Source organism: Phyllostomus hastatus, unplaced genomic scaffold (assembly GCF_019186645.2).
Source record: "Phyllostomus hastatus isolate PE091 unplaced genomic scaffold, TTU_PhHast_1.1 phas_scaffold_501, whole genome shotgun sequence".
Lineage (NCBI taxonomy): Eukaryota > Metazoa > Chordata > Mammalia > Chiroptera > Phyllostomidae > Phyllostomus > Phyllostomus hastatus.
In genome coordinates, this window is record NW_025334033.1 from 14,112,117 (window position 1) to 14,184,205 (window position 72,089).

The following is a 72,089-nucleotide window of genomic DNA, read 5'->3' on the forward strand; positions in this document are numbered from 1 at the left end:
TCTTTTGAATAAGTATTTTGAGTTTCTTCATATATATACCAAGAAGTGGTATTACTGGATCATAAGGCACTTCCATTTTTAATTTTTTGAGGAAATTCCATACTGTTGGAAAACTGGAATTTTCATAATTTCCTCAGGGGAATGTAAAATGGAACAACCACTTGAGAATACTGTTTGTCATTTTCTTAAAAAGTTAAATTCATAGCCATTCTACACCTAGATATTCACCAAAGAGAAATGATAGTGTATGGTCATACAAGGACTTGCACATGAATGTTCATAGAAGCTTCATTTGTAATAGCTCCAAACTAGAAAGGACTCAAATATATATCAAGTGAAGGGATAAACACACATGTTATATCCATACAATGGAGTTCTACTCTGCAGTTGTAAAGAATTCACTATTGATATATGCAGCAATATGGGTGAGTTGCAAAATAAGGCTGAGATCAAGAAGCCACACTCCCTAAAAACTCATATTTTATTATTACATTTAACAACAATCCTAGGAAATACAAACTAATTTGTTGGAGCAGAAAATGAATCAGTAGTTACCTAGGGATATAGAGGTTGGAGGCAATAGGAATGACATAAAAAATTTGGGGAATAATGAATATATATATATTCTTATACTGATTTTAATGAGTTTCATAGGTGTGTATATACAAGGTCTATCAAGAAAGTATCCAGCCATTTCATATGAAAAATAAAGACATTTATTGAAGAAGATATAACATATAGAAAACACTGTACATAGGACAATGATGCCTCAGTTCCCTTCAAAGTAGGCACCTTGGAACCTCACAGTTCTCCCAGTCACCATCAGCTGCCCCATTGTATTTTCCTGAATCTCATTGACAGTCTGAAATCTCTTCCCTTTCAAAGGTGGTTTTGGTTTTGGGAAAAGTCAGAAGTTACAGGGCACCAAACCTGGCCTTTAGTGGGTCTGAGTCACCTGGGTCATTTGATGTTTTGCCAAAAACTCTGCACGAGACATGATGCATAAGCAGGCGTGTTGTTGTGATGGAGCTACCAATCACCAGTTGCCCATTGCTGCAGCTATTTTCATCTATTGCATCTCTTAAGTGACAAAGAACATTGAGACAGTACTCCTTATTAATTGTTTGGCCTGGAAGGGTGTACTCATTATGGACAACACCATCCCAATCAAAACACAGATAACATGGTCTTGATATTGCTATGATTTTGCTGTGCCTTCTTTGGGTGTGGAGAACCGGGCAACCTCCATTGGGACAACTGGACCTCTGTTTCTGGATCACAGTGGACCCACAATTCATCTCTGGTTATGACCTTCTTGAAATCTGGATCATTGACATTGGTTTGAATCAAGTCATTGGCAACTGTAGCATATTGTTCCTTCTGCTCTAGTAGCAGAAGCCATGGAACAATTTTTTCCACATCACATTTCATGCCAAGATCCTGCATCAAAATCTCAGACACAGTAGTTTTTGGAATCCTTAGATCAGTTTCTAGTTCTCACACTGTGAGTCACCTATCTTTGTTGATTGCAGCCCATATACCTTCAACATTCTCAGGTGGTCTGCTTGTTGCAGGCCTTTCAGAATATGGATCACTTTCAACAGATTCTCAACCAGTTTTGAAGCATTTGTGCCGTATTTTTATTTGTGCTATACTCATCACATCATCCCCAAATGCCTTCTGAATCATCTGAATAGTTTTCACTGAAGAATGTTCAAGCTTATGATAAAATTTGACACAGATTCATTGCTCTACGTTCACAGTCATTTTAAATACAACAGCCGTACAATACACATGCTCACTCAATGGTGTCCACTTACCCCACTGACCAGTATGGTGAAGTCGCCATTGCCCACACATGTACATTCCAGTCCATACTCCTTGGCTGCTAGGTTACATCGATGCCATGCAAACCATTATTATATTCACAATGGCTGGACTTTTTCTGGGTAGACCTCGTGTATGTGTGAATGTCTAAACTTATCAGTTTATGCATTTTAAATATGGGCACATCATTATATGGATTATATCCCATACATTTATTAACAATATTTAAATTACATAATTAAATATATAACCATTATAAAATGTAGGTTCACTTATCATTCAAAGTCATCTTGTGTATACTACCATGAGGAAATCTTGTTGCTATCTACTTCAAAAGTTGAAGTTGTCAAAGGGAGGATAGAACAATTTAGTAATTTTGATTTTACTAACTGTATTGCATCAGTGAGCTCTAATTGGTAGGTATGTCTATCTCTCCTAACACGTGCAGTGGAAGGATTGTAGGATACTACATTTTTGTGTTGCTTAGGGTTTTCCTTTCAAAGGCAAAATGGAGTTTTGGAAGGAAGTGGAATAGCATTAAAAGACCAAGGTTTTTGGCCAAACACCTCCGGGATCCTTACCTCCATTTGTTCTGTGTGTCTAAGAGAGTCATGTTATGTCTCTGAGCCACATTTGGAAAACAAGAAGCTTAAATTTAATCCCTAAAAGTTCTTCCATGACTGTTATTTTGCCTCCAGGTTGGAGCTACATTCAGAAGAGCTGAGGTGACTGGAAGTTCAGCTACCAGATGATAACACAAGGTGGTGAAAAAGAGTTAAATAGCTTTAAGTAAAAATCAAATAAAGACTATTTAAATTTAGAAACAAAATAATTATAGTGATATTCTATGGTGACATAGTAAGATTTGCTAATTTCTTTCTCTATTTTTATAAAAATAGTTTTGGAAGTGCAATCTTCTCATCTAGGAAGTGTGCCAGGATTCTGTCTTCAGTGAATTTTTGTATTTTTTCCTTACAACATTAAAAAAGAAGTTAATACTGTCTGAGTCCTACCTAACTCTAGCAGAACTGGTATTTGTATAACTGATGACAACTTGCAGTCCTACCACAGTTTTGATGATTCTATTGAAATATATTTCTTAACATAAAGCCAATTTACCTTGCAGTGTTAGGGACAGCTTTAGAGTGGTACAAATAAAAACCCACCCCACAGAGCTGCTATTTCTTCCCCAAAATGGAGACCTATTTTTAGCCAGTGTTGAAATTTAAGCGGAGCAGACTCTTCTGACAGGAAGTAGTTTTCTGGGGGCTTTTTTCCTCCTCCAAATAACAATTGAGAATATCGATCAAAATTCCTGGTTGTTTCAGACTACACTTGTTTCAGTGCCCTGCTGGGCAACCATAATCACAGTGCAGACACTAGGGAGCTGCAACTAACTAGAGATACTTAAAAATTTATATGTAACAATACGAGTGTCCGAAGTAACAGCGCTTTGCCCTATGTGTTTTCTTCTATAAAGCCAGTGAGAAATCTGCTCTTTCTTCCAAAAGGGTGAGTGCTTGTCAAATCCTAAAAACTAGATAGGAGGCATTAGTCTCCTCTGTGCTGTTTCAGTTCCTCCATAATCTCTTTTCTCCTTCACCAAATTTGTCCTTGGAAAACCATTGGTCACACATTCCTTGCATTTCTCTTAAAAAATTGGATCTACGACACCTAATAAATCACTAATATTTTGTGTCAATAAACTTGGTGTTTTATTTCCAGAAATTCAGCTATGTCTCTGTGGTAGAAAGGAAGAGAGTATGGCTCTGTGGGGAAAATGCTTTGGGACGGAAGAGTTGCTGAGGCTCTTGCATCTTGCTGCATTCATGCCTAGGAGCTGTATTTCCTAGCTGCCTTGTTCTTTGCTCTCCTTTTCTCCATTAAAATCTAGTTATTTTGATGTAGTTTGGTAATATTTCTAATTAAAATAATTTTAAATTTTGCATTTTAAAGAACATACTTAGCACATATATATTTAGGTATGCAGCTGTTTATTTGCTCTTTCTTTGCTTCATTTAACAAAACACTTATTGCATACCCTAAGCTCTAGAGCCATACTGCCTGGATTTAAAGAGAGCCGGCATGGGTTCCTAGCAGTGAGACTTTGGAAAAGTTATCTAACATCTCTGTTTCTCAGTTTCCTCATCTGTAAAATGGTGATATTGGTGCTCCATCATAGAGCCAGTATGAGTTAATGACTTACTATATAAAAATCTCTTAGAACAGCACCGCACACATGAGAACTATGTGTTCTCTATATGAGCAATTACTACTCCTACATCTGTCTCTCCTTTAAGGGCACTAACCCCATTGTGAGGGCTCTACTTTCATGCCTAATCACCTCTCCGAGGACTGGGACTTCAACATGTGAAATTTGGGAGGGACACAAACTTTGAGTCTATAACTTATGTAATCTCATTATATTTCAAAGCAATCTATGAAAAAAGATAAATTTATAAATAAAGAGGGCAGAGTTTCTGAGGTTTTAATTAATGTGCCGAAGATTATTCAGCTGGGAATTGCCTAGGCCAGTATTCAAAGCCAGGCCTGTGTTACTCAGCAGTACACACACTCACACATTATTTCTCCTGCTTTACCACCAGGAACTAATTCTATGGAAGGACTCAGGGAAAACCTTTTAGAGGAGTTGATGTTTAAGCAGTGTCTTGAAGGAAGAATGAGAGTGACTCAGGAGAGAATTCAAAAAGAGGCATTTGCAATGGAGAAAACAATAGGAAACAACAAAAATTAGAAACTTCAGATGGCCAGCCTTGTTCTGAGCCAGGCAGGTACTGTACCTAACCTGTACCTGTGCTTTTCAAGGGTATAGTATAGATACCCTAGGCTGCAGAAAAGGGTCAGGGCATCTAGTGGCAAAATCTACCAAGCTCTATTCTTCCCAGAAATCCCAGAACAGATCTCAGGTGAAGCACTTCTTTCCATTTTTCTCTTCATGGTATGAATGCAGCAGAGTGGTTCAGTTTGCAGTCATTTATCTAAGGCTGCTTCCCTCATACAGAAGGAAATCATATTCCTTAAGAACAATACTGCTAGGCATATTGATAACGACTTTTTTCTGAAAAGCAAAAGGCACTTTTTTTGTGGATTTGATTTGATTCCCTCATCAGTTGATGTCACTTGAGATTTTGCAGGTGCAGCCTAACATCTCTGACAGGCAGAGGCATTTTTTTATTTGCTCACCCTTCATGACTCTAGAGGGCTTGTTGGTGCATCTGGTTAAACCCACAGAAGGGACATTAGCAGGATTAAGCCTCACTATCATATCAGTGTGCCAAGATATTTTGAATGTAAAGATGGGGAAACATTACCCAGTGGTTCTTCTGCTCAAAAGGCCTTTGTCAGATTGTGTGAATACTATTTGCATAAAAACTATTGTATGGGGCTATACTATAAATAAGGTGTTACAATGGAATTTAACTGCATTTAAATGGGGATAGCGAACTACCAAAATATTCAGGGAAAAAAGTGGAATTGAGGTCATTATTAAAAAAATGGATCTAAAGATAAGACCTGATATAAAAACAAATTTTGGTAACTGCCTGGAATAAATTGAAATTTGGTCTCAATGCTAATGTTACAGAATACGTTCAAGAATAAAATACTGGCTTGATCTTGGTTATTGCTCCTTGGAGATAAACTTCTCAGCCACGGAAAATGGAGTAACCCTTGAAGGTTCATGCTTTCCTCTGTAATGCACAACAATAGCACGACAACAAATCAACAAAGTAGGGTCTATTGTCGGAGAATGATGTTATGTCACCTTCAGAGCAGTTTACTCATTTTAGAAGTCAGTGTAATAAAAGAGCATTTTATTTTTTCAACATCCTTAAGGAAGTTTATATGTGTGTTTTCACAAAAATATGTTTCACAATGACCCATTAATATCTCTTTGTCACAAATCAAGATTCCAATTTAATTTATCTTTATAAGAGATCATATAATTTCATAGGATAAGTATCAAAAACAATGACTGGAGATTAGTGTTAGGTAACTTTTAATAAAGTAGTCATTTACTGTCATCAAACCTGTTTTGACTCCTAAAGCAGAACAGTCACTGGGGAAGGAACCAAGCCAATAACAGGGGCTTAAATACACTATTATTTAAGTTTGGTAGATTCTTAAATATGTGTTCTTTATATATATATAGCACTACTAAATAAATGCTGGAACATTGAATTTTAAACAGTAAATTTGAACATGATGTCAAAATTTTGCTTATCTTTGGGATCAAGTTATTCTGTAAGCAGGGGCTCATTTTCGCATGGCCTCAAACTTTCAAGTGACAGCAGCAAACCACAGTCCCTTCTGAGTCATTTCTTTGTCTTTTCCCACCAGCTGTCTCCATAGACCTGGCCCTTCCACTTACCCATAAATTTTGGTGTTTGTTTTTCCACATCACTTTCATAAAAAGTGGCAGAGGGAGAAGGGAAAAGACAAAAATGCACACATTTCCAATGCAAAAGCTTGTATTCATCTTTATTATTTATAATGGTAAAGTTTCATTTGCATTTTTATTAAAATACCTAAAAGAATGTGGACAAATAATATTTAAAATTAAGCACTGTAGATGTTTGTAGATGTTATTGCTATTGACCTTAGGACAGATGTTGTGGACCCAAACTGTTTGTATTTTAGTGGAAATATAAATTTTAAATAAATTTTTAAAGAAAATGAGTTACCTTATTTATCTTATATCTTATATAAACAAGACATTCTGTTTATAAGGTTTTCTGTTCTAAATTGGAAGTAGCATCATATAACATCTATGACTTAAAGTATTTTGTTTCTGTGATGACATTCATCATCAAAACTCCCAAAGTGCTCTACATTTGCTACCGAATCAAGATCTGATTACTATGTTGGATGCATATTAGCAATTTGCCTTGACTTCTCCCTTCACATACCCTGCCCAGCTGTCAAGCTAGGCAACCTCTTATCCCCACAGATACCTGATTCTGTCTCTCAGTACATCCACTTCCTTCTAAATAAAATGTTCTTTTCACCCATTTCCATGTGTTTATATCTTATCTTTCCTGCGCTATGTAACTCTAAAGTCAAAATTCCTTGAAGAATTTCCTGACTTTTCTCTTCCTCCTTCTCCTTCTCTCATTTATAAAATTGCTCATATGTTACATCTCATTTTGTGATGCTTTTTTCTACTTTACCTGTAACAGCGATAATGACAAATACTACACACTGTTCTATAATATAAAAAGTTGTTATGTACATTATCTCACTTAACCTACAAAACAACCCTGTAATGTACATGCTCTTATTATTCCTAATTCACCTAAGAAGAAATCCTCAGAGCACAATAATTATCCAAGGTCAGGTGCATGGCTTTAGATCTGGATTTCTAATATGTACACCTTATCCTTAGCCAATAGGCAAGACTGCACATCACAGCCAATACCTTCTTTTGTTTGTCATGTATCACGTTCTACTTTGTTGTGTAATTACCTACAAAGGAATTACTATAGTTGTTGTTCCTTGAAGGCTAAATTTATATTTGATTTTTCCTGGTATTTTAAATATGACTCAACTCAATGTCTCACACAAAAGTAAGGGTGGTCCAAAACTCTTTGGTCAACAACTGAAAAATTTAGAACCTTTCATATGTTCTTTTATAGCTCTGACATGGAAGATTTCTTGAGAGAGGAAAGTACTATGTTTAACTGTCATCAAAATAAAATGGAAAATACAGCTTTGACCAAAAGAAATGGCCTGTTTCAAAAGAATAAAATTAAAATGGGATTTTAAAATCCATTATCCAGTCAACCTGAAAATAAATAAGGACAACCCCTGATTGTAGGAGTAAAATGTCTTTAAACTTACAGTCAGTGTATAATACATATAAATGGGGAAGCCAAAAATCTATTTCCTACTGAAACAAAATATATTTCCACTGAAACAAAAGAGGTTATACTTAACTAAATAATAATATTAATAAAACAATTGCTAACATTAATGATATTTTAATAAATATAAGTGAATAATATTATTTATTCTATTTATATTTCTATCATGCAGATGAATAATTGGTTGATTTTTATCAAGTTGTTTGTCATTGAATTGACAGAGTCTCAATAATAAAGTAGGAAAAGGTGTTGAAGACACCTTATCTGAGGACCGATAACCTTTTTGTCTTCAACAAGCTATCTTATCTTTGTTACTCTGTTTAAGAAGCTTAAGAGAGTGTCAGCCTTGAATAAACACTGCTATTTCCATCATCATGATCTGAGATTGATTCAGAGAGGGAATGTCCTATCAGAAGGATGGAATGTAGTTCAGGCTTTTGAGGTAGCAGGTAGACCTGTGAGGATCTCACCTTCTAAGGTTGAAGAACTTTATCTCAGTCATCCTAACTCCATCCCCAATAGTACATTGAATGCTAAGAGTTGCTTAGAACTTCTTCAGCCATCTCCTGTTCATGATGTAAAAAGATAGGGATAAAGGCATAGGTGATTGACAGTTTTGTTACTGTATTATCCAGGGTCAAATTGAATAGTATATCCTGCAAAGCTTCCTGAACACTAAGTATATCCCCAATATTAGATATATTGTGCTATAATATAGCACAGTCACCCAGAAGAATCTATCTGATTACTTACTGCCTATACACATACGTAGTTAGCGTCATGTACATATAATTAGGCTAATAGAATTTTCATAAAATAGTTGTTGTATGTAGTATATTGTTTGGATAGTGGGCATCACTATCTCTATCTAGCAATCTTCCATACAAGCTTATTTAGCTCTCTACAGAGGTTCTGAGGGGTATTTTTATGATCTTGATTTGCTGCTTTTATTTTCTATTGTAAGTTTATTCATTTACATGTATTTTATATACACACATATGCGTACATACATGTGTGTATATACATGTGTGTATATGCATATGTATATATACAAGTGTGTTTATATATTCTACTGTCAGTCAAATTCCATTCATAAAAAAACCTTTATGATTAACCTTTCCAAGCTACTTCCAGGGCCTTACAAAAGATGCTGAGTTTTATGACGACAAATTACACTGATATTTCCTAAAGAGCTTTGTGTTTCTGTCTTTATATTGGAAGCCTTAGATTGTTTTAGACCTGCATTTCATTTAGGAGTACCTTAACCACAATGAGCAAGTTCAAGATTTCCTATAGTCAACCAAATAAAAGTCAAATTCTTTTTTCTGGCATAAATGGTAGGTCATGATTCCTTATGCTTCTAAAAAGGAGGCACATCTCCAGTGCCCTTCACCTTGGACCTCGGTGTCTTTCTACATGCTGTTCTCCAGCAGAATTGGTCTCTCCAACCTGTAAACTTATATTTTCTTTATCATATTATTTTAAATTTTATCACAAATTCAATCTTCCCAGCTTGAGAATAAACTATTTGAGGTTGGTGAAGTGTTAATCTTATCTTTCAGTTCACCACAGCTCCTAGCACGATGCCTAAGAAAGGTAGAGAGCAGAAATTTGTCAGGAAAGAACAAGCAAAATGTCCTTTACCTAAATACAATAATGTAGCCAATTTTGTGTCATCTGTGTAAAATATTGGGTAAGGTTGTCAAGACTATTGCATGCAGAATCTTTCTTTTTTTTAGTTGAGGTCATTAACAGAGAGACAAGTTGACAATTTTGAAGGATATATCTTAAGATAAATCGTGGGAAAGATTATCAAGATTTTGAAAAGTATGTTTCATAAGGAACCAGAATTTAAAATATTATTTAGTTCTTTTTTGTGGGATTCTTAAATCATCTCCACTGAACCTCTCCCTCTCTCTCTCTCCCTCTCTCTCTCTCTCTCTCTCACTCTTAGTTTCTAAGATGTCTTTTGACATCATTCCATGGTCTTTGGCATGCTGTTACTTTTCTCAATAAGACTTTTTTGAGGCTACACCTGGAGGTGGACTGCTCATGGTTCTAGTAATTCCAATTTTTACTTTTCCCAGTGTAGAAAGAATATAGAGTCACAAATATTATTCCTTTAGACTTAATCATACCATCTTATTATAATGTCTTTTAATGAAATGTTTTCTGAGTGATTTGATCCAGGTGTATATGTTAAATGGGTTGGGGGAGGAAATGCAAGGAATAAGATGAATGTGAGAGTTCAGGGATGGGCATAGAACAATAATTGAGATTTTACCATGGTAGCAGAGTATTCGCCAATATCTCATCTTGTGGCTCCTCTATGTTAGGAAAAGAAAAAATACTATCGTGCTTCAATGAGCCCTTATCTTGTTTCTTGAAAGAGCTGAAGATAGCCTGAATCTTTTTCATGGTTCTCTATTTTACTTTTAACAATACACAGGAGAATGTGTGTTGTTCAAAGCAAATGCCATCAATAAGACCAGTAAGCTCTAATTCTAGTTGGGTATCATACATTTCTCCCCTCTCTGTTACTTAAACTTCTTGAACAAATTTAGCCATATCCTTTGCAGGAAAGAGATTGATCAAAATCCTCAAGCACCTCTGGTTACAAGAGGGATTTTCACTGGAATTTCACTGGCTAATACTTTTAGGAATTCTGTATGCAAGAGTAAATTTTCGGAAATTCATATTCAAATACTATGCCCAAATTGTATCTACATGATACTTAAGTCACCTAGTAGAAATAAAGCATAAAGAAATAGTAATAGGATGTTGTGAGAGCTGGAAGGACTCTGTAGAGAAGAGCACATCTAAGTCTCTCATTTTGAAGATGAAAAGACTGAAGTCCCAATGGTTTAACTGATTTTCTCAATATCATTTAGTCACAAAGTGACAAAGCAAGGACTTCTGACTCCTGGCCCAGTGCTCCCTCCATCATACCATAGATTCATAAAAGGAAGAACTAGCTTCAGTAATTGAATTCCCTGGTGTTCATTCAACCTTTCCTTGAACAAACTTAGAGGTTTTAAACTCTACTATGTCTTCCACCAACATGCCCCATTCCATCATTGGGCAGGCCTGACTATTATGAACTTTTATCCAATATTCTTAACATTCTCAAAAGCTAGATTCCTATATCTTCCGCTCATTGCACCTGGTTCTTCGCCTTGGGGCCACATGCATTGAACCTGTTCCCTCTTTCCAGCTGCAGTACTTTAACCATTCAAAGACATCTGAGGTTTTCTTGTCCCCATATCCCAAGCCTTCCTAAAATTTTCTTTTACAAGATAAGCATTCTCAGTTCCTTTAGCCCTTCACATAAATTTTTTTTTTGAAAAATGAAGGTTTTGGAGGGGTTGTTGTCATTTTGTTTTTTGCTTTGCTATCAATTACTTGACTGGTTAGCATTTTCTTCCTTGTCTTTAATTTTATATTTTGTGTTTAACTTTTACAAATCACAACTAAGTATTCTTGTGGCTAGCTGATCTCTCCCAGCTCCTAGTCCCTTCATGATCTTTTGAGGTTGAAATTTAAGATTAGGAATCCACTGTTACTGGAAAAAGGAAAAACAACATGATATTTACCATGGAACCAGACTATGTCCTTTCCCTGCAACTTTTCAGTTAGTGTGCCCCCTTCCAGTGAAGAGGCGGTTAGGGGGAATCAGCAGGACAGTGCCAGCGCTGATACAGGCACACAGTCATGGTTAGAAGTGGCTGCCTGCCATTCTGCATAGAGGACACTTGTGTGGTCGGCAAAAGGCTTGTAGTCCACATTGTGTCTCAGTTGCTGGCAGCATAAGTACAGAAAGAAAAAAAAATGACAGAGTGCATTTATTTAACAGCTTTAAGCTGCCTAAAATGTGTGTGTCCAGCCCTAATGGACAAAATCATTTAATAGTTTCTGAAACTGTTCCGATGAATTCATCTTTTTTTTTTCATATCATTTTAAACAAACTTAAGAGAAGATTTAAGGGGCCAGGGAGGTCTATTTGAATCCATGTGATTAAAGATGGCAAAGGTTTAGGATTTTTCATTTGGTGCATCAGACTGTAAGCTTGTGTCCCATAGTTCCATGTTTTCAAACCTTACTCCCCTGAGAGGTCTAACTTGGTGCTCAAGTCAGAGGAGGAACAGCTCGATGGGGCTGTAGAAGGAAGTGAGAGCAGAAGGGAAGGAGGGTGTACAATGCAAACTGCAGATGGCAAGAATGATTGCAAAAACTGAATACAGGTAAGGCAACCATGACACTTAAGTGTTAAAACAAAAATTATATTAAAAAGAAAATAGCAGATGCTGATAATTTTCTCTCCTCAAAAATGTCCCATTATAGCTGTTGTCTTTCCATTTGTTTCTAAATAAAAGTGAAAAGCTTTATGTTTTGATTGCAACTGATGTAGCCTAAGAAAAATATTCAGGAATCAAAGAACAGAGGTGTAAAATTACTCAGATTAAATAACTGTCAGAGTAAAGGCTGCATGTACACATATGTGTGTGAAGAGAACGTTTCAAAAGTGCATTTACCATTGACTGTAGTCTTTTTGGAGACAGATACCTGCTCCAGCCCCTTAGGTTTGCTATGTTCTATAAACCCCCTTTCCAAGTGCTTTTCCCCTCAGGACTATCCTTAGCCACTTAAATAGCCTCTAAATCAGCTCTGAGAAGGAAAAATAAACCCAATACACTTGACTACATAGTTCAAGAACTACTCTTAAATGTAGCAGCAGCAGCTTCCTCGTGATTTACATTGCAGATCACCATGGATCAGACATTCGCTCTAGGAGGGCATGTAAATTAGAAGGCCATGTTTTCCCAATGCAAAGATTATAATTACAAAAACAATTTCAGGGGCAACATTTTGCTGCTTTAAATTGCTCTTCCAAGATACTGTTTACAATATTTCTAGTTAAACAAGACATTCTGCTCTGGATAGGACCTTGGAGGAAGAAAAGCCTCAGAATTTCAAATATCCAACTGGGGACAATCTAACCCAGAGGGAAATTCTGAAAAAAAAAATGGTGAGAATTGGCTACCTCCTTCATCCTTGGGTATTTGGGTATTCATATTGTACTGAACCCTCCTTTTTCCATCTCTCTCTCTCTCTCTCTCTTTCTTCCTCTCTTCATCCTTTTAATGTTCATTTGAGAGAGGCAGGGAGAGAAGGATAAAAAGTTGGAATACTATGCAGAAGAAAGAAAAAGAAAGAAAGAAAGAAAGAAAGAAAGAAAGAAAGAAAGGAAGGAAGGAAGGAAGAAAGAAAGGAAGGAAGGAAGGAAGGAAGGAAGGAAGGAAGGAAGGAAGGAAGGAAGGAACTCCTACCCTTCATGACAGCATGGATGGTACTGGAGGGCATTATGCTAAGTGAAATAAGTCAAGTGGTGAGGGACAAATACCATATGATCTCACCTATAACTGGAACATAATCAACAAAACAAACAAGCAAAGTAGAACAGAAAAATGGAAATAAAGAACAAACTGACAGTGACCAGAGGGTAGTGGGGAGAGGGATAAGGAGGAGAAGAAGAGGAAGGGTCTAATCAAGGAACATGTATGAAGGACCCATGGACATTAACAACTGGGTGGGTATTGACTGTAGGATTAGGAGGTTGGGGTGGGATGGGAGGGGCAGGGGAGAGCAACAGGGGAAACACTGGGATAATGTAATTGAACAACAATAACTTTTTTTATAAAAGAAAAGAAGCCTAAATCCATGAAATAGAAGAAAAATTGATTCCAACAAGTGTCATTAAGTATGTACTCGGTTTCTACCCAGTTTCAGAGAAATTAGACAAAATAGTCACAAAAGAAGAACAGAAGATCTGCACAGTCTGGAAGACTATCATTATGCATTGAACATTCATTTGAATATGGCAAATGCCTCAGAAGTCACATGGGAACACACATGAGAACACAAGTAATGTTGGGAGAATCAGGACATTTTCAGCCTAGATTTGAAGGATCAGTTCTCCAGAGTACATGCTGTTGGGAAGGTGAGGAGGAGAGAGAAGAGAGGGGACAAAATATCTTTACAAAGGTGTGATCATGGGATGTGAGAGCTGGACCACACCTCCATTCCTCTCGTTTTGCAGAAGGGTGAAGAACTGAATAAGCGCAGTAGTAAAGGTGTGGCATCTATTGTGCAGGAAGTCCATTGCTCTGTACAAGTATCCATGTATCCCCTCATCTCCCTGCCTGCCCACCCACTCTTCCTTCCCTCTGGAAAGCCCCAGGGTTTGTTAGGAGAGTCCCTCTCAGTTCTCTGCTCATTTGTAACGATACCCCAAACCATTTTATCTCATTGTATTTATGAAAGACATCAGGGTTAAACCTCAATTGTTTATAGTTATGTAGGAGAACAAAGATGTTGACTATGCCAAATGGGCAGATAATCTTCCAATCCCCTCTATCTGAATGAACAGATTTTCATGTTTACATAAAATTTGGTAACCTCTCCCCTCGGAAAAAAAAAAAAAAAGCTTAAAATGCCAAGTGAGCCACCCAATAGCAGACCAGAGGAACCCAACAATGTTTAAACCTGTACATAACTCTGTTGTGTCTATAAAGTAACATCAGACACTGACCCTCCAGAGCTATTAGCAATGTCATCAGTTGACCCAATTCAGAAGGCGGTTTTGGTGGGAAATCCTCTCCACAGATGTGTCTCCCTTAATAAGAAGGTGTACCATAACAAAGTTTTCTAATAAATTGCAAACTGACTAAATATATTCAAACTCAGTTTAGACAAAGTCCATATTTCTGCAGACTTGGGAATTTTTAGAGAACCATTTTCCCAGAGTCTTACAGTTTATTCTATGCCAGGCCTCTGAGTTATCCCTATAGGCAGATGATGCTATTCTCCAAACTCTTTGTTTGCTTGTCCAAAGGTTGTATGACCCACTGCATGTGAAAGAGAGCCACCCATGTCTTAGGATGACATGGTTGTAGTGGCCTTGGGTGGCTAGTAGTTACTTTCCTATGGAGAGTGGTCACCATAACCCCTGGAAGACCAGCTGTGGATGCTGTCATAATCACCATTTATTTCTTGACCTTTCTTAAATTCATCACCTGTCCTTTTCTGCACAGCAAATTTGTTTCCCCTTACCCTTCAGTTTAGTTATACGGAAATATTTTTAAGGTACTAATAAAATGGCAGAATAGAGATTTGCCCTTTTATAGTAATTGCTTCCTAGTGATGATCCCCATATAAACAGGGGAGCTTACCATGGTCTCTTGCAGAGAAGGGAAAAGAATGGACTGGAATAATAAAGAATACACTTCCTATTCCCTTACCCTTGGAAAGCTTTCTGAGTCATCCTTATATGTTCCACTTTTCTGGTTTCTGAAATTGTAGGAGACCACCCGGCTGTAATTTATTTCCTAGGGCAGAAGTGATAATGTGTGAATGGGGTTCTTTCAACACCCATGAGGGTGGAGGTCTGGAATTCATCAGGCTCAGAGAAAAACACTATGGACACCATGAGGCAGGGCCCAATGGGCCATCATGGCACCAGACGTTTTGTGCATAAAAACAGTAAAGTATTTTATGAGAAGATATTCATGTTTTCAATATAAATGTACAGGGTGTCCATCTCTGGGGAGTAAAGACTTAACTATGACCTGTAGGCCTCCCAGAGGACAGAGAGAAAAAAAGAACTTTCACTCTCATCTTAAGGACAGCTCTAGTTTTAACCATACTTGGTCTGCCATGATATCCTATGTGGAATTCATCATGTCATCTCTTTGAATCTTAGCCAGACACATGTCTTCTCCCGTTTCTGGATCAAAACTAACTTGAGGATAAGAACCATGTACCCGATGACACCTAGCACAGTGGTAGGTGTGTGTATACATGGCATCTATTGATATTTATTGAGTAATCATGCTCCTTAGCCTCCCTGTACCACTGTTTCCTCATCTATAGTAGTGATGTCATAAGGGCTGTGGTGAAGATTAAATGAGCTAATACATGTACACCTCTTAAAGCAGTTCCTGGTACATAGTGGGAAATTGGTATTTACATGGAGTATGGAGCACAGGGGAGAGAGAAGAGAGGGAAGGATTCCCATTTCTTCTGCTCTCCAAGAATGAAGCACAGTGAGCATGAAGAGTTAGGCTTCTGAGATGCTATGTAATTATAAGATGTATTGATTATATATTTCAATTACTGAAAGTTATTTTAAAAATTCAAATAATTAGATTACACCAACTAAAAAATTTTGTAGGGGTTAGTACCTACTTGATAGAATGAAAATATAAAAGGGAAAATGAAAAAATAATGATCACATTTTTAGTTAGCTTATAATAGCTTTTCATTCAGAGATTCTTTTATAAAATATGCTTCAGTCTTATAACAAGTTTGCTAGGAGCACTGTGAAACTTAACATGGTTTGGAGGGGACCAAACAGCTGGAGAAGGAGAAAACAAAAGCTCTAAAGCAGACTCTAATGTGGTTAGCCTCAAAGACAGTGCAAAGCTGGATTGCATTCACATCCACAGGCAGTGCATGGTGTGATTTGGGTCTAAAGGAGATTTCAGAAATGCTCTGTATTTGACATGGTCCTTCAGGCTAAGAGGTTGTTTTTCCCCCCTAGCTTTCTAAACAAAGACATAAATTTTCCAGAATGCTCATTCTGCCCGTATGATAATGTAACACAACTAGCCATATCAGACAAGTGCATTCTGCTCATCAGTGAAGGGATTCTGAAACTTAATGAATCCTTAAGTCCACTAATGATGTCTGGATATCACTGAAGCTATTACCCTAGATTGCTCTTGACATTTGTGTCTTCATATCGCAGTGCCAGCATTCTTCAGTTTCTCCAGGTACACCCTGAGCTTGCTTAACAGATAAGCATAGGTCTATGTGAAGAATTTACATTTACAGAACTTTTTAGACTTGTGCTATCCAATATGTTAGCCATCAGCCATGATGTGGCCATTTAAAATGAGCAAACTTTAAAAATCATTTTCTCCATCACACTAGTCACGTTTCAAGTGCTCAGTAGTCACATGGGTCTAGTACCTACCATACTGGATGGCATAAATTTTAAACACATCTATTATTGTACAAAGTTCTGTTGGATGGAGCAGCATTAGACTATAGGTGTAAGGCAAGAAAACTTACCAATTGCTAATAGAAAGCAAGTGCGTCTACTTTTAAGAAAACCCAAACTGTGAAAGTGCAGACTTACAAAAAGAATAATTCAGGAGGAGTTCATTCTCCTCACATGACAGTCCAGAATAGGTTCTATTCAACCACCTCCACTGATTTATAAGTGTTTATAGGTCTATCATTATATTTTGAGAGCAGTCAAAAATAAAATAAATTTGTACTCATTAATCCCTTTCCCTTTCTCACCCAGCTCACCAACCTGCCTCCCATCTGGGCACAATTACTTTGTTCTATCTATGAGTTTGTTTCTGTTCTGCTTATTTATTTATTTGTTTGTTTTAGATTTCAAACATAAATGAAATCATATGGTATTTTTTTTCTTTCTGATTTATTTTACCCTCTAGGTCCATCCATGTTGTCACAAATAGTAAGATTTCATTCTCTTTTATGGCCATGTGATATGGTCATGTAGTACCATGCGGCCATTGTATATATGCACCCCCTCTTCTTTATCCAGTTGTCTATTAGTTGATGCATAGGTTGCTTCCATGTATTTGTTATTGTAAATAATGTTGCAATAAACATAGGGATGCATATATCTGTTCAAATTAGTGTTTTGAGTTTTTCAGATAAATACCCAGAATTGAAATTGCTGAATCACATGATAGTTCTATTTTTAAAAATTTTGAGGATCCTTCTTACTGTCTTCCACAGTAGCTGCACCAGTTTGCAATCCTACCAAAAGTACAAATTGATAGTTAAAAAGTAGTTATAGGGATGTATAGTACAGCATAGGGAATGTAGCCAATAATATTATAACTATGTATGGTACCAGATGGGTACTACACTTACCGGGGCAAATCATAAGTTATATAAATCTCTAACCACTATGGTATACACCTGAAACTAATATAATATTGATTATCAACTATATTTAAATTTTAAAAAAATTTAAAGTAAATGAAATAAATACAAAATACAGTAGTCTAAAATGTAAGGCTATAATAAAGCCCAAATTTGCAGGAAACCATGCAACTGGAAAATTTTATCAGAGTGGTGGGCTGGGTATTTGAAATATGTATTCATACATATAAGGTCTGCCCAGAAAAATGTCCAGTCATTGTTCATATAATGAGAATAGTTTGCATGACATCTATGTAATCTGGCAGCCAATGAGAGTGAACTGGAATGCACATTTGTGAACAATGACAACTTCACTGTACTAGTCAGTGGGGGCAGTAGACACCATTGAGTGAGCATGTGTACTGTGTGGCCATCACACTGAGCAAGTAGAGCAATGAATCTGCATCAAATTTTGAATTAAGTTTGAACATTCCTCCATGGAAACTATTCAGATGATTCAGAAGGCCACTGCTATGGGTAACTGGTGATTGGCAGCTTCTTTGCAATAATGTGCCCACTCATGCATCATGTCCCCTGCAGAGTTTTTGATAAAACATCAAATCACCTAGGTGACTCAGTCAGCCTTCAACCCAGATTTGACACCCTACACGTTCTGGCTTTTCCCAAAACTAAAATTACCTTTGAAAGGTAAAAGACTTCAGAGCATCAATGAGATTCAGGAAAATATGACAGGGCAGCTGATGGCTATTGGAAGAACTGTGTGAGGTCTCAGGGTGCCTACTTTGAAGGGGACTGAGGCTTCATGTCCTATGTACAATGTTTCTTTTATCTTGTATCTTCAATAAATGTCTCTATTTTTCATATTACATGGCTGGAGACCTTCTGGACAGACCTCATATATTTATATTTGAAACCAGCCAACCTACCTTTCCCTCTTGGCAATTAGTGACTCCCGTGGGCAAAAACAGGAAAAACTTAACCCACAAGATTGTCCTGAGGATTCTTTGTAGGAGCATATGTACAATATAGGTGCTTGGTAACTATGAGGCCCTTTCCCAATTCCTCTCTTCTTCATCACCTCCTCCTTACAGACTTCTTTTGCTTCCTTCCTCCCTTTCATCCTGGAGCCTGAAGCCTGGAACTTCCATGGTAGCCACTCTGTTTCAGGATCTAGCTGTGCTGGAGAGATAATCTTTCTTTCTTTCTGTGACATCCCCCTGACCAGTCACTTCTGCATGCCCCCTCAGGAAGGAACACCAGCAGTGGGAACCTCATGTCTCATGGCAGGTCACTGATGGAGAAATCTGATGCAACATTTCCGTATTCCTTGAGTCACATCAAAAGGGGTAAAACAGCACTAAAGTAGAAATCAGGAGATCTGGGTATAAGTCTCATTGCTTACAATGATTTCTGCCAATCCTGTACCTCATGGTATTCCTCATTTATAAAATGGAAAGATTGGACTAGAAAGTCTTTCATTTCCCCTCCCCATTCAGACTTCAGTAAGAACCACTTGCTGCCTGTGTACTAGACTGGCAATTCTCTGAAGGCAGGGACTCAGGTTACCTGCTCCCTAGTGTGTCTCCCAAGGTCCAGCATAGTGCCAGCCACTTAGCAGCTGCCTCATGCATATTTGTAGGATGAATGAATGAGTGGAGGAAACCTGCCTTCCTTGTATGTGCTTTTCTGCTGAACCCAGTGCCTCCATCACCCAATCCCTTTACTCCACCCAGCCGCTGGCTTCCACTGTTTCTAGTATCACCACTACTATACCTTTTCATTTTAGAAAGTCCCAGAAGCTCTGTTGCATTACACCATTATTTCTGAGTTTTCATAAAGATGGGGCTGGAAAACAAACTGTAGTCTATAATTATCCTTGTAACACTCTCCAGAAGACTTCCAATTTCATCGAATTACCAAGATTTAAAAACATTAAAACAAAAATGAGCTTGTTAGAGTAAATTAGGCTTCATAAATATGTTCCCCCTTTATTAGAAAACATTGATTTCTGTGGTCCCTCTAAATTACTGAAATCTGAGTGTCCTGCTTTAATTGGCAAGGAGAAATGTCATGAGCAACTGCTATGAAAGCCAGGAGTGAGTGTGTGAGGAGGAAGGAAAAATTAAGAGGAATGGGAAACAGAGCTGGCTGTAGGATCAAGTGGATATCATCACTAAGAAAGAGACACACACCTGCCTTGGTGAAGCTCTATTAAAATAATAAGACAAACATAAAATAATAATAAGTCTGAGAGAGAAGTGGATAAATAGAATGCTGGGTGCACTATAAATAAGGAACCTCGTGATTCTATAGCAAGAATGGGACTTCTTGTTTCCCGGGGATAAACATCTTTATCAATGACCTTGGCCTAACAGAACCATCCCAGTTCTTCCCCTTACCAGCATGACTTTGACCTCTGGGCTCTCGGTGTCCCAGTCTCACAGTCAGTGACGCCTGCTGTCCTACTCTGCATAGGGCTCTTGTGTGGGTTTACCAGCCCCAAACAATCTGCTTTAGGCTCATGGAGATCATAGTAATCACTGTGGAGAAAGCAGAGTGGCCCTCACTGGAGCCTCCTAACCACCAGTTTGGAGAGGAGAGCAGTGGCCTTGGCCAACCATAATGAAGCCCCCCAGGGACTGGTCAGAGGAAGGGCAGCAAAAACGGCAGCTGCAGGCCTCTGAGTCTCTGCTGTCAATACAGTCATTTTCTCTCCTCAGGGAGGAGCCCCTGTTATGGGAGGACTGGCCAAGAGACAGAGCTGAGTTCACTGAATTAGAGCCAGTGGGAACTTCCAGAGCTGATGACTTCATACTGCTCATTTGCTCTTGGGGAAAAATGAAGGTTCTTCCTGACCAATAACCAAATTCTTCAGAGCCTACTGAAGCTGTTTGACTTCTTTAGGAAACTGTCTGAACACTGCTCCCCTTCCATATCTGGATCAAATTCAATTAGAAAGGAAAGATCTCCAAATAACAACAATAGTAATAGTGGCTAACACATGGCATTTCTGTACTACATGCCAGGAAATGTGTGAACTTTATATGTGTTAAGTCAGTTTATCCTTACAAAAACCTTATGAGACTGATACTATTATTGTTCTGTTTTGAAAATGAAGGTCACAGAGCTAGTAAGTGGTGGAGTCTGAAATTTGAACCTAAGCATCTGGTTTCAGATTCTGAATTCTTAGCCACTATATTAAGAACACTTCTCCCAAATTAAACATTCATGAAACACCTATTATGGACCTAGCAGAAAGTAAGCCATATGGGGGGTGTCTATGAATCTGAGTTCACCTTTTGAAGTGGGATAGGGTGGAGGAATACATGCCCCCGTTCAGGGCTAGATGAATAACTTGTGGAGTCGCTTTTTCAAAAATTATGAAGAATTTTCTGATGGTGACATTGAGCCACACTGCCTTAAACCAAGCACATGACCCTTCTGAAGGATGGTGCATGAAGCTGGACCTGCCTCCATCACCCAGAAAAACAGAACAAGACCTGTAGTTCAAAGCAAGTTGCAGAATATTCGTTAAAAGAAAGTGTAATGAAAGTGTTGAAAAGGAGGTGATTTAGTCATTGGGAAGGCGTCAAGGAAAAGCTGAAAGCTGTGAGGAAGAGAGCAATGCAACCAATGAGTGGAGGATGTGCCTGTGGACCCTAGGAAGGAAGGTCACAAAATTAAGACATTACTTCCCAGGTAGGAGTCAGGGTCAGCAGAGTGAGCAAGACAGCTCAGCTACACTTGTTCTGAAACAAAAATTTCTTAAGGAGTCCTGGCAGAGTAAGAGTGGAACTCTCGTCATACTTTTGGAGCTACAGGTCAAAAGCAGCCATGGGCAGCAGGAGCCAGTGGCATTATATTATCATGGCGTCAAATGACCACAGCTTACACAACTGTTTGTCTCATGATCAGTCACTCAAAAGATGCAAGACACCAGAGAAGAAAAGTTCTAAAGGATATTTTTAGTTCAAATAAACTAGCTCCAGGGGCTTGCTCAGGGTCAACGTGCAAGATGCTGGGGAAGGAGCAGCTTAATTGCCATTATTTATGGCCCTGCACTACAAAGGTGGAATTTTATACAGGAGCTGATATTTATTTTTTATGTAACCAACATAGAATTATTCCGGACCCCTGAAGTGTGTTGTTTAACATGGACAGTAGAACAGGCAGCAGGTCAGCTCTCCACTTCAGGGCCTCCCTCCATTGTCCCTCCCCCAAAGTCTTCTCTGCCTTAAGCCTCACACCTACTTCCTGTGCCCTCCATCCCTCACTCCCCCCTCTTGCTCTCCACCCAGGACAAAAATGATCCTTCCCATCACTTAAGAGTCTTGCTTGGTCTGTGTGCTCTGGGCTGCATCTCAGTAGAATCCGGGCACATCTGGCTACACAGCAGGAGTGCAACACTACAAAGTGCAAAAATAAAACCTCAAAAGATCAAAAGAAAAGCATCCTAGGCAAGAAATTACCCTTATCTTTATCTCCACAGAATCCATCAAGTACAAGCATCTGAGAGAGGGCAAGCAGCAAGATAACAAAAGGGAAGCAGGGAGGAAATTAAAAGCAGCCTCTAATCATTAGCCCTTGAGCTGGCCTGGAAGGGCCTTAAAAGGCTCAGGGAAGGTATCCCACAGATAGATCCTTCATTAGGAATGGACTCGAGCAAAATGGACAACCTGCTGATCATCAGGCCTCAGGATGACAGCCTGGCTAAGCAAAGTTAAAGCAGGAAAGCCTATTTTATTTGTACATTACACATTGTTTCATTGTTTTCTCTCTTGCTTAGTGTATGCACTCGTGCCTCACCTGGGGTTTCATGTTTCACTGGAAGTGTGGCTAATCTTCACCTTTCAGCATCTACACCTGTGCCTACAGACTCCTACAGGTGAAAAACCCCACTGAAGCCTAAAGAACTCCACCAGGGCAATATAACAGCTGTGAATATCTCTTCTTTTAATAACAGGGACATGTTTCTAACATCAGCATCTAATCTCTCCCAGGCTTAAGCAAATGCAGACAGCGTATTAGAAACAGAATCAACCGAGATTTTTCTGCAGTATATTTTGTTTAGGAGGTGTTCACATTATGACCTGGGTAAATTATGAGCTGACCCACTCTTTATAGTATCAGTGTTTTATTAAAACTGGGGTACAACTGCTCATAAAGAACAAAGAAGGTTTGGACTGAAGGTCAGAATCCCATAACTCAGATCTGTTACTTATATAGACGCTATGTGCTGCAGCTCCTAGTCCATCTGTACCATAGGCATTCACATTTTCAAATATCTTATTGTTGATGCCAGGCTGTGTGTTCCGTTGTGCAGGGAATGCACAGCATGACTCCAGAAGAGCCATTTTCATTTGTAATCTCTGTGGATGGCGCCCTCTGGAGTTGTGCAGTTTAAAATCTGTGTGGTAATGTGTGACAGCTCTGAGCATGTCTGTTCCCCTACAGGGCGAAGGTGGTGATCTATTCAATAACACAGAGTAAGAAAACAGAGGTGACAGTGCCATTTCTGCCTATCAAAAAGAACTTTGACAAAGGAAAATACATAAAGACAGAAAAATTGCACTGAACGCCCTATCACTCTATTTGTGGTATATAGAGAGGACTATTGAGAAACAGAGAAGAGTTATTAACTCTGCTTGAAGGAATCAAGGGAGACTTTACAGAGGAGATGACATTAGACTTTGGTCTTGAGGGATGAGTAGATATTACATAAAGTGAACGAAGAATTTCAGGCAGAGGAATCCCTGTATAAGACATAAGGTAATAAAGACGATAGCTTGTAAAGGAAAGTGTTAGAAAACAATGGAGCAGTGGGCACAGACATGAAGGGGTGTAATGAAAAATACAGAGAGAAGGCAGGGTAGGGCCAGATCACAAAGGAACCTTGTTCAACTGTTTGGATGCCTAGGATCAAATTTCATTCAGAAATGGATTTAATACTGAATGCTTGGCCAGTTAAGCTCCAAGCAGAGAAATGGCAGCCAGTAAGGCTCTGTCTTCCCGTGGAGGCAGTAAAGCAATAACAGCACAGGCTCCGGACTGGAAATGCATGTGTCATCCCTAATAATTATTTGACCTCTGTACCTTTCAGTTTCTTCAGTTCTTTTTTATTGTAATATATTTTATTGATTATGCTATTACAGTTGTCCTATTTTTTTTCTCCCCTTTATCCCCCTCCACCCTATACTTGCCCTCCCACCATCATTTCCCCTCCTTAGTTCATGTTTATGGGTCATACATATCAGTTCTTTGTCTTCTCCACTTCCCATACTATTCTTAATCTCCCCCCATCTATTTCGTACCTACCATTTATGCTTCTTATTCCCTGTACCTTTTCCCCATTTTCTGCCCTCCCTGCCCCCCACACCTGATCAGATGCAGAGTTCAAAACACTGGTAATCAAGATGCGATGTAATCTCCATTTCTGTGATTCTGTTCCTGATCTAGTCATTTGCTTAGTTTCTTTTTGGGTTTTTTTTTTTTTAGGTTCAATTGTTGATAGTTGTGAGTTTGCTGTCATTTTACTATTTGTATTTTTTATCTTCCTTTTCATAGATAGGTCCCTTTAACATTTCATATAGTAAGGGTTTGGTGATGATGACTCCTTTAATTTGACATTATCTGGGAAGCACTTTATCTGCCCTTCCATTCTAAATGATAGCTTTGCTAGATACAGTAATCTTGGGTGTAGGTCCTTGGCTTTCATGACTTCTAATACTTCTTTCTAGCCCCTTCTTACCTGTAAGGTTTCTTTTGAGAAATTATCTGTTAGTCTTATGGGAACTCCTTTGTAAGTAACTGTCTCCTTCTCTCTTGCTGCTTTTAAGATTCTCTCTTTATCTTTAATCTTGGCTAATATAATTATGATGTGCCTGGTGCATGCTTCCTTGGGTCTAATTTTTGGGGCTTCTCTGAGCTTCCTGAACTTCCTAGAAGTCTATTTCTGTTGCCAGTTTAGGGAAGTTCTCCTTCATTATATTTTCAAATAAGTTTTCAATTTCTTGCTCTTCCTCTTCTCCTCTGGCACCCATATGATTTAGATGTTGGAATATTTAAAGTTGTCTGGGAGGTTTGTAAGCCTCTCCTCACTTTTTTGAATTCTTGTTTTTTCATTCTGTTCTGGTTGAATATTTATTTCTTCCTTCTACTCCAAACTGTTGATTTGAGTCCTATTTCCTTACCTTCACTGTTGGTTCCCTGTACATTTTCCTTTATTTCTCTATTCATAGCCTTCACTTTTTCCTCTATTTTGTGACCATACTCAACCATTTCTGTGAGCATTCTAATTACCAGTGTTTTGAATTCTGCATCTGATAGGTTGGCTATCTCTTCATCACTTAGTTGTATTTTTTCTGGAGCTATGTATGATCTGTCCTTTCACTTGGAGCATTTTTGTTTGTTTGTTTCAGTGTGACTTGACTGTTATGTAGTAAGGGGTGGGGCCTTAGGTATTAACTTGGGTGGGGCAACCCACTTGGCTGTGCTGTGGTGCTGTATGTGGGGGAGGAGTCTGAGAGGGAACAGTGCCACTTGCTCAGCTCTCCACCAGCTTTCAGTTACTTCCTCCACTACCCACAAGCAAACTGGACCCTTCTGGTGCTGATTCCCAGGTGGGTGGTTATATGTATGTTCTAGGACCCTGTAGGTTTCTCCAACGAACTTTCTTGTGAGGCTGGGAGTTTCTCTTGCTGCCTCAACCCCATAGGATTTTTCAGTCAGAGGTTTTGAGGTTTTATTTCCCTTGCTGGAATCCTGGGTTGGACAGTCTATCTCATTCCCCAGTTGTTCCTCCTGGCTTATCCGCATGCAGATGTAGGACTGCCTGCTCTGCCAGCTGTGAGTCCTCTCCACCCCAGCTCCCAGTCTCCACCCCTCCTACTGGTCTGGATGAATATTTCTTCTTTAACTTCTTGGTTGTCAGACTTCCATACAGTTTGATTTTCTGGCAGTTATGGTTATTTTTTCTCTTTAAATTTGTTGTTGTCCTTTTGGTTGTGCAAACAGGCAAAGTATATATATCTATACCTCCCTCCATCTTGGAGGCTGGAAGTCCCAGTTTCATTAGCTCTTAAAGGAGGCTCACAATAAATAGTACCTGTCTCATAGAGTTGGTGTGAGTTTTACATGAGATAGTCTATGATGTAACTCATTTGCTGCAGTGTCTGGTATTTTGTAATTGCACAATAGCTATTGGTGGATCTTCTTATACTGCTGCTGCTTCTCTTTCTGCCCTTGTTCTCCCTTCCTCCTTTTCTCATAATTATCATTATCACTATAATTGTCATCATAATCATCATAAATTTCACAGAGCCCACAGTCCAGATTTTCTCCTTAATCCTGTTTTGACTAGATTATAAATAAGTAGTCTAGTTTGAGTGGACAGTAAACCTCATCTGAATATCCGCTTGGCATTAGCAGCACTGAAAACAGATGAAAAACCAGATAAATCCCAAGTATTTTGCCTTCGCATATCAAATAACACTTCTTTACAAAGCTCTACTGCCTTCTGCTTTCTGGCATACTCAAGTGTGGGACATATGAACTATTTACTGTTCATGGCTTTACCATAATTTTCTTTTATTACAAACTATAGCCAAAGTCACTTTAAGCTATTTCAAAAGGAATTTCTGGGAAGGAGCACTGTTAATCTGGGATGTTGCCACTACTCTCCCCTTCACCTTGAGAGCAACAGAGAGATTAATATAATTGGCTTCTTTCCAAAGTAAAACTACAACCCCTGCATTTAAACTGACAATACAGGCATCTCCCTTTAACATTTTCATGAAATAATGTTGGACCAGGCCCTTCTGCTTTTCTGATGACAAGCCTGGGCTCATACTCAAAAACTCCCAGTTCAGCTTTGACAAGATGAAGACACTTCTGAGAGACCAAGGACCCCCTGTAGCTAACTGCTCCCTTTTTCTCTTCACAAAAACATTTGGTTTGTGACTAGAACATAATGTTTGGGTCCAACATAAAATGGGAGAAGGACAAGCCTTTTGCCAGGCTTTCAGATCTTTTTCCAAAAGTGCACTCAACATTTTATCTTTCTATTTAGATCCCAGTGTCCATAATCCTGAAACCATTGCAAGAGTCACCTCTAATATCTGACAAGCCAACAGCTTGCGCCAGGCTCCCCAGCTCTGGCAGGCTCCAAACAGTCAGTTGGCCATACAGTGATTCAGGGACGCAGCCAGTGGAAGGAGACAGAGAAGATCAGCTGGTGATCAGAAATCCTTGAGTCTCATAGCCATGAACTCATTCCAGAAGTCTCATTATGGAAAAAAAAAAAAAAAAAGGAAATAGGTTTGCCTGACTTTTTTGCAGCTTCCCTCCCACATCCACTCCACACACCTGGACTACCATTTTGGGTCTTTTCCCTTTTAACAGCCTTTATTGAACTGCATGCCCGGCACCGAGTGAGGAGTTCTATAAATGCTGCCCTGATCCTTGCATTAAATGTCAAACTCTTTCATTTCTATTTTTACAGACATATAACTGGAAGCTGGAAGTTTATACCAGAGCAATAGAGCAATAATTGGAGTCTAGATTAACTCCAAACAAAACTCTTTTTACCTTTTGCTACATTTCAGCATTTAATATTTTTTTTAAATTGCCCCTGGAGAGAGATGCAGAGCCCTTAGAGCTGTTTTTTAGTCACTTCAGATTTTCAGAGCTCACACTGAACAAACCAAATGATCTGTGGGCTTTTGACAGGAAAGCTACATTGCTACTTTAATCTATAAGTAACTTGGGGGCTGTGCAATATGAATGAGTGTCATAAACCATGTGCAGGCAAAATGAATGGGTGGTGTCAGAAATCAAGGTAGTGGTTTTTTTCTGACAGTAGGAAATGAAAGGGGCCCAGAGAGCTTCCGGGGTGCTGCTCATGTTCTGATTTACAATCTGGAACTAGTGTCATGGGATAGTTCACTTGGTGAAAATTAATCAAGTCATATACTTAAGAAATGTGCACTTTGGTGTTTGTATGTTCTAATCCAACAAGAAACAGTTTTAAAAGTTGCATCAGGCTTAGAGCTCAAAGGATTTTAAAGCAACTTTTTTGAATTATCTGACACCTTTACAATGTGTTAAAATGTTCAGACAAAAAAGGGCAATAATAGTTTATAAAAGAAAAATATCTTAGAAAAAAATTTGCCCTCATATCTTTCCATTACTGCCGATGCTTCACGTACTATGTTGGCCCTAGTGTGAAAATCTGAATCCCAATCTGTCCTCATGGTTTTAAGTCCTCCCATTGAAATGCAAAAGTAACAATTCTCTTCTTTTCCTTCTACTATAGAATGCCAATTATGATGAAAGTGGTTCAATTTTAACCTTACTAATTATTATAGTAAGCGTTGATGTATTTTATCACATACATAAAAGGTTAGTACATTAGAATTCTGTTGGATTACCAGTCCCTGCTAAAGTATATATTATTACTATAAGAATAAAAGAAGTTCTCACCCATAGTGAGACACTATGACTCTGAATAGAAAACCTACAAATAAGGCAGTAAGCATTTACATCCTTTCTGGAGGCACTACCATAATAAATATGAAAGTGGCCTGCATTAATTGAATGCTTATTATGTATGAAACACTGTTTTAAGCATATTGCATTGAGTTGGCTCATATATCAACCTTGTGAAAGATGCATCTTATTAACTTCAGCTTACAGATGAGGAAACTAAGGCACACATATATTATTTAACTTAGCTAAGTGTATACAGCCAGTAAGAGATACAGACAAGATGCAAGCTTACTTAGTTTGGCTCCTGTCTTCTGGTAAAGGGCAAGTGAGCCATTCTCAAGGCTTCACACCCTCACTCTCCAATACCTAGAAAAAGTGTGTTGGTATTCCAGGAATAGTTTAAATGGAATAATTGTAAGGGCTGGAAAACCTTGAGGTAAGAAAAGTAGGGAGACAATCTCACAAACTTAAGGGCAGTGACAATTATATGAAGAAAGTATTGAGTTCATTTGATGGAGAGGAGAGAATGTGGGATGATGTAACGTAGGGTCGTTTTGTGAAGGACTCTGACACAGAAGGTTGGGCTTGGGATGCAACTTGCAGTCAGTTAGTGCCCACTGGGGAGGATCTGTTCATGGATTCCAGTGCCAAATGAAGCAATAGATAGCCAAATATTGCAGCCTACCCAGGGCACCCATGGTCAGCGTGGGCCTTCATTTTCTTTTTCCTTTAGAGCCACAGTTCATGAAAAGCCAGTATACAGGTGTTTCGTTAAATCAAGGTCTTAGCCTAGGAAGACATTCTGGACACCTTTTATTCTCCACTGTAATGCGCATTCATCACAAGAGTGCCCCCCCAAGTCCATCTTTCTGCCAGGTGGTGATGATACTGAGCTCCTATCTCCATATCTTGCACATGGGCCAAAAAGTCTTTTTAATGAAATAAATGAACTATTATGTGATAGATTAATTAAGCAAACAAATGAATCGAGGCAATGCATTTGGTAACCATCATGCTGGAGAAATCTTACATGTGTTAGCTATTCTCCACCCAAATGCCAAACCACTGTCATCATAATCAGCATTCTATAGGATGCAGGTGCCAAACACAAGGCCCACAGGCCAAATCCAGCCCTCCACCTTGTTTTATCTGGCCGGGCACCTTGTTTCTACCTGGCAGTAGTGCCAAGCTCCTTGTCCCTAGTTAAGGAATAGTTACAAGTAGATAGTCCTAAAATTATATTCGGCCCTTTGAAGGCAACCTTGAGTCTGTTGTGGCCCCTGGTGAAAATGAGTTTGATACCCCTGCTATAGGAGAAAGAAAAAAAGAGAATTGTTACCCCCAATCAGAGTCCCACTCAAATCAATAAAATCACATGCTTCTTAAAAAAAAACCTTTTTAAAAGTGATGCAAATATTAGAACGTTCAGGAAGAGTAGGAGGAAGACACTTCATATTTAGGGCCCTTAGATACTTCTCCCTGCTCCTGCCATGCAAGCAACCTGTTGAGCCTGTGTGCTGCTATTGTTTCCAGGTGAACTAATCACCATGTAACTGTAAAATCTACAGAAATCCTACACATTTGGAGGGTATGCTTGAGCCTCTACCACTTCAAGCTCATATTTGTTGCTTCTTGCTCTATTCTGTGTTTGATGATCATCAACATAGATGATATATATTGACTACTTAATTGCTTGCCAGGCACTATGTGGAGTGCTTTACAAACATTTTCTCAATAATGACAAAAGTCCCATGAGGTAGGCAATAATACTTTCTTCCATTTACAGATGAGGAAATAGAAGCTTAGCAAGATCCAGTGATGTGCTCAAGGCCACACAAGTGTTAAGTGTTGGAGTCAGTATTCAAGCCCACACCTTCCTGATCTCCAAACTGGCAAACACAGTATTATATCATATCTGCCTGAGGTAATCCCATTTTTTTAATCCTCACCCAAGGACTTTTTTAAATTGATTTGAGAGAGAGAGAGAGACACAGAGAGAGAGAGAGAGAGAGAGAGAGAGAGAGAGAAACTTCCATCAGTTGCCTCCCATATGCACCCTGACCAGGGATTTAACCCACAAGCTAGGTATGTGCCCTGACTGGAAATCAAACCCACATCCTTTTGGTGTAGGGGATAATGCTCCAACCAACTGAGCCACCTGGCCAGCAAGGCAATCTTATGTCTTTTGTTTCCATCTCTAGTTCTCAGCTCTTCACATATTTGTCTTGGTTAAAGCTTTGGCTTCAATGGTTTGAACTTTAGAACTCTTGCTCTGTTAGCACCCAGCCTCTGGCTTTGTAACCATACTACCTGATCAAACCCAGGCCTAGCACCCTAAGTTATCTGGTGGGCACTACTTCCAAGCCTCCCCTGGTCTTCAGGCAAGGTGGAGACCAGATCTACCAGGTTAGAGGTCTAGGATATGTCCTCTAACAAGAAATTCTAAAATTTCACATGCTGGAACTGATGGATAGAATAACATAGAAATTGCTTCTTTCTCTTTATTTGCAAAGGTAGAGCTGGACTTGAAGAAATACATGGAAAGCAAAAACTGACTTCATATTTAGTTAGTCTCAAAATACACATGATCTGAGAGCTCCCTGTTTAGCTCACCTCCCTGCTTTTGCTGCAAATGTTTGCTGATGCTACAGCTTACAAAGTACAAATCTGCAGAGGCCTCTGAGCCCCTTTGGTACACTCTTTCCCATGATTAGGTAAATGTCAGTGGAAAATCACCATGTATTTAGTGTTTTAATAAAAACACAATATTGTTTATTTTGTGGCTTCAGGTTCCAAAAGGGAAAGAAACAGTCACATTAAACTTCACCCCTAGAACTCCAGCAACTTCCTCCAGGATACTTATAAATGTTATTCTCCTGCTACCCGAGCTATGTTTTCCCTAGAACATCATCCACTGCTAATTCTAGTCGATAATCATAGGACTGGCCAGGGTCATTTTCAGACTCGAGGAAAGAAATAGAATCCAGATTGTGTGTCACCAGAAACATAACTTTAATTCCTAACTTCCAGCTCCTTGATGACAAGGTCACCAAATGCCAAACTTAGATCACGGAACAGTAATTCTACCAAGAACACACAGGCATGAAATCTATCTCAGCTTCTATTTTCCTGCCTAGCCCTCAAAAGGCCTAATCAACACCTCCAACCTCCGTGTCAAGCACTGGCTTTGCTCACTGCCCTGTCCGGGATATTGACAAGAATCAAGGGGTGACTAACCCAGCTGTACTTCACTTCACAGGGCCCATCAGATCTAAGTGTCATTGCAGGTGCTAGTGATACAGCTGTCCACTTGTGTTTGTTGCAAGTTGTCACATGAACAGTAGGATTTTCTTGGGCCAGGCATGTTCTTCTCTCAACTCTTCCTCATCTGTTTTCTAATGCTTATGTGTTTTTAAAAGAAGCATGGACAAAATTATAGATACCTTAAAGTGTAAATATATCCTATATTTGAAACAACACAATGACATACATTAATTCTCATACAGGACTATGATGAGCATCTTTTCAGAGAATTCCTTTTTTAAGAAGGAAGAGAGGACTCAATGGCTTTAAATACTGGAGACCTGGTGTGAACAGAAAGGTTTTACATAAAAGATAAGAGAGGAAGGGATAAACAGTGCTCTCCTACCTCATTTCTCTGACACACCTGTTCACATGCAGATTGAAATGCATTTGGTACAGGTTTTAAGAACATTATAAGGTTTCTACATGTATAATAAATAAAATGGGTTTCTCCCAACCATGATACTAAATATTACTATTTAATTTATCACTTAGTTATTGAACTACAATCATTCATGATGCATCCTGTTAAGTTCCAGGATTTGTTTTGTATGTGTATGTGTGTGTTTTTTTAAATTTTGACCAAACCTGTGTTTTCTTTACTATAAAAGTTTCTCTGGCTTTTGAACAAAAGATTTACCGTATTTTTCAGACTATAAGATGCATCCCCCACCCCCAAATTTGGGAGGAATAATGGTTGTTAATGCTGCTGTTGAATTCTGTTTACATTTGCATTGGTGAAATATTATGTTATTTATGTTATTAAATATTTTACCACATATTTTGCCTCAATTTTTTTCCTATTTTCCTCCTCTAAAACCTAGGTGTGTCTTATGGTCTGAAAAATACGGTAAATGGAAGACCTAACCTTTTAGTTGGATAAAGGCATATACTTGATGTTTCCCCGTTTTTGTTATCCTTAGCATGACCATGAGCAGGGGCATGACACAGGTTCATTCAGCGGTAAATAACTTCTCCATGTAATGGCTAAAGACTGAACCACACAGATATGAAGATTAGTGGCAGAAACAAATTTTATTTTGCATGTGTGCTAGAGCAAAGAATGCTGAATACCAGCAAATCAAAAGAAGAGCATTCATTGTAGCTACAAACATTCACTAGCTTCAAGTGTTAAGGACATATAACTTCCTCTCTATATACCCCGAATAAAGGGGAAGGATAGTAATGCAAGGAACTGGAACATTCATGTGGAAGGAAAGAAATAGGATCAGAATTAGGAAATTGGCTCATGGAAAAAAATGTCATGGAAAGAGCAGAGTCAGAGCAGGTAAGAAGTCCTCTAATCTCTGCTCACCCTTCCTTGCGCCTGTGAGGGGAAATGAACTGAGCAGAAAATGGTGGTAGAGCTCATTCTTGGGGTGAGGGCTGAATCTTCTCCCTTCTTTTGGAGGAGTTTTTAGTCAGCAAGAATGGTGATGCGTCTGTCTTCTGTGTGCCAACTAAATACAAGCTGGCAAGATCCCTGTTAACCCTACTGGACTCACATTCTACTCTCTTCCCTCCTTATGGGCTTCCCAAGGCAGAGCTGTTCTTTTCTCTGTCTACGAGGCCCCTCCAAAGGTCAATCATCAGTAGGCGTTAAGGCTTGATTTGGCTTATCAGTAAAAGGTTAAGGCATGAATTATCAAATACAAGGATTTTCTATGTGATTGGTGAGACCTTTTACACCTGTCCTAGGTCCAGGGTTATTGTGCAGAAATGAGCTGGCAGAGCAGCAGAGGTAAAACAGAAATGTCTCCATCTTTGTGCTCGATGCCTTATGCATCCTACCTTCTCAGCACTCCAGTGGACCCAGATATGGCACCTGAAGCTGAGTGGAAAAGGTGGGCAAAGACTGCAATGATGTCCTCCCTCCTTCTGATCAGATTCAAGGCCAGTTTCTGCAGCTCTGTTGTATACCTGTCACAGTAGCCCGAGTGGGTAGTTATCAGCAGCTGCTGACTATACTCTCCTGTTCTCCATGGGGCACTTCACAGCTTTTCACCTCTGAGCTTACATATTATGTGTCGCCTGTGCCATTCTGCTTAGTATTTCTTAACTGTATCTTGTCTGTATTGCTCCTTGTGAGATGTCTGAAAAAGCTAACTAACCACACTAGGAGGCTAACATTTGAGAGACCAGAATTCTCCAGGTGACACAGATGCCGTTAAAAGCAGAAACTACCTGGACCCAAAAATATGGGCCAGGAGGATGCTGGGAGCAGCATGAACATAAATCAGAGGGCCTAGGAAATGAAGAAATAATTTTGCTGCAGAACAGCTCTAAAATCTTGAGTACAACGTTTTTAGCTGCCCCCTTTTCAACCGTAGAACCTCACTCTAACTTCCTCCTTTCCTCCCTTTTCCCCTTTGCTTCTCTTCCTTCCCTCACTCTCCTCCTGCCCCTCCATCTTTCTATTTTCTTTAAGTCTCTTTCTCTTCTTGCATATACCCATCTGTTTTTATTTTCTTCAAAGAAAAGTACTTGTTTCAATTGTTTTTGTTCCACACGACCACTGAATTATAATATTGGTGTGTATCTCAGCTACTTTAACTGGCTGGTGAACAGAGAGCATAACTTCATACCAGACCAGGGAAGATTAAAAAAAAAAGGCAAATTCAGTTTCCCAACATTTCAGCAAAGAATTGGTCTATTGACCCAGTTATGATTCCAGTTCTTAAAAGACAAAGAGAAGGATGTGGATTAACAGACTTACAGAAGTCTGTTAAAAATTAAATGATTGGGGTAAATAGTAAATATAATTGTATTACACTTATAAAGTGGGTAGAATAAGATTCACAATTTTTTAAAAATACTTTAAAGGACAATAGACATTATATATACATTTATGCTCTATTGTATTACTAGGAAAAATGAGTATGAATCAAATGCTAGTGTTTTATATGTAGAAAAAAAGAAAAATTGAGTGCATGTCTAGCATGGGCTTGAATCCACTCATATTGCCTGTTCCCAGCCTTCAGTTCTGTGCTGTTTATATTAATAATTGCAGGAGGTAACCCACATAAAGAAGGCAAACTATTTAAAATGAAGCTACCGCTGTGTCCTCAAAGAGTGCACATCACTAAAATGAACGTAAAAGTTTTGTGAATCTTTTGTAGAAGCAAACATTCCTTGATCAGTTCTTGTCATGGACAGAACTCCCAGGAAACAAGGGAAGGGATGAGTGCCGCCCTGGCTGGCGGCCACTCCCTTTGCCCGGGGTTCTTCCATTCGGACCTCCACGTGCCCTTCCTTTGACAAGTCTGTCTTCTAAGGGGTACTCCTTTTAACTTCGTTTCTTCCTCACAACCTGCATTTGGCTATAACTAATTCAGCTGCTGCTTGATGCTGAGCACAGCAAGAAATCCGCATCAGCACCCCCTGCACAAACTGCCTTCTACTTTTACAAAACCAAATGCCAAACTGGTTTCACAATGGAGATGTTGAACACAAAAGTTGGCTCCATCATAATGTCCACCCAGTGGTTATGTGAATGGTTGTTTATAACTTGTGTTCAGCTTTCTAGCCAAGCACTAGTGCCGCCTAAAATTGCTACTATGAGAAAACCAAAATGCTATTTTGTAAGCCCAGACTGTTCATCTGAGTTTTGGAAAACTGCTCTTCTTTCTGCAGAGCTTGCTACAGAAAGATAAACTCTACCCAGACAATGGGGGAAGCAGGGGGACAGTGGCTCTTTATTCGGTTACATATTACTGTGGGGATGGCAGGTATGTGTGTTTTAAACACGGCTGCCTTCTTGTGGGGTACAGTATGTTAAATACCAGCAGTCTTCACAGGTCCCTGAGTTGACCTTCCGTGGATTTGTTACTGAGAAATTGATCCGTCCCTTATTTTTCCCATGATCATATCAGAAGTATATTTTGGATATTATCTATTGTTCTTATGTTTTAATAATAATTTAAACAACCAGTTTGGCTTGAAATAATCAGTAATTCATGCCTGATAGCTGATGATCAGTGTCCCTCTTTCCCCCCATAATTATTTGTCAGACAACATCTTGACTTCTTAAGAAGCTGTATATGGTGAGTAATTGAATGCCTGGAGATATGCTAGGTTTGTGTCTCAGGACAGAATACAATTTTAAATAATTTATTGGACCTGCCTAGAATTATTATATTTCAAATGAACAAATTAATAATAAAATCTGTAAAGGATGTTAGTAATAATCTAATTTTCCCATTTAGCCTGAATTTTGAATCAAATATGTAATTTATTCAGTGATAATATATGTGTCCTAACAACGTGAAATGATGTCAGGGATTGGCTGTCACCTTTGAAACCATCAGGAAATAGGTACGGTGGCCTCATGGGGAACTCAGTAATTCCTAGCAATGCAATAATATGGAAATACTAACATGTCTGTCACTGCCACTGAGTTCCCCTGGGTTACAGGGGTAAGAAACAGAGGGCAGTGCTTAGGGAAAGAAAAATAAAAGCTGTTTTGTGGAGACCTAAGGATCAGAGCCTGTAAGTCCTTACAGGGAAGTAGCAAAGAGTTTGTGTAAAATAGGGCCTTGTGGTGTGAAGATCATTCCTTAATAGGGGAGGGGATCAGAAGAAGTCAGGAGATGTTCTACCACCCTAACTAGAATGGAGCAGATCTCAAAGTCAGGCAAGGAGGGAGTGGCTGAGTCTGAAGCAGGAAAGTGCCTGGGAATAAAACCGTGAAAGTTATCTGGAGTCTAAGAAGTAAGCACAATCTTACAGGTGACCTCCAACCCCTTCCTTAAGAGTGTGAGAAGATGAAGGCGTTTATGGCTGGCGAGGGGAGTAAAGCAAGTCACAAAGCTACTGCTTCTTAATTTCTTCTGTCACGATGGTGTTGTCCTTACAGCCTGATGTTTGGGAATCCTACCTACTTGCAGAGATTCCTACATGTTTATAATATAGTGTTTAGATGAAAATTTATACATTATCTCCTGGGTAGTTTCAATTAAATGTATTCATTGGAAATGTCCTTAAAGGGAGAAATGCTTAAAAACATGTACTTTGGCCTTGAAAACAATTTTAAAGCATCTGCACAGGGTGATAAAAGAAGCACAGTTCTCTCCTTTCTAGAAGCAGCATAACCCCTTCTGGTAGCAAGGGTGGCTACCAGAAAAACTGTGTTTAAAATAAATACTGTTTTTCCTCTGCCTTATTTATGTATCTATTTATTATTTATTTATTTAGTTATCTTTTTACTTTTCTTTTTTCAATCTTCACCTCAGGATATGTTTATTTTATTTTATATTGTTTTGTTTCAAATTTTTAAATTATATTTTATTGATTATGCTATTACAGTTGTCCCAATATTTCTCCCTTTGCCCCCCTCTCCACCCGCCACCCCTTAACCATTGTTCATGTCCATGGGCCATGTGTATAAGGTCTTTGGCTACTCCATTTCCTATACTGTACTTCATATCCCCATGGCTGTTCTGTAACTACCTGTTTGTACTTTTAATCCCCTCACCTCTTCACCAATTCCCCCACATCCCCCTGCCATCTGGCAAACATCAAAAGCCTCTCTGTATCCATGATTTTGTCTTTGTTCTTCTTGTTCGCTTAGTTTTTTTTGTTTTTTTTTAGATTTAATTGTTGATAGATACACCTCCCTTTTTAAAATCAGACTCATGTTCTCAATATTAAAGATCAAACAATCTTCCTGAGCAAACGTTTGGCCAACTGTTTGGTGTATTATCATTCGGAAGTACGATTTGCACATCTTTTATAATATAACTGAATCCAGTCTTTCCTGCCAATTTAAGAATTTTTTATGATAGTCTAAAAATTCTCTGAATAGTCTATGTGCCTCAAACGAGGTGCTTACTTCTAAGATGGCTTTCTCACTGTCTTTTTATTTCAGTTAAGACAATGCATTGGATAAAGCTAGCCAAGAAACATTATTTTCCACTAGATGCTGCCATCTACTCCATTAATGTTCGATGGCTTGGGAAGGAGATTCTGCAAAATGAGTACTGACTTGACTTAATCAATTCATAATCTGTAAAATGGGATTACTAGAAATGACAGAGAGGTGTAATTGTATCATACTCTGTTCTGACATCACAAAATTTAGTGAGCTACTGACTGGACCAATTCCAGAATATAGATATTCTGGCTATAAGCTGAATATTGTGGGAGCCACATTAACTCTAACAGTCAACATAAGCAGCTTTTAACTATTGTGCAATGGGGCCTATCAGAAGACATAACACTAAATTTTCTAATGGACTTCTTTCTCTCCTCCTACAACTAGAAACTTTGTTTTAAAACAGACAGAAAGGGTGGGATTATGTTGGGAAATTCTTCCTGGCTCTGTAACTTCTGTAGTCTGGAATACAATTTGAGATTGAGCTATGAACATTTGAACTTATAAAGCCTTCATTGACACATTAATTGTAATTAAGACCTTTCGTATTACATTGCTAATAAATCATCCAACTTTTTTACATTTTTCTGACCAAATTTCCACAGCTTTTAGAATACAAATAATGTGCTTGGAGGAGCTGCTCAGGCCTTTTTTAAAAAGTGAGGTTTGCAAGAAAAAAATGCCTCTGTATATGAAATTATTTATTTAACCCCCTCAATCAACTGTCTAAAATAATAAGTCAGTTAAGATATATTGAGTAACCTCCCTCTATAGAAAGTACTTCATAGCATTAAAGGGAATTTCAAAACAGAGAAGAAGCAGTCATTGCCTTGGAAAAACATATAATCTGTTTAGGGGAGCCAGCCTAACAGATAAGAAAAGCATTTAATACTTGGCAGTGTAAAACAAAGAAGCACTTGACGTGGGGTAGAGTGAGCCCATAAATGATAAAGAGATATAAAATAAAGGCAATTAAAAGATGGGTGAAATTAATCAGATAAGCCTTCATGGAAGAGGTGAATTTTGAATAGGATTTTGATAAAAGATTAGTGGAGAGACATTTTAAATGAGATAAATAGCCTTCACTACTAGAAGCACGAAATGAAAAGTTGTGAGGAGAGAACAAGGAGATTTTCGTAGTCTGAATAAATACCACACTTAGAAACACAGTAAAGTCCTTTTGCTTGGCATATTTTGGTCGGCTAATCAAAAAAAAAAACATTGAAGAAGGGAATCATAAAATATGGAACTTACATATCTCATACATTTTAACATAATGCCTCTAAGTATACACTCACTTTTCTAAACAGAACAACTATGTGTTTTCTTGGAGTTGAGTTCCATTGGTTCTTCTTTCCAGTGACTCTTGCATCAGCCACACTCACGTGTCCGTGTTGCTCTCGGTTTGTAAATTCAGTTTCTCAGAAGTGAGATCGGAACTCCGAGGTGTTGGCTAACTAACATGAGTACGCGATCCTGCTGGGGTTCTCGTTCCCCCTGAAGTTGTCTGTCATGATCCCATCTACACAAAAATTGAAAGCTGACTTTCCTGAGCTTACCTTCAAAAAAAACCCTTCCAAAACATCAGTGTAATTTCCCTAATAACAACAATTCTCTGAGTTTTCATATTCATATTTAATTAGCTGATTTATTTTTATTCAATTATATCAATGTTGTAATAAGAACAAGTACATTAGTAGGCTTAGGGACTTACATGAGTGACTACTGGAAAGCAGTCGACTCACTTTATAGGAGTGGAAGTAATGGGCTAACTAATGATAACCTGCTAACTGAGAGAATGCAGTGTGTACTCGTTATGCAGAGCTTAGAGATGAAGGATATGTTAAGTCAGTGACGTAAAGACCAGTTAATAGAGAGACATCCTCCTGAAATAACTGTTGTAACACAATTCTGAAGGCAGGTTCAGAGAGGAGCCTAGATCTAGGAGTCAATCCAACGTGACTCTAGAACTTGCAGTCCAAAAAGCTAGAGGCCATCACACATCACCTGGAACTCCAATCTCTAGTGATGGTAAATAAAATGCTGAAGAAAGTTAAAACAACTACAACCAAAGGACAAGTTACACACCTCTGTGTCCCAGAGACAGAGCAGAAATGCTAAATTGCAAATTAAGCTAAGCTAAAGTGACCAGCCTGCTGGGTGCAGGGCCAGACATTCTTTCAGCAGAGTTTACACACCAAGCATCTTGTTCAACGTTGCTGCAACAGGGAACTTGGGCTGCGTCTACATGACCAACATCACAGTGGATTGTGGTGGATTTACAATCTTCAGAATATGTCATTTCAGAGCAAATCCACGGCTTCCACCAAAAACTTGAGTAATCAAGGAAATGGTATCCTGTTCCTGGATTTAGTTCATTACTGAAAACAGCTAGTAGGTGCAATTTCTATTTTTGAGCAAGAGCTCATCCACAAGGCACCCTGACTAAGGGTCTGGGTCTATGGGGTCATCCTTACCCAAATCTGTCCCTGGAGGGACTCCTGTGGGGGAGTTCCTGAAACCAGTCCAATCCATGCCCCAGACTCGGGCACAGTAATCACAGCTATGGCCTTGAGGGTGTTCCAATCAAAGCCATTGGGAAGGTGGCTCTTCTCAAATAGGGCTGACCTGGGGGCTTTCTGGAAGGTTTCAAAGTGGTCTATCAAAGAGGGTGTCGTGGAGTTTATTGTAAATTAAAACGTTAGCAGGGGAAAGACAAAACAATAATTGTGACTACACTTAAAAGATGAAATGGACAATTGTATGCAAATGAAAAGTAATGTGATATTAATATGAAATTAGGGGGAAATGAGTTGTAAACCTCAACATTTTATAATAAACTTGTAGGCACCATGAATAAAACTCCTGACGGGTGACTAATGAATCAGTGGGGAACACACGAGCTCGTGCCTTTTTTGCATGGTTGTAAACGATCTCTGTCCTACCTGGCCCCTCTCGGTTCATTCATTCACTGAAGAGCTGTGGAGTGTTTGCTCTGAGCCACAGACTGTGCTTGGGTTTAGAGGAGGCAAAGGTGGATTAGACCCTGTAAATGTCCTGAGAATATTTTCTATTTCATTTCTCTTTGGTAACAAAATAGTTGATGAAACAAAGAGGAGAGGAGTTAGCAAATCTCTTAAACCAAACTGCTGCTTGGTTTAAGTAAAACATTAAAGAGACACAGGAACAGTATTATCATATAAACTCTCTTACAAATAAACAGTTACAGGATGAATCAGACCTTTTAAGAGGGGATCACTGAGGCATTTTTGTGCTAATGGGAATTCTTTAAAAGTGCAAACCAAGTCAACAAGCATTTACAGAACTGTTAGGAGACTCCTTCAAGTGCTGCTTAAGTGCTCAGGTATAACACAGACATGGCTAAGTCATGGTTTCTGCCTTCAGAGAGCCCACAGTCTGCTGGATGGAACAAGGGAAAAGCATGAGATCAGGACAGCTCTCTGACTGTTCTTAACTCTTGCTTGTTACTATTGTAGCACTATTTGGTGAAGACAGGTGACATTCGAATGTTTTAAATTGTATATATATATATACGCATATAGTTTATTGTTTTATTGTATTTTTCCATTACCATTTATTCTCCTCATACCCTCCTCCACTTCTACCCACCCCAGCAACCACGCAATACACTGTTGTCAATGTCCGTGACTGAATCCTTTCCCTTTTATGCTCAATCCCCTCACCACCTCACCCCCCTCCAAGAGGTATCAGGGTTATAAGTTTTCTCTCTCAAAATGATCCCAGGAACACCCTCTCTGGCTGTTCTGAGGAGGACAGAATTTTTCTCAGGTCCGTGGATTCCTCTGCTCAAGTGGTCTTGGCTGATGATGCCCTATTTCCAAGGACATGGAGAATCATGGTTTCCTAAGGACAAAGAGGCAAGGTCCTAGTCTCTTCATGTATGCCTCAGAGAAGAGTTGTGGGCAAAGGCTTCTAGCAGAGTTTCTGATTTATCCTGGTGGCTCACCAGCTCAGATGGCGTGCAAGGGAAGTATGGGAGGATGTCAGGTAACAAACAGTGCCTCCCATGCAGAGATAACCGGGCATTAGGGCTGTAATTGCTCTCTGGCTCTTCCTACCCACTGGCTATCGGTTGATTTTAAAACCTCCAACACTGATGCTTTTCAAGGGGCATAATCTTCCTCTCGGAGATCAAGCTTTCATTATCTGGCACTGGCAGAGACTCAGAACTCACAACACTTTAATAATAATACAAGTGCTTCCCTTGTGTCAGAAAAATGAGCTAAATGCTTTCTTTACTTGCTTTGCCTCACAAGAACCCTATGAGTTTAATATTATAGTTATAGCCATCTTATGAGATCATGAAAACTGAGGCACACAGACGTTCACCACTCTTCAGGTTTACAGACCTAGGGGTAAGTGTGGTACTCGAACTCTGCTCTGACTCTAGAGGCACGACTCCTAACCGCCACGCTACAATGAACAATCTCTAGCATACTAAGAAATTTCAGCACACATTCAGTTTTTCATAGCATTTTACCTTTCTTCTCAGAAGCATCTCTATGTATCTCATGACCCAAGTTCAAGCTTCTATTCCCAAGAAGTACATACACAGACATCTACACACTTGCACACATGAAGTATATTTATTTCCATGGTCTCATTTCTAACAGGCTTAGTTATTTCTTATGCCCAATTTCATTTTTGGCTGGGCCTTTCAATGCTTTTGAAATGTTAAGACTTCAAGTAGCAGGATTTGTTTTCCCACAGATCAGAATAGGCAACTAACTGCCAGCTTCCACACCACCACCACCCCCCACCACCTGTGACAGCAGTTGTATCAAAAGAATAGAAAAGCCAAAACATCATGCGCATGTCTAGCAGTGCATAAAAGATGCTTTTAAACAGACTTGAAGAAGCAAATATTTGCTGCCTTTCTAGTGTCCGTCTATTAAGTGTTCTCTGGTTTTGAGCTGGGAAGCTTGGTTCTTTTCTCATTTCACCTCTCCCTTACCCTGAAACATCTCTGTCAGCTTCCCACTCTTCCATCTGTCGGAAGTTCTCGCTTTCCTTTGAAAAGACATCTCAGCAAGTTGACCTCTGCAGATTTCATCAGCTGCACTTGCTTGCACACGCTGTGACTCATTTTCACTAATTTGTGCAATGAGCAGTCAGCACAGGCCGCAGAGGTGTCGCCTGCAAAGGGCTAATCAGCTACCAGTTGTGGCACGTGAGGATGTCTGTGTGGAGAGCACCGCCGGCCTCCGAAACGCTCCCCTGGGAGCTCCTCCCCCTGAGGCTCCTCCCCCTAGGTTTGATCTTGAGTAAATGGTGTAACAACTAACATGGATAGCCCTGAGTCAGCCTCATAGTGCCAAAAACATGCACAAGAGTGTAGTTATGTTCCCATTTATCTACTTCAGAATTAACATTTGATTACTGAAGTTTTTTTTTTAAGTAAAGAAATAAAAATATGTTTCCTCTAGTCCTGGCAGATCATTTGTTGTTTTTCTCACCCCTCCTGCTTCTCTCGGGTGTATTTGCGAACTGAGCGCAGGCTTATTTCTGGCTGAGATATTTCATGGCTTAGTTTCTCATCAAGATGATAAATCAGACTGGGTGCCTGAATAATTACACTCATGGAGCTGGACTGTAATTTTTTACTGCAGAATTCATGAAGCAGTGTTCCGACTCATTATATACAACAGTTTTCATAACTCATGCAAATATTGCATCCAACTTTTGGATAGATACAGGGGTATTTTTAGGAATTTTCATCAATACTTAATAATGCAATTTGCAACACAAACAGAACATTGCAATAAAGAATTCAAGAGCGAATGAGTGCCATTAAGTCAAGTAAGGGGCTCCATAGACCTGGTTTCCATTTACAATACCTCCTCTCAAGGCACATGAATATACATTTTGACATAGTCACAGCAGACATTATGCTGTGCCTTTCTGCTGTAAAAGCAACAAACATGGTCTTTGCTCTGGGAACTGGGAGCACTGAATTTCATTTTAATTTTCATAACCAAATTGCTATGTGTATTTGTAAAAATTAATTTCTTTTTAACAGAGGAAAGCACCACCTGGCCTCTACTTTCTCTGAAATTCTTTTTTATAGCCTGCTATGCCTTTGTCAGAGAAATGTACCTGTGTTCCTCTGCCTCTCAACTCAAAGCATACAGATCTAGAGGTTCCCACTCGCTTTTTATACTTGCCCACTCCCCCAAAGGAAAAGATTTGTGAATGTTAGAACTACAGCAACATTTGAGGAGGGGGGTGAAGAGAGAGAGAAAGAGAGAGAGAGAGAGGGAGGGAACTGTACAACTAAGGTGGAAGATAGGGAACATCCTGAACCCCCAAACAAAGGGCATGTGCTACAACAGGGCATACAGTTTAGCCCTCTGCTTCCTGGGAGCTAAGGTAAGAAATAGGATGAGCTAGGTAACACTATATCAGCAAGGGTGTTGGACAGGGATTGAATAATAATTTGAGAATAGGATTTAGTCTACAAGCTCAAATTCAGACCAAAGTCTACTACTAACTAGTTGTGCAGCATTGGGAAAGTCATTTAATTTCTCTGGGCTTCAATTTTCTTCTCTGTAGAGCAGAATTGATAACATATACCTCACAGGGTTGATAAGAATTAAATAGATATGTTACATATGTAAAGCCTATAGTACAATGCCTGGCATAGAGTGATATAATGTATCAAATAAGTTCTGATGCCATTATGTTCACTTGGCTCAGCATCTGGTGGAGAAGATAAAATATCTGCATAGATAACCATAATTTATGTATCCTAAAAGAGGTAAAGATAGGAGGCAACAGGAAAAGCTTCCAGCGGGGAATAGGGGCTTGGGGGAATCAAGTATTGCTCCATGGGAAAGGTTTGAAGAGTAGAATGAAGAGAAAGCTGAGCAACAAGAAACATTATAAATCATGTTTGTCTGCATCCTTCAAGAAGCACTGGCCAATATGAGATTAAACATAAAAAGATTTTATTAAGGGAAATGCCTATGAATGGAAATGAAGAGACAGAGGGGAGGCTGGGTGAAATGTCAGACCTTGACCCAAGACTGGCCTCAGGGAAGGAGGGAGGGAAGGAAGGTCCTAAGCCTTTGTGCAGTTTCAGGGAAGCTCCGCAGGGCCTGCAGCAGTCCTGCAGCCTAAATTGGCTCTGGGAGGAGTCTGTGTCTCGGAGTCTGGGAGCTGCTGCAGAAGCCCTGCCTCCTCAGTCATTGACAGGCAGTAGCCAGTAGGGAGCCTGACCACTGGGCAGCACGGCCTGGGGCTGAGTTTCAGGGGCAGCAGCTGAGGACCTTGGTCACTTACACTCCCAGTAGTTGGAAGTCTATCAGGTGTGTTTTTATGGCCACTCACCAGCAATGGCACGGAGGCTAGAAATCCTAGGTTGTTTTATCTAGAATTAAACACCCTGCAGGGCAGCTGGGCTTGGGTATAGAAGCAGGAACAGACCCCAGTAAGACTGCAGATCTGCTATTCGATAGTTCTGGGGCACTGGGCAAGAAATTTAATGTCCTGAAACCTGTTTTCTCATCTATAATCTGTGCAGAATGACAGTAAGATCCTCACAGGGTTGTTGTGAGGAGTCAGGTAATTTGTTATAAAGCGCTTAAAACAGTGCCTATCCTAAGTTCTACTTAGAACATAGTGAGCAGTCAATATGAGTCATTATTATTATTTAAATTTTTGCATTACTGTTTTAAATATTGTTATTATTCTGCAGTTGCACTAGGGGTCTCTGGAAACTATGCAGAAGAGAAGGTTGGGAAGGGAAAACTCTTTCAGGTACCATTTCCTGATCGAGTTTATTAAATATACCATGTTAAAAAATTGGAAGTGCTAGGGAATGATAAAAACAAACAAACAATATATAAAATATGTGTCCATGAAATTTATTCTATTGATTTTATAAGTGTACTTTTTTTATATTGATTTTTTAAGGCATGCCTGATTCTGCTACTTACTATTTATATCTACCTTTGTTTTTAAAGGATTTAGGGAAGCTTATACAAGATATATAATATCTACACTGGTATAAATTAAAACTAGAAGTAAAGGAGAAAAGGGGAAACATAATGGGGACCGGGAATGAGGATAAAGATCTAGACACTTGCCGCGAGTGCGCCAAACATCCAGACTTCTTAGGTAGAACCTAATTAGTGCCACAGTCTCTCCAATAAAAATCTGCTTTTTACTTAGGAGAAACACACCATTATTTGGTACAAAACCCATCTGGTAAAAATTGACTCTTTCCTTAGAATAAACACTGGGATTATTTGGTCCAAAAGTGAGAAGCAGTTGCTTTTACAAGTCCAGCTAAGGTAGCTGTGGGGAAGTGTTCCAGCATCATCCTAACACAGAGAGGGACTTCCATGCGACTATTTGTGCATATTCTTAGAGGCTCTTAGTTAGCTTCTCTGCCTCCAATTCCTTATCTGTAAAATGGGAGTAATACTAATACCTTGTTCATAGAATTGTTGTGAGGATGAGATCAGTCAATGTACATAAAGTGTCTAAAAAAAATACCTGGCACACTTGAAACACTTTATAAAGGTTTGCTGTTGCTACTGCTATTGCTCTTATTAGGAACCTCGAGGAGGCTGTGACATTTCACCAAAGCAAAATGCATTCCTCTTTTGTGAATGTGCATTTCTTCCATGTTCTACCGTTCATGTCCTGCTCATGGGAAGGAATGGGACCTCTGGAGAAAAAAGAAGATGCCACTGAAATTCTTTGACCCAGTTATTCCATTTCTAAGAATCTACCCACCCCAGCCTCCACCCAATCTAAAATACAGGAAAATGTACTTAGAGGTTAACTATTGAGTTTGGGATAGAAGGATAAGACTGGAAACAAACCAACATCCCACATAAAGTAATGATTAAATAATTATGCTATGCTAACTGACTGTATAGCCATATTATCATTGTGAAACAAATAGCAACATTAAAACTGAAAGAGTTTTACTCTCTACCCAGCTGGGAACCTGGGCATCACCCTTTAGTTCTTCACTTTCCCTTCTCTCTGTAGATGACTCATTAGCAAGTATTACTGGTCCTGCCTCTAAGACTTATTCCAAATATATCCACTTCCCTTTCCTCCACTGCTGCTATGATCTCCAAATGGACTCTTCCAACTGCTCCTCCCTCCTGGCCTCTTACAGCAGCCAGAATGAGCTTCAGTTAAACACAGTTCATATCATATCACTCCCTCCTTAAAGCTCTTCAAACATTTTCCCATGAGCTCTGTAAGATGATCCTTATATACTCTTAACTATCAGTTATTTCCATAACAATGGTACCGCAAAACTCAGTGGCTTAAAACAGTGAACATTACTTAATCTTACTCAAGCATCTGCAGATCAGCTGGAGGTTGGCCAACCCAGGTGGGGCTCAGCTGGCCTTGACTCTGAGCTGCATGTTGGATCCATGTCTGCCACACATGCCTCTCACCCTTCTCTTACCAGTGGACTACTCAAGACACGTTCCTTCAACACAGTGATAGCAGTGTAATCGAGCCAGCCCAACTGTGCAAACAGATTTTAAGCCTCATTTCGCATCGTATATGTGAACGTCCCCTTGACCAGAGAAACAATATGCGAAGGCAAAGTTAAGGTGAAGCAAAATACAATGAGCCACAATGTAGGTAAAGCAAGTTGAGTAGCCAAGCCCAACAACAGTGAAACAGGCCAGTGTGTTTACCCACAGCAGTGCGTAGTGGGGAGGAAGTGAGTGATTGCCTAAGAGTCAGCTACCACGTACACCTTTCTAACCTTACCTCAGTTATTCACCTGAAACTAGCCTCACTGGCTTCTTTTTTTCCCAATTTCTTCAAACAAGACAAGCTGTTTCCTGCTTCAAGACATTTTCTAATATAATTCCCTCAAGCACTAAGTCTTCACAGGGCTATTCTTTCTAATTTTAGCTTAAATATCTATTCCTCAGAAAGGTCTTGGAGACATAAGTAGGAGGTAACCTGTGATTCTCTCAAGTATCCTTCTCCCTTCATAGCATTTAGGTCAGTTTATCTCTTTTTTTTACCAGCTTTGAAATCTGTCTTTCCTACTAGACTGATTTTCCCTCCATTTCCTGCATTTTCTGAAGTGTTAGCTTTCCTTTGTAATCAATAACCAAGAGGTGGGGAATGGGAATAGGATTCAGAAGCAGAGAGTCGGACTCCCAAAGGTGCCCGTGCGGCTCAAGGTGCACATGTAGCCCAAGTCTGTTAGTATTCACTCATCCTCAGTAGGGCTGTCAGCGGTGGGCGGTGGCATGAGCTTTCTGTCCTGAATGAGGTCCCTGCCTCTTCAGTTTACTGCCGTCTGACAAATTAACCCCTTTTGCTCTGCTTCCTCTTATGAGTGTGTTTCTTCTTAAGTTGTGAGATATTCCAAGTCCTCAGCTAGACAGTAGCTCCTGCTTCTCCTCATAAATGGTTCCCACAAATAAGCTGTCACTAACTCCACTCAGCCAACTGGCTCTCCTCTGCCCTATAACCTGCTCTGCACTCACATACAAACTGGATACTGGCAGGGCCACAGCCACACTGCCATGTCTGCTGTCTACCACTACAGGAGCTTTTCTAATAATGGAGGACATTCTAGGTGTTAGATTAGGTAGCCTAAAGTTCATATCAAAGACTTCATCCTGCTCTAAATAGGCACAGTACCAATAATAATGAGTCATCCAGTCTTCTCACTGGACATTGTATGATGGTTGTTAAGAATCTGTCCATCAGACAATGGCTCCTATTACTTTTTAAAAGACAGTGTCAAGCAGACTGGGGAGAGGGGACTCTGGGCTAACTGGAGTGCTTCGGTTTCCAGTTGGCTGAATTGTGTATAAACTCACACTGACTGGAATGACCTATCAACACTAAGTTGAAGCGTATGTTTCACAAAGAGGCCCAAGATGAAATCTGGGGACAGAAACAGCTATTGATTTCTGTTTTCTTTATAAAAGGAGTGAAACTAGCTATTGTATGGTTTCTACACATATGCATTTTTGCTGAATATTTCTTGTGGGAGTATCCACTGAAGTATGCAAGGGTCATTATAATAAAGGCTGTTCTTTAAAGAAAGAAAGACATGGCACATTTTTAGGAAATGTGGAATTTGGGGGCATCAGCTGTTCACGTTCACACCCGCTCCCACTTCTGTTGCTCCAATACCCCTCTCTTCGCAGAAGTCTTTACCTCCAACAATGCATTCTAAAAGCACTAGGTATGCTTTCTGCGTCCACACTTAATTTTCAATGCCTATCTCCTATCTCTATTTCTTTATCCAATTTTAAAAAGAATTAGTAAAACTACTGTCACTAAAAGTGTTTTATGTCTCATTCATTTAAAGTCCCCACCAAGCAAGCACTCTTTCACAATTGAAGTTCCTCGTCTGAATTACAGGGCATAGGAAATGACTTGACTGACAGTTTTCTCAGTTTTTCTGAGAATGATGCATAATTAGTACCATTCTAGTTGCACAAGAAATTAATTTATTACAAACAAGGATTCCAGATTAATGGCCTCCACCCAAAGTTGTCCACTTTCTAGTCTCTGGAACCTGTTACTGTACATAGTAAAAGGGACTCTGCAGGTATGAGTTAGTTAAAGACCTTGAGGTAGGGAGATTATCCTAGATTACCTGGGTGAGCCAGTGACCAAAGCAGTCCCTATAAACAGGAAGGCAGCAGGAGGGTCAGAGTAAGAGACCCTCTAAGGTGTGAAGCTGTTATACTGTTGGCTTTGGAGATGGTGGAAGGGAACATGAGCCAAAGAAGGCAGGCAGCCAGTTTGGTGGAAAAGGCAAGGAGGTGGATTCCACCTTAGAACCTCCAAAAGGACCACAGCCCTGCTGAACTCCTGGTTTTACCCCAGGGAGGTCCCTGTCAAAGTTCTGACTTCCAGGACTATATGGAAATACATTTGTGTTGTTTTAAGCTACTAATTTTGTGATAATTTTTATTACAATAAAAAACAAGAAACTAATACAGGGCATTAGAGCTTAATTCTCTCCAGGAAACCCAGTTAAGAAAGGTGGCCACCTAGGTAAGGAAAGGCTTATAATGAAAATGAGGGACATTGCGTGTTCCCATTACCATTCCTATGGCCACTGAGTATGTCTCTGGAGAGAAACTTCTTTCTGGCAGGTCTGTGTTTTAATTCTATTTGATAATTCCATGTGGTACATTGAGAAGACTACTTTTATGAATTGGTTGTAATGAAGAAATCTTTGACTGATCTCCACAAATGGCTTCACAAGTCCCTAAGAATTTTCAATAGAAAAAATACCTTCCTCAAGGAAATGGGAAAACATTTGTAGGCAGGGAAGAATTCTGGTATTTCATAAGTATTCATGGTTGACCCAGAACACATATTATTCTAATGCCACCATATCCTAGACTTCAAGCACATGCTTTCGTGTCCAAAACACGAAATGGAAATATGCTGCTACATCTACAAAGTGTTTTCTTGGACTCAGTTAAACATTCAGACCCACAGGATTACTGTAGAAGATATTCAACATCATATTCACTTAGAAGGACTTGGATGGGAAACCTAGCATCACAGCAGGGTGGCCCAGACATTTCTCCTCTCCACAGAGCTCTGTGCAGTATGGGCCAGCTGCAGGAGACATGGTGTTGCTGGGCAGGTGCTCCACAGCCTTCTGCCACCAACAGCCAGTATCTCTTGTAATAACAACAGTATAGGGATAATTTCCAGGGTCCCCACATGGGACATGTCAGTGACAAATTCAACACATTCAGGGAAACGCAAATTTTGCCTCTTATCATTAATTTTATAGTTCACGTATTCCTCTTCCAATCCAGGTGCAATTTATCAGTTGTGGGCCACATCTTACCATAAAAGACATTGGTTAGCAACATAGCTGACATGGTATCCTTAACTGAACAACCAACCTTGCAAGTTAAAGGAAGGCCAAATTTTCATGCAGAATGGAAAAGGTTTTGTTAACTTTTGACCCATGGATATGTTGGAAATGGTCCATTTCCCTGTGTAACACTGCATTACCATCATCATTATTGTTATTATTCATAGCTGCTATTTTTGAAGATGAACATTTCTGTAAAGCTTTTTACTTTATATGCATTGGCTTGTTCAGTCACCACATGAGCCCTATAAGGAAAGTATAATTAATGTTATCTTTTCATAAGAATGCTGATATTCAGAGAGGTTGAGAAAATTTCTTAGTCAGCTTACCATACCTGCATCCATCTTGTTGCCAAATCCAAGTCATGGCCCTTGTCCCAGATACCTGTGTCTGCATCCAGGAGAACTAGTACCTTTCCTGGTCTACTAGAGACCCACATGACCACTTCATCAGCTAAGGAGGGCATTCGCTCTGCAGCAAATTTGCCCATAAAACAAAGGATGAATTTGTGCATGCTTAGTTTCTCAAACTCAAATAGAGTATCTTAATGGTTAAAAAATGAAAGAAAAAAAGGAAGAAAGGAGTTGAGGACACATGAACACTTCAGTGGTTTACAATGGTCTTTTCTCAGTTTCATTCAGCACTTGGTACAAGTATGCAACTAGAATGCAGGCAGATTCTGAAGAGTGCTGGATGTGTATCAAAAGAGGGTGGTGAATTAGTTGGGAGAACAGCTTTTAACTTCATGTGTAAAGGAAAGCTTCAATGTGGAGGTAGTGAGGGTCAATGGCATTCACTAATCACTTCCCTCACAAAAGAGGCTGCCTTTAGCTCTTGCTGACATCAGTCTGGACACAAAATCCCTCCATAGCATTTCAGCTGATCCCTTTCACAGCAGGATCACTACTGTTTCTACTCACTTTTGAAATCCTTCAGTCTTTTCTAGCAGTTTGCTGGAGTTACAAATGATTTGTCTGTCTAAATCAACAAGTGGTAAATCTCTCTTAGTTATAATTTGATTTAAATTAGCTTACCTTGGGAAGCAGATCTCTACACGTGCAAATTACCATGAACAGCCGCCTTCTTTGATGATTTACATAATTAAATGAGAGAGTATTAAGACATTACTGTGAAATGGCAACCTATGATGCATAGTGGCAACCTTTTTTTTAAATGAAGAAAAGTGTAATCCTTTACCTCTTTCGTGTTGCCTCTTTATACCAGAGCAAACCTCATGAAGACTGCTGTGGAGGGTACAGACGGGATAAATGGTGATGGAAGGAGACTTGACTTGGGGTGGTGAACACAGAATACAATATACAGACAATTTGTTATAGAATTGGACACCTGAAATCTGTATAATTTTATTAATCAATTTCACACCAATAAATTCAATCAAAAAGAAAAATAAATAAATGAAGGTGCGGTCTACAATACCTTGAAATTTTTGAATCAGATTTTTCATTGGAGCATTTAAAACATAAAGAATGTAGAAAATAAAGGTACAATAGAAATTCTGAGCCCACAGACAGAAAATTGTCTGAATTTTGCTCTTTCCATTCTAGCATTTTTTAATATATAGACATTTATATTGCCCATAATTTTAACAGTTTTGTAAAAAGAAATTGTAAGTTATCTCTGAGCCTCCCTTTACTTTGTTTTGTTTGTATTTTGGAAAAATGCCTCTTGGAATGTGAGCCCAACATGACTCTTCATTCAGAAAGCAAACAAGAAAAGACTTTTGTGGTTTTACAGATACATCTTCCTGAGAGGCCATACCCCAAATGTGTAGCTTCCCTTGACATTTTTAAAAGTTTAAAAAGGATAAAATTCCCAAATACATAAAGGTAAAGCATTCTAATATATCTGATTTATAAAATTACATACCTAATAGATTTTTTGAAATGTAGGAAACTAAGAAAGACAAAGTGCTTCCATTAGTTGTACTTTGGAAAATATATTATATGACATTGTTCCACTAAGCACTGTGAGGGAGAAGAGCTTTTCTTCAAAGAGTACTCTTGGGATTTCAAAAACATTTCTGCTTTGGGGAGTGAGAGTTTTAAAATGTCATTGGAAAAGTGTGAAATTTAAGATGCAAAATCTTCATTGGCTTTGACAATGGAGAAATCAAACGGAGTAGTCAAATCCTATGAAGCGAGCCTTGCTTTTCAAACCAGAAAGCCGTGAACGGAGGCACACTGTGCCTCTTTTTTATGTTTTAGTCTTTCTGTGGTTGTCAGAAAGATATTTTGTTAATTGGCACATGGTATAAGAAGAAGGCATTCTTTTGAAGGAATCAAAAACCATTTGGAAATCATCACCTGCTCCCCTGGAGAAGGCACACAGGCTAGAAAAGGGCTGTCCAGGAGACAAGTGCTGTGTGTGCAGAAATGCCTGAGTGCAGCTGTAGACTCCAAATCCACTGTGGTGCAAGCTACCCCCCAAGGTCACAGAACACTAGGACAGAGTGCCAACATGGGGGAAAGACCACACTTGCTGAATCAAATTTGTGTGATGGTCATACACAGAAGTGACTACTCAATTTACAGGCCCCAGTACAAAATGAAAATCTGGGTCTCTTGTTCAAAAAGCAGGGAAGAATATACCATTAAATGTACTAAAATACCAATGTTTTTTTTTTCATTTGTATATCTTCTCAAGCACATGCATCATTGCCTCACTGGACCTATCATACAAAACACAAGTTCAAAGACAAAATTATTAAGAATTTCAAGGGAGTCACAGGGGGTGTGGGGGCCTTCTGGATCTGTTTTTATGTCCTGTTGATTTCTCTGTCACATCAGCTTTTTTTGCTGATGGCCTTAAATAACTAGTAGAGGTTGATAAAGAACTGAGGAGAGTTGGCCAGCTCTGATTCAGAAACATTTATTTGGATAGAACTCTTAGACCTCTGTGTAGACAATCAATGGACCTACTTAGGCCTAGTTGGGTGCATGGGTCTCTTACTCATAGTAGAAGCAAGGTCATCTCTAGATATCTAGAGATTTCATCTCATATGTCCAGATGTCATTCAGAAATTTGTCTACATGTTGAGATTATTCAGAGCTATAAACCAAATGAAATCACATAGATGCAGAGAGAAGAGAGAGTACAAAAGAGAAAAAACAGTTTGTTCTTCCCCTTAGATTGCAAGCTTCAAGAGTGAATCATGCGTTTTGATTTGTTTTTGCAATTCAAGCAAAGAGCCGTACACATAATAGGTGTTAGGTAAATGCTCAGAGAATGAATAAAGAGATAAACAACAAATTATTCAAAGGTATTATTATTTTTCTCATAGAGTTTTCCTTCCTCTAATTTAGAGAGGGTTTACTTTTATAGGAGAAATTATACATTGATATATTATATGCTTGTTTATTAGATAGAGGTGATTTTATTGTTTTATTTCTGTAAATAATCAACCTGTTTTCCATGTCTTCTATGCTACTAATTAAGAATATTTAGTATGGAATAACTCACTCAGATGTAACTTCAGCATTCTCATTCTTTACCACTGTCATCGAAGCTGCTGTAACATAATTATGATATCATATATACATTATCTCCAGGAGGATCATAAGCCATTTCCAGTGACTCTTTGCTTTACTGTTGAGATTCTGTTCCTTTGAAAAAATTGTCATCCCTTTTTTACACTTCCTTTGCAAAATGAAAAAAAAGTAAAAACACAACAACAGTATTTTTCAAAAAGTGCTTTATGAACAAATATGCTTATAGAACCGGATTTCTCAAATTGTCAGACAAATTAAAAGGGTGTTGGCATTCACTCTATCCCCCAGCCCTAGCAAAATCCATAGCAGATTTTTTCTGCCTTATAAAAAGTCTTTTAATTCCAGCCATGGCATTTGTAACTTGGCTAATTATGAAGTACAATTAAAGGATGATTAAGAACTTTTCTCTTCTTAGCCAGAACTCAGGAAGTGTTCTCTTTGTTCTTACCTATTTAATCATCTTTGCAGTCATTTCCAATCAAGCTTTGCTCCTTTTGACATATCCCAAAATAGCCTTTTTAATTCTGGCCGGAGATGTTCTTTCTTCTTATCTGATCTGGCACTGCCTTTTGCTTTATTGGCTGCTATCAAATAAGATACCCTTTCAAACTCTTTAAAGTCATGGATGCCTCACTTCTGATGCTATAAGTCCCCGAACTCTAGCTTGTCCAGAGTAGTTCTGAGGGTCCTAGAGTTTGCATCTATGCCAATAGAGTGAGTGGAGAGGTTTTTTGTTATTGTTGTTTTTACAATATCCCGAAACTGGAAAACATTCCAGTTTCTCCTTCCCATGCCCCTGAGGCTTCAGCTGAGAGTTTTAAAGGAATGAAGATATATGGCTTGGCATGGAAGAGGGAAGACATCATAATTTTAGACCCATAGAAGGGCAAGCGTGAAGACTCAGAAGTGAAAACAAGGAAGTGGTACTGCATGGTGCTATGGCCATTGCTACAGAGGCCCTAGAGTGGAACCGTCATCAACCTCTCAGGAGCCAACCACAGCTTTGCCTCTGAAACTCAGATAAACCACAGTGACTGCAAGGGCCCTCACACTGTAAGGATTAGGAGCACTGGCTCAGGAACTACACTTCCTGGTTCAACTTACCAAGAGCATAACCTTGGCCAAGAGTCTTAACCTCTTTATATCTTAAAAATGGCCATTGGAATACATCACTGCAAGATGGGGGTGAGTATGTTTCAGTTAACAATTTTGAGCCACTAATTTTACCAAGCACTTTCACAGCGATACTCTACATAAGAATAGTTTGTAAATTCAGAGGCACTTAAAAGATATAAATTATTATACATTTTCTCAGTTAAAAAATCAAAAAAACCTCTTTGCTGTTTTATTATTTTCAATGATCTACATTTTAGTGATGAAAAAACAACAGAGAATAAAAGGTTAAGTGATTTGCTCAAGGTCACACAGCTGGTAATTCTAGGCCACAAACCCACCATGAGATTTCTGGTCCAGTGAGATTCCTATGACAACCCAGCTCCCAACAATCTGCTTTTAATCAAGTGCCAAAGCAACATTCAACTTCCTGATTCTGCTACCAGACACCATCACACTGAATCTGAAAAAAAAATTTATTAGACTTGGGGCTTGGAAACTGTGTATTAGCCACCTGACCATCTTCTCTTCCCAAACCCTGGCCTCCTAGACTTCACCTTCTCCCTCTTCCTCGCTGATGTCCTAAGTCTGCTTCCTGATTTTACCGAATTTGTAGGACCAACAACAGGGGATTTTCTTTGTTCACTTGTGGTGACGTTTCTCAGCCATTCTTGTTTCCTCTGTGCTATCGGTGAACTGTGCCCACCTCTCAGGGTGAGTCCAGCTCCTGGTCTGTTGAAGTTTCAGAGTCAGTGGTTAGAAGTGAACTTGAAGCAGTTCTGTGCATGGTTTTCATCTGCAACAGTGGGCTCATTTGTCTTTTTGTTTTATTTTGATAGTGTCCTGTTTCCTACATATACAAAATAAAAATAAATTTTGGAGAAAAAAGATTTGTTTTGCTGGTTTGAGAATATGTGCTTCCAAAAGCATCACTTGCCATTACCGGCAGGGAAGCATATGCCCCCTTGACCAGTGCTGACACCCAGGCCAGGATCTCATGCTAAGGAAAGCATGGGGATGCGAGCGAGGCCCCGTGGGGAGAGGCTGCACTCTGGAGGAGTGGAACAAATGGAAGGATAATTATATTACCTCACTCATTAAAGTGGAATTATGTGAGGCTAAACGTCAGACTGAAGGACAGAATATCAGAAGAAAAGACATTTGGAAGAACTGATCTGAGAGACAAGGCCTTTAGTGAGGCCAATGAAAACATCAGTGTGTTAGACTCACCTGGGCTCAGATCTGGGTAAACACAGGGGCAAATTGGAAAATGTTGAAATTGAGTTAGAGAAGGTTTTAAATAATAATTGGAGTTTAGATCATAGACTGGAATGTGTTTGTTTCAAAGAATTTCATCTATGATACCCAACTCTCCATTCTTAAGGTGTTTAAGAGTGTTCAGGAGAGTGGTAGGAAAGGGTTTCCCAGACTTTGGGGATCCCATATTGGAAGATGGTGCTTTAATTAAAAGAACAAAACATAGTAGCAGCAAAAGTTCCTTCTCAATAAACACCTTCAGTGTGCCACACACAAGTGCAAACTCCTTTCTGTACATTCTCTTATTTAGTATTTCTTGCTAATGTTTGAGGCACTCCTTAGCCCCACTTTCATAACAAGCAGATTTTTATGAGAGGTTGTTACAGGTCCAACATGGTTGAGGATACTCTGGAGTTATGGTCATGTCTTGATTACCCAAGGAGATTTTGAACCTACCTTTCCAAAGATACACAATGTATCAAGCAGTTGCCCTTTTCTGTCCAGATGACCTTCTGTGGAATATTTCTAGAGTGTACATACTGCCTTACTGGTCTTTATGTTGTGAGAATGTTGTTTTGAAGATCTGTACTTAAATAAAGTTATTTTGAAGTCATGCTGTGGAGAGAAATAATTCAATATAAAATTGGGAAGACTTTTGTCCAAAAATTTCTAACAAAGGCAGAACAGCCTGGCAGTTAAGAATATAGATTCAAGAGCCGAATATCTGGGTTTGAATCCCATTTTGTTACTTATTAGTAGCTTGACCAATTATTTAACTTCTCTGTGCCTTTGTTTCTGATCTGTGAAAGGGAGATAGTAATGGTAGCATACCTTGTAGGGTTGTTGAAAGGAATAAGTGACTTAGTTTATTTAAACACTTGGAATCATGCCTGACATGTAGGAAATACTCTAAATATTAGCTATTATTGGTATTATCATTGGCAAAGATAATTTTCATGTGTCTTATTTTGCTACCCAATATAATCATTTTACCCTTCTACTCAAATCCTTTCCTAATTCCACATTTCATATAGAATTAATTATAATCATTTTTATTTTTTATTGTTTAACCGATGCCATGTACTATGACAGCCACATGGTCTCATTCACCGCATACAACAATCACCCGAGGTTCGCAGTGTAATTAACACCAATTTACAAATGAGAAAACTGAAATTTAAGCAGATTTTAAAAACTTGCCAAGAATAATAAAGCTAGCAATGGCAAATTTGAGTATAAACCAAATTTCTTCTATCACTTTAATGCTCATCATCACTGTGTTGTCATTTGTAACCTCCCTTCCTCCCGCCACCTGTTCACCAATGTCCTTTAGTCATTAGGGCACCTGCTTTACCAGCCTGTTCTCACCGGACTCCTGAAAAGCTTACACTGCACTCCCGGAATACCGAACACCTTGCAGATTCTAAGCTATGCCCTGCTACTGCACAGTGTTCTCACCCACTCCAGTGCCCTTTCTATATACTTTGTAAATTAGGAGAGTAGCTTAGCTACTCATTCTTCAAGAATGACATTGTCACCTCTTCTTTGAGGTCTTCTCTTATTTTTTAATACAAGATTGACCTGATTGGTCTGCCTGCACTCATATCACTCACTGCACAATGTCCATTTTTTTTTCCTTTTTAAAAACATTTGTTTTCCCCACCAGACTATGAGCCTTTCAAAAATAGGTAGCTTTTACTTTTATTCTTCACTTCCTCCACAACTCAGAATTGAGTATTTTACAAAGTAAGCAAGTCATAAAATTGTAAACTAAATGAATTGGTGAATTAAACATTTAGATTATGTTCTAGAGCAGCACTGTCTAACAGAACTTTCTGTAATGATGAAACCGTTCAATATCTTTTCACTATGGTAGCCACTAGTCATATGTGCCTGTTGAAATCAAGAACTACGGCTGATGCAACTGAAGAACTTTCATTTTCATTCTACTTAGTTTTAAATAATCTAAATTTAAATAAGTGAATGTGGCTAGTGGCTAACAGAGAGCACAGTTGTAGAGTTAGAGCTGGGACAGGACTTTATTGAAGTTTCTCCTTGAGCGCTCCTTATCCATATTCCTGTTATATACTGTATCTTATATTGGTCAAAGGGAGGAAGTTACATATGTTGGAGAACAGAGATTTTAAGATGCTGCAATGATACAGCAATGCTGTTCTCTTAATAGATACAAGTCCCTCTGTAAAGGGGTAATGGCTCGTCAGAGGAGAGAGTTAGGCTCTTAGGGCCACCCAGGTAGCTACAACATCAATTTTTGTGATAGGATTAGCAGTCTTCTCCACAGTCTTTGAGTTCATGGGAGATATTTGGGACCTGAGTAAAATGTCAGTGTTAGATGCTTTCAGGTTCTTTACAGAGCTAAGTGGGAAAAGGCATCAGCCTTTCTTTATCTGCTTGCACTGGGCCCCTCTGGTATTATGCTCCTATATCGCTTTCCCATTTGTCTTACTATGCTGTCATTATTTGTCCATGTTCAGTTTTCTCCCCACTCTAGGTGACTTCATTGAGAGCCAGACTCTTCTTCCCATGCATCTTTATTCCCCTAGGACCTAGCATAGCACTTGATGTAAGGAAAAGGGTCAATAAATGTTTGATGAATGAATGAATGAACATTGAATCCAGGAATGAGCTAACACTCCTGGAACTCCAAGACAGCTAGCACATCCATCATATGAGAATGAATAAACTAGAGAGACATCAGCATACAACAGTGTCACCCACTAGAAAGGACACATGTGGGACAGAGTCCTGTACTGTTTGCAGGACAATTGCAAAAGGAAAGCAAGGATGCCTTCTAGGCCAGTCCAGGCAGCTCAACTGAGTAGAGTTTCAGTAGAGTTGGCAGTACCATCTTGCAGTCCACCTGAGGGAATTTGGCTTTAGTGAATAGGAAGCAACAAGGTGTTTTAACAAAAAACTTTTTCATAATCTCTGTGTTAGCTGGAGAGCTTGCCCAGCCTCCCTGTGTTCTGAAATGAACTTGACCAGTAGACATGCAACTCTCTTTTTTTGCCCAGTCTTTCTCTGAAAAGGCCCTGGGGGAGAATGGAAAAGCAATGAGAAAACCCCAGTCATGTATACTGGACATGCACATACACGCACATCCAAGGAGGTGGCAGGAGCAAGTTAAATGCTTAAACAAAGCATGAACAGGGATTCATCTTTATTTAGTTTAATTTAGTTCAATAAAAATTTAGCACACATCTACTTTATGGGGAGACACATAGATAATTAGGACAGTTTCTTCCTTTAAAGAACTCATAATCTAGTACAGCAGTAAGAATTGTAAATTAATAACTTGTAACAATATGATGAATGCAACAATAAAGGTCAGCTAGGTCCAGTGGTGGCACAAAGGAGGAGACAGCTAGCTCTCCTTTCTTTCTGTCATGAACAATGTGTGCAAATTCTTTAGCTATATGTGTTGGGAGGGATAGAGACTAGGAAGAAAAAGGAAGGGCCTTCCAGTTAGAAGCAAGAGTGCAGGCAAAGACAGACTTGTGTGACAGAGCCCATCAGGGGTGTTGGGGAGATGTGCCTGGTTCTGTCAGTGGGGGACAACTGAGGCGTTCATTTCCTCAGAAGATTTCTCTGCCTTTCTGGAGCTTGAGAGATGATTCTTGCTGTTATATATCGAGTGGATTGACAAGGGGAAAACCTCTAAATAAAAAGGCTAGCTAAGAATCTATTATAGCAATTTTAGGGTGAGAAGTTTAGGGTCCCAGTTAGAATTATGACTGTGATAATAAAGAACAGGAATTTCCAAGGTATATGCTAGAAAAGTGATTCTCAGCCCTCTTTCTCTCTGGTAACTCCTGAGAAATAAAACATACTTCCATCAGTAATAGTGGCAGTGTACTACAGAATTGTTTATAGAAAAGAATGTGGAAATTTGGAAAATCACCCCAGATGATTCTGGTCTACGATCCACATTCTAATCATCCCAGCAGGGATTAGTCCTATTCTAAAAAAGAACAGAACTTTGTGAGGGCCAGAAAGTGGGAGAGAGTGAGGATGAAGATGTAAAAAAAAAATAGATGTTACCATTTATTGAGACCCCACAATGAGCCATGTTCTTGGCAGCCATGATTTAATTTGATCTTCATGCAAAGTCCTGTAGGGTAGTGATCAGCACCCTCATTTTATCTAGCAGGGGCTTGAAATCCAGGTAGATTCTGAACCATACTCTAGCTCCCATTATTACTGGAGGCCATGCTTGGATTTGAGCCAGGGATTATTCTGTTGAAAAACTGGAGATCTCCATAGCCCACAATACTCTCCTCTCTGGGACCTTTAGTGCTATGGTCTGAGAAAAACCCTAGCATCATAATAGAAGGGTGTCATTTATAGTAAAGAAGAAATTGCCAAAGGAACGGGTTTTTGGACAAAAATATCTAGCCAGTACTTTGATCTTTTGCCTGCTAGAGCTTCCTTTGTTCCTCCAATATCACCACTAGAGTGTATTAAAGAATGATAAAGGATCATATGCTAATTTTTTAAAAGTATATGGGAGGGAAATGAGGGAGCCATTCAATCATGTTTTTCCCTAAGCAATACATATTTATTAGGTTAATATGTGTCAGGCACTTTGCTCAGTATGAAGGATAAAAAGGTATATTTATAAGCTTTGCTCCTGCCCTCCAGAATTATAGTTTTGTTCAGGTTAAAACATGTAAAATATAATTCTAGTGGAGGGTACTAAGTGTTCAAGTACAGATGTGTGATTATGTGCATGGCCCCTTTTTCCTCCAAAAGCACATATTTTGTATGTATGTAAAAAACAGAATTTATTTTTTAATCAAAGTATACTTTGCATACAGTGAAATGAACAGACCTGGAATGTACAGTTCGATGAATTTTAAAAAGTGTTCACACCTGTGTGACTCATACCCTTGTCAAGATATACATCATTGTCACCACCCAGGCAGCTCCCTGCTGTCCCTTTCCAGTCTATTCCCATGACCTGCCTTCCCCTCCCAGCCAACCACTTTTCTGATTTCTGTTAGGAAGGCAGAGTTAAAAAAATAGATAAAACAACTCCTACCGTTCACTGACCATCACTGCTCAACCTTTCAGCAGCTGTTGAGGCCTCTGATCATTCCCTTTATTATACACCACACCTGGGCTTGACTTTTCTAAATGGACTTTAAAATTCAATTACAGTTGAAATTCAATATTATATTAGTTTCATGTGTACAGCGTAGTGGTTGGACATTTATATAACTTATACAGCGATCTCCCCAACAAGTCTAGTGCCCACCTGGCACCATCCATACCATAGTTATTGTAATACATGGCTTTGACACAGTTATTATAATAAATTACTATGACTTTTGAGGCAAGGCTCTCTCATTATTCTCTCACCTGACTGACTGCTGCTTCTCTGTCTCCTTTGCTCTGTTCTTATCTTCATAATCTCTAATTGCAAAAGGTCTACACATGGTCTCCCTCCTATTCCTTATCTGCACACTCTTTCTAGTGGTCCATACTTTTTAATTTGAACAGCTAATTGACCATGAGGAGAAACCTTTAAAAAAACCTAGGTCATCCTCATGAAACTTCATACTGGGAGAAAGTGGGCACTGTAACACAATGAGAGCAAACCTGTTCGGAGCTGTACAAGAATCTTGTCCTGGGTTCCAAGTGACAAATTTAGCTAATGCTTATAATAGACTGAGTTACAGCAATAGAAAGAGGTAGAAGCAGATAGAGGGTCTCCCTTACTGTCATAAACCCAGAGAGTATAGCAGAGGGAATGACCAGCTCCTTTCTCCAGTATGAGAAAGCCTTTACCTAGTAAGTTATGTGGCAGCCGGTTCTTAAAGAATGAGTAGGAGATTTGCCCAGTGGAAAACTGAGAAAGGTATTCCAGGAGGAGGGGATAGCAGGGCAAAGGCCCAGTGAACTAAAAGTGTTGTCGAAGCAAGAAGTTCCAGGTGGCTAGAGGTGAAAAGGCTGAAAGGATTATAAAGCACTTTGCTTTCTCTCCTAAGGAGTAGGAATCTCATCCCTGAGTGAGGTGTGGGTGGTGGTATTGGGGAGAGAGGTTTGTAAGGGATTAGAGGGAGATGGCATGAGCTCAGTGTTTCAGAAGAAAAAAAAATAACTGAACACCAATGGGAAACATCCAATTGGAGGATGATGCCAGGAGAGTAGAATCAGACCTGCAGTCCTATCTCAGGCAGAGCCTGAGTCCATCCTAACTATCCCCTTGTCCATGCCACCCCCAACACACACACCCTCAGAGGTCAAGTGTGGATGGAGGAACAGTGCTTCCCAGCACTTGCTAGCCTGGAGAATTCAAGGTTGAGGTCTGCACACCTGTCTATAAAATGAATACAAAATCAGGGCCTTCCCCATAGCAACAAAATTAGTCCTTGACATCTAAAAGGTTCTTGCTTCCTTTGGTTTGCTTCTTATGTTACTGGAGGGCTCTTCTTTTGACTTGCATAATTCCTCCATCGAGCTGGGGGCCTCATATAATCTCTGCAGCACCGCCAATTTTTCATTGCCATCTTCGGCTCTACCACAGCTTTCTCTCAATCATTCTTTAGAGCAGATGTCATCTAGAGAGGTTCTGCGCCTGGCATAAATGAGTTATGAATCCTCATGATTTCAAGTGGGTTACCCAGCCCCTTCCAAGCAGAACCAGGCATCTGGTAACTCCAATGTGTGAAAAGGACATTATGCATATGCATGCAGAGGCACATGCCCTTCCGTGTATGCCAAGTACATGCCCCGTTTTCACTCGCACAGGCGCCATATGCAAGGGGACCTGAGAACTGCTCTTTGAAAGGAAAGGGGCTTCAACCTCTTCTCTTTACAATTCTTCAATTTTCTTTTAGTGAACACATGGGAGGAACAAGGAAGTGTTTGCCTGAATGTTCGCAGTATATGCTACATACAGCTTTGCACATATGTAGGCAGGTAACCACCAGTAGTTTCAGGAAGAAGTGAGAAAAGCAACAAAGGCTTTCCAAAGAGGGAAACACATATGGTAGTTAGATTTCCCTGACATAGAGCATTTTGCCTCAACAACGGTTATTGTGAGAGTGATAGTAAAGAATTTTGACCAGAAATTTCTAATAACTTGAATTTTCCTATATTTCAAAGTGTGATACAGAGGCCACAGAATGTCAAAGAAAGGCAAGGCATGGCAGGCTAGGGGGTCTGGAAGGTCAGGCCATGAGGACAACTCTGGAAATTCTATTACTTTATTTAGGTTCAAGGTCAGATTGTGAGACTCTGGGCTTTGACTTTTAGTAAACCTGGATTTGAATCCCAGTTCTGGCACTATCTTGTTGTATGACTTTATGCTAGTCATTTTGCCCTTCTTAGTAACTTAGTCTCCTTGTTTGTACAAAGATGGTAATATCTGCTTCACGGAATAATGGTTATGAGGATTGAGTGAGCAAACATATAACCTTTGCAATGGTGTGTGACACATGGCAAGCCCTCCTTTATTGTTTTTACATTGTCACACATCATCTCGGACACTTCATTGAGCTTCATTTTCCTTATTTCTAAAATTGGGCTACTAATGGCCGTTCTGTTCACTTTTTATAGTTTTTGTGGATATGAAATAAGTGCATGCAAAGATACTTTGTGAAGTGAAAAAATGCAAATAGTCAGAAAGTATGATTATTGTCATTATTTGGAGGCACTCAAGCTGTCAGAGTTACAAGAACACTTGGAGAAGTCTGCCGGAAGTAGATATAGACTGTTACTGACCTGCGGAGGAACAACAGATGCATTCACCCATCCAAGCCCATTCCTGTCCTCCTTTTGGTATGAAAAGCTTCAAGGTGTTTCATATGTATATATAAGGTATACAGTATTTGGAAACAGATGGGGAGGTCTTCTCTTATAACAGTGGTATACACAAGGTGGATACCTGCAATTTTTACATGTTACAACTACTGGGAAAGATTGGTTGATTCTTATATGTGCCTTGAGCAAGAATCAAATTGTAACCTTGGTGTATTAGTATGATGCCCCAACCAACTGAGCTACCTGGCCAGGGCTGGAAAAACACATATTAATAACAAAAGTTTTTTCCTTTCCATCCTCTCCCCTCCCTCCCCTCTCCTCCCCTCCCCTAACTACTGGGTTATTCTTACTCATGGAGCTTAAAGATTTAATATGATTTCCAAAGCCCATCTGATTGATAACCAGCCAGAAGCTCAGATGCTTGCAGATTCTGCCAGTCTTCCTTGCTTTCTTTCCCTCAAAGCTGATACTCTCAGATCTGTCTCCATCCTCTCTGCCCCTTAGGAGGGGAGGGATGATGGGTCTCAGAAGTAGGCAGTAAGCCCTTGACCAAGTTATCAGGGATATACTGTTTATCACTGGGGTTGTCCAAGTTCCCTTTCTCAGTAAATTTCAACACTTTTCTAATTCGTGTGACCCCGTATGGAAGTGGAGAGGGCGAGGGGATAAGAACTGCTGTTGGCACCGCCTGGCCTTCTCAGACAGGACTGTGTTTGAGCTCTGTACTTACCAGCTATGTATGGAGCCGTCTGACCTGGTTTAAATTATTTACCCCTCTGAGACTTGCTTACTGCCTATGTAAATGGGGATAACAGTTTATCTACTGAGCAAGATTTTTCTGAGAATTAGATGAAATCACATACTTAAAATATCTTAAAGAACATGGCATACAGCAAATGCTAAAAAAAAATGTACTTTCCTTCTCTAAAAAGTAAAATTGCCCTGGCTGTTGTAGCTCAGTGGATTGAGCATGGGCTGTGAACCAAAGGGTTGCTGGTTCAATTCCCAGTCAGGGTATATGCCTGGGTTATGGGCCAGGTCCCCAGGGGGGGCCATGTGAGAGGCAACCACACATTGATGTTTCTCTCCCTCTCTTTCTCTTCCCTGTGCCCTATCTCTAAAGATAAAAAAAAGAGTAAGTGAATTTAAAAAAAAAAGTAAAGTCAAACTCAGTGATTTTTTAATTCTTGTAGGTCTAGGATCCCTATGCTTCAGGTACAATAACAGGAATAAATAGGTTGTTCTGTACCTTGTGAGGTAGGTGGAATAAAGTCATACACAGATTGAGAAGAGGGGACTTGATCCAGATGTTATTGGATAAGCAGGATTTTAATAAGAAAAACAGGTGTTGATAAAATGAGGAAAGACATACAGAGTATAAGGTCCTATTAGGTTTCATGAAAGTTGTTTGGATAAACTGATTCACACTCAGATAACAGGGATTCTCTCGTGTGCTATGTTTGCAAATTGGAAAGAGGGCAACTCAAAGGAAGCCTGATCTCTTTGGGGGAGGCAGTCACCCAGTGCAGAGCACTCTCAATGCACACAGGCAGGAATGCAGCAGACTTTCCAGGAGGCCATAGTTCCCCACTGGACAGCAGTCTGCATGAGAGCAAGGACTCAGCCCATTGTTGCCAGGCATACTTGCTGACTGTTGAACTTCAGATGAGTAAATGAGTATCACTTATGCACCTGAAATATTAATGTCTGAGTGTGGAGTAGGATCCAGGAAAAGAGAACCTAGTAATCTTTTTATAAAAGCAATTCTCTTGGAACACTTTCCCAAGATGTCCCAGAGCACTTTTGCAAATGCTGATTATTTTTTTAAGCTTGTAGACAGCTTTTCCTTGCTTGTCATACAGCTGTGAGTGTGGGAGCACAGTTCTCTAGGGACCTGAGCATATGTTCTCTCCCTGAGAAAATCTGGGAGAGAACCCCAAAGGACACATTGTACTCCTCTCCCAGCCAAAAAAGGAAAATTTTGTCTGAAAAACTCCCTCAATCAATGAGTAAATCTGTAGGCTGAGAATAGAGCTTTATAAACATTTTGTGCATTAGAATGTAGAGTGGATTAATGTTTGAGTCAGAAATCCTGTGTTCAATTTCTGATTTATCCTTGTAAGTATAGTATCGTAAGATCTCTGGGGCTCATTTTCCTCTCATATACAAGGAGCCCGGGCCAATGGACATGGCAAGATACCTTCTAGCCCGATGTTCCCAGTTTGTCAGTATTTCTGAGGCCCTTGGAGCTGGAAGAATATTTAGATATTAAAATGAAACATTTTATGTGATAGAAATGTGTGGCCTCAAATTACAAAGTTCTTTTGGCTTAATAACTTCATTTGTATAGAAAGCATCTCAATACAACTGGAACAAGTTTGGGTTTATATCTGTTCTTCCAAATAAGTCTTTTCACCTATTTTTTGATGGTAGTTTTTGATTTTTTGAAAGCAAGTTTCCCATTTAAAGATCACAGTTGTTGTTCCTCTAACTTCTGCTAAATTCAATGATTGACTTGTGTCAACTGTAAGCCACGTAACACAGGTAGGGGCTGGCTAGAACAGAAAATGTCTTCTCGTTAACTGAATCTGAAAGTGGCCACTACTAATTAGTTCTTGACCTCTGTCTTTGGGCTGGGTACATTTGAATGTTCTGCTCTCCTTGAAAATGCATAGTCCTGGAACCCATCCCAGACCTATTAGTTTAGAATCTTTGGGAAGTAGAGCCAAAGAATCTGGGTTTTTTTTTTAAATATAAATTCCCTAAGTACTTCTTATGTACACTCACATTTGAGAATTGCTTTCCTCAACATGTGCCCAAATATTTTCAGCCTTTAATAATACTAACCTAGTAATAATTCAATCCTAAATGACTCTTTGGCCTTTGAAATGTTAAGGTAATGCATAATTCAGAAAACATGTTTCAAAAGCATAACAGTATTATGCTAAAGGTTTCAGTCTTCCATTTTTCAACTGTAATATTTTTTCCTCAATTGAAATACAAGGAATGTATTTCTTGAAATACAAGGAATGGAGGGGCTGAGGCAAGCTAGTATATGGTAGGCATATAGGCTCCTTCTCTGAGGCGTTTGTTTTGAGGAGTGTCCTTAGCAAATATTCTCATTTTCATATTTACAACTGCATATATCCTTGCCACTGAAGAATTGTCCTCATAGTTCTGTTTTGTTTTTTAAGTATAAAAATATCGAGTGTATTATTCTAAAAAGTACATTAGCCTTTGGTGAATATACAACTTGTATCACCCTTTTGGCATCAAAGAAGCTAACACACACACTCATATACTAGTAGAACAAACACCCACACAAGAATTACTAAGTCTGACATTTCAAACTTCTGAAATAAATAAGTAAATGAGCAAGTGAATGGCTATCTGTTGAACACCCACCTACTTGTGAAAGACCTGGAACCCAGAGTGTGTCCGAATAATGCCGAGTCAGCTGAGTGGTGCAGGTCTGGGTTGAGCCCAATCAACTGTCTGTTCCTGATCTAAGAGTTCTCTGGCTGTTTTCCAAGCAGCTTCAGGTAGCTCTTGGGGACAACCATTTAGCAACTTCTCACCTTCCTGTCTTCAGGTTTTGAAGTCTCAAGTTTTCTCGTTAGGCTCACATCCTTCGTGTGCCTGCATTGATGCTTCTGGGTTCAGACCCCTCTATTCCAGTAGCAAGATCAGCCCATTCCAGCCTCAAGGCTTCATTCCAAGAGCAATAGAGAGAACCAGGAAGCTTCACTTGGGTAGGAATATAAGGTGTTCTTGGAGTCCTATGATCACTCTGACGTGGCACTGAGTCAAAGCCTGGGAGCCTGGACTGTCTGATGCTTGGCCCATAGACTGCCTACAGACTTTTCAGTCATGTAAGCATGAGCTTCATTAAGACAGGATTTGTTCCTTTTATTCCACAGAGACTATGTTCCTATTGCAGTTTATTAAAACTGCCCATGCAGTGCACCATTATTCTTCCAGCTTATATTCATGAATGGCCTGTTCTCAATAGGAACATTCAGGTGGAGATCAATAATCAGTCCCTTAGTTAGGGCTAGGGAAAATAAATCTATTGATGCCCTGCATTCGGCTGTTTTTAAGAGGTCTTATCATTAAAGCAGCAGCAGGCATTCATAAGCCAAGCTTGTCAGCAGTGCTGGACACACAGGATTAAAATAATCATCCATCAGGCTCTGTCTCATAAATGTTTTCCTTTGACTTTTGGCAGGATCTCCAACCTGAACATATGCCAGTTGACATGGGAACACTGAGGCCAGCCATTTAAGGATTTTCACATTTGCTTGCAGTGGTAAGATTTAAAGATATGACAAAAAAGGACATTAAATATTACTGGGTTCTGACTTTTTCCAGTAAACTGACTTTTTCCGGAAACTGAAGCTGTGTAGGTATAACATTTTTTGATCCACACAGGCCTCTATTCAGTTACCTTCCCAAACCATAGTAAACACAAGAGAAGTCTATAATCCATAAACAATGGAATTTAGTGTTGTTGAGATTGTTAAAAATAGAGAAGCTAAGTAATATCAAGATTTCTATATTTCTTCACTGTTGGATCACATGGGGAAATGGTTTCCATTTTGAATAATTAAAGTGTTTCTATTCAGAAGAGAGATGAATATTAGAATGCCAACGAGCACACAGTTTAAGATTAATGGGGAGAAAAAAAGGGGAAGCGATTCTGTTTCCAGTATTTTAAAGGACAGCCATGCCCTTAATGTGGGTCCAGAGATTGGGTTTCTAAAGAGAACCAAATCTGTCACCCATTAGGAGATTGCATAAAAATGAAGACTACCAGCTGTCTACAGTGCGGTGATACATCGGATGTTTGTCACCGTCGGACGCAAAACTTTAAGATGATCCTGAAAAAGCGAGTCATAATAATGAAAATGTTAGTAGATGCATAGCAAAATATATTACTGGAAGATTGTTTTGAAAAGGAAAGTTTTCTATTCCGTGTGTGTATTTACATCTACAGGGTGGAACAAGAGCAGGATTACAGTTGTGAGTACACAAAATACAGAGTTTATCCTTGTATTACTATTTATTAATTATTGTATTATTTTCCATATAAACAACTGTAAACCCACTTTTGCCCTACCTTGTATACATGTATATTCATACCTTTTACATTTTAAACCAAGATATATTATTGAATAAAGTAATAATTAGCATTCTGTTTTTTATGGAAGAGAACAGAGTCTCTGGACACATTTCCAATGCAAAGTAGAAAATGCACCAGGAGATGGTTAACTGGAGACAAACCAGAGCATCTAGGCTGTAGGTACATAATATTGGGCCCTGAATTATTGAACTTAATAGGTTAAATTGAGTAATAATACCCATTCCATTTCCAAATTCAAGTTGAACCAGATCTTCATAGGGTGAAACTGTATTCAGCACATTCAATTCTCTAAGGCCTATGATTTTAGTACATTTTGTGCATATGTTTTCATGCAACCTGGTAGCAGATTCATGGTACACTGAACAAAATGTGACTTTTAGCCAACATGTTTTTCCATTTTCATATGCCAGGCATGGCTTTATACCTGTGAATTTTCAAAGGACATATTTTGGCAATTCAGCATTCATTTCTAGTCTTCTAAGTATATTCCTCCCAAATTGCCCAGATGCTTTATTCAGTTATATTATGGAGGTAACTTTTAGTTTAACAGCCTGTAGTCACATCATCTACTTATGAAACAATGGAAGAATGATTGTGCAATAGCCTGGAAGATGCATTACTTAAACTGATGCCTGGAACTGACAGTACAACTTCACACGTTCATACATATAAAAGTAAATGAATGAACCATTATGTTTTCTTTTATCTGAATAGCACATTCCTCTTAAAAATAAATTACTTTGCACTTGAATTTTATTTCATAATTTAGATGTGATTTCTAGGAACTACCACTAAACCCTAGTTCCCATACATAAGTCATGGTTTTTCATGTATGCATGAAATTTAAGATAACATCCTAATTAGAGAGTCCTTAAATCTCAGATACCAGAAGGACCACAGTTAAGCTGAAAAGGGCTTTTTAAAATCCCCAAGGCTGAGCAATTTGAGGAGAAAATACAGTGAGAGGAACATGTGTATAATTGGTCTTAATGAAACCACAAACCTCTATGGAAGTAGTCGATCTAATAACTCACTTCTGGACCACAGAAGTCATAGTTTCATTTGAGCGGTGGGTGTTAAATTAGGCTTTTCGTTAGAGTGAAACCCTCCCATAGAAATGCAATAGGTGATGCTAAACTGATTTGTGTCATTTGAGATCTGAAAAGGTTTTCTCAAAACTAGCCTTGACTCTCCTAATCTCTAGAGAATTAGACAATACTGAATCCTCTGTCACTTCTGCAATATGACCAGCTAAGCTTCTTTGAGAAAAACTACACTGGTGCACAGTGGCATGATAGAAATAAGCAAAAATGATTTAGGAGTCAACAGACCTAAATCCTAATCCCAATACCAAAGCTGTCTAGTTAGAGAAGTTTGGAGAGAAGTTTTTGTTTGTTTTACTCCTGAGGTCTTAAAAAGTCAGATAACAGATTAATGGTTGGGCCTTGATTTTCAATCTGTAACATGAGGTTAACATCCACTGTACTTCTCTGTATACTTATCCAAAGATAAAGTAATAAATGGGAAGAACTTTGAGGACTTCAAAAATCACTATGCAGAATTTACTACTACTAGAAATTTGATTTCCTATTAATAGCACTTGTCTGATTTGAAAGTTATGTCAAAAAAGCATCTTCATAGATGTCTACAAATTAAAAAAAAGCTTATAGTGCTCTGGGCTCAAATATACTTGTTTTTTCTCATTGAATTATGATAACATCAAAAGTTAATTGTTATAGCTGTCTCTGACTTACTCTGACTTGTATCTGGACCTGTCTCTGGTGTTTACGCTGCATTGATCCCAAATTTCAGTGTCCTAGAATTACCCCAGAAGGAGAGCATGGCAGAGAATGGAAGAACTGTTTGCAATACAATCCCTGTCAGCAAGATGGGAAAGAAAGTGTCTCTTGGGTTGATCCTTGAGGTGAATCATCCTTTCTCAGACCTGCCTCCCTCTAATTCTTTTCAGACATGCTTTTTACTAAACCAGATTCTCTGCTTATCTTCCTCTCCACCCCCTCCGGTCTCCTTTCTCCTCTCCTTCACACCTCAGACAGTCCTTTACTTGTTTACAATCCAATTTTTTTAGGTATTGACCCACAGCCCTCTGCTTCCATAAATCCTGCTTTAAGTGTTTGATCTCTGAGACAAATATACCACCATAGCCCTGAGTTTACTCTCTGACTCTGTTTCATTACAAATGTTGTAACCAATCAATATGAATTTGGAGGAGGGTAGGATGTCTTGGTTCAAAAAACACAATTTGCTTGAGCACACTGTAGTCCTTCTCTCTATAAAGAACTGTGGATCACATGTCGTTTAAGAATAAAGCCATAATTATTGGAAAACATTACCTAGATAATAAATAGGAAATTCCAACATGTTATAGAAAATCTTCCAGAGCTCCTAGTTCACATACTAATGTTAGAAGCAATCAAGGACTATGAATAATGGATGAAGTTAAACATAGTGGTCCAAATTTTTATTCAGAGTGCTAGAGAAGAACATTAGCATAATGGGTATGGGTCAGAGAAATTGGCTGACATGAAATACCAACCGAAAGTATCATCATTTGATTTTTTAAAGGGATGAAATCTGAACACCATCCAGAGTTCACCTCTGTGGAGGTGCTTACCTATGTGCACTACCATTCTCTTCCATAGTCCCAACATTCCTCACTATGTGGAAGCACCATTTGTACCTTTTCTGACTAATAAAATCTACCCTCATTTCTATAGACTTATTCTCCCAAGAGAACAAAAGTAACTAATGGTCTCCTCAAGCCTGGGATGGTTCATTTTGTCCTCAAGTTAGAACTTAGCTGAAACCTTCTTTGGGTCACAACATTCTGAGACTTAACTGGGACAGTAAACAAAAACAAACAAAAAAATCAATGTGGGAATAAGGTTAAATATAAAAAAAACATTATCCTAAATTACTCCATTCAGGTTTCCATGTGTTTATAACTGACCTACTAGCCTGAAAAATTGTGGTTTTTACTCATCATACCAGACCCTACTACTAA